General features: G+C 46.9%; 1 protein-coding gene and 1 long non-coding RNA gene across 2 annotated transcripts; both read left to right on the plus strand.

Moving 5' to 3' along the window:
* Positions 1 to 22,443: 22,443 nt before the first annotated feature.
* On the plus strand, positions 22,444 to 50,808 carry LOC147971106 (tryptophan decarboxylase 2). Its single transcript, XM_087525909.1, has 13 exons — positions 22,444 to 22,605; positions 22,698 to 22,851; positions 23,810 to 23,882; positions 23,998 to 24,228; positions 28,347 to 28,510; positions 28,707 to 28,847; positions 34,742 to 34,801; positions 35,363 to 35,527; positions 35,656 to 35,712; positions 37,583 to 37,647; positions 50,010 to 50,133; positions 50,279 to 50,416; positions 50,504 to 50,808. Coding segments are annotated over exons 1-13 (1,497 nt in total). The 5' UTR covers positions 22,444 to 22,603; the 3' UTR covers positions 50,627 to 50,808.
* A 6,941-nt stretch (positions 50,809 to 57,749) lies between these two features.
* On the plus strand, positions 57,750 to 58,916 carry LOC147971107 (uncharacterized). The gene is made up of 3 exons (XR_015604534.1): positions 57,750 to 58,237; positions 58,387 to 58,524; positions 58,612 to 58,916. It is a non-coding gene; the product is annotated as an uncharacterized LOC147971107 (long non-coding RNA).
* Positions 58,917 to 63,426: the final 4,510 nt, after the last annotated feature.

Here is a 63,426-nt window from a genome sequence, read left to right on the forward strand (position 1 = left end):
GGCGTGGATCACTGGACAGCGGTCAAGAACATCCTGAAATACCTGAAAATGACAAAGAATATGTTTCTCATTTATGGAGGTGACAAAGAGCTCATCGTAAATGGTTACATTGATGCAAGCTTTGACACTGATCCAGACAATTCTAAATCACAAACCGGATACGTGTTTATATTAAACGGTGGAGCTGTCAGTTGGAGCAGTTCTAAACAAAGCGTTGTGGCGGGATCTACATGTGAAGCGGAGTACATAGCTGCTTTGGAAGCAGCAAATGAAGGAGTTCATATCCGATCTAGGTGTCATACCTAGTGCATCGGGTCCAATGAAAATCTTTTGTGACAATACTGGTGCAATTGCCTTGGCAAAGGAATCCAGATTTCACAAGAGAACCAAGCACATCAAGAGACGCTTCAACTCCACCCGGGATCAAGTCTAGGTGGGAGACATAGAGATTTGCAAGATACATACGGATCTGAATGTTGCAGACCCGTTAACTAAGCCTCTTCCACGAGCAAAACATGATCAGCACCAAGGCTCCATGGGTGTGAGAATCATTACTGTGTAATCTAGATTATTGACTCTAGTGCAAGTGGGAGACTGAAGGAAATATGCCCTAGAGGCAATAATAAAGTTATTATTTATTTCCTCATATCATGATAAATGTTTTTTATTCATGCTAGAGTTGTATTAACCGGAAACATAATACTTGTGTGAATACATAGATAAACAGAGTGTCACTAGTATGCCTCTACTTAACTAGCTCGTTGATCAAAGATGGTTATGTTTCCTAGCCATAGACATGAGTTGTCATTTGATTAAACGGGATCACATCATTAGGAGAATGATGTGATTGACTTGACCCATTCCGTTAGCTTAGCACTTGATCATTTAGTATTATGCTATTGCTTTCTTCATGACTTATACATGTTCCTATGACTATGAGATTATGCAACTCCCGTTTATTGGAGGAACACTTTGTGTGCTACCAAACGTCACAATGTAACTGGGTGATTATAAAGGTGCTCTACAGGTGTCTCCAAAGGTACTTGTTGGGTTGGCGTATTTCGAGATTAGGATTTGTCACTCCGATTGTCGGAGAGGTATCTCTGGGCCCACTCAGCAATGAACATCATTATAAGCCTTGCAAGCATTGTAACTAATGGGTTAGTTGCAGGATGATGTATTACGGAATGAGTAAAGAGACTTGTCGGCAACGAGATTGAACTAGGTATTAAGATACCGACGATCGAATCTCGGGCAAGTAACATACCGATGACAAAGGGAACAACGTATGTTGTTATGCGGTTTGACCGATAAAGATCTTCGTAGAATATGTAGGAGCCAATATGAGCCTCTAGGTTCCGCTATCGGTTATTGACCGGAGACATGTCTCGGTCATGTCTACATAGTTCTTGAACCCGTAGGGTCCGCACACTTAAAGTTAGATGACGATCGGTATTATGAGTTTTGTGTTTTGATGTACCGAAGGTACTTCGGAGTCCCGGATATGATCGCAGACATGATGAGGAGTCTCGAAATGGTCGAGACATAAAAATTGATATATTGGAAGCCTATATTTGGATATCAGAAGTGTTCCGGGTGAAATCGGGATTTTACCGGAGTACCGGGGGTTACCGGAACCCCCCCCCCCAGGGAAGTAATGGGCCTATTGGGCCTTAGGGGAGAAGAGAGAGGGCAGCCAAGAGGTGGCGCGTGTCCCCCCCTTGCCCCAGTCCGAATTGGACAAGGGAAGGGGGCGGTGGCCTGGCCCCCCTCTCCTTCCTTCTCTCCACCTCCTCCTTCCCCCTTCTCCTATTCCTACTAGGAAAGGAGGAGTCCTACTCCCGATGGGAGTAGGACTCCCCCCTTGGCGCGCCCTCCCTGGCCAGCCGTCTCTCCCCCCTTGCTCCTTTATATACGGGGGCAGGGGGCACCTCTAGACACACAAGTTGATCTATTGATCTATTCCAGCCGTGTGCGGTGCCCCCCTCCACCATATTCCACCTCGGTCATATCGTAGTGGTGCTTAGGCGAAGCCCTGCGTCGGTAGCAACATCATCACTGTCACCACGCCGTTGTGCTGATGGAACTCTCCCGTGAAGCTCTGCTGGATCGGAGTTCACGGGACGTCATCGAGCTGAACATGTGTTGAACTCGGAGGTGTCGTACGTTCGGTACTTGGATCGGTCGGATCGTGAAGACGTATGACTACATCAACCGCGTTGTGCTAACGCTTCCACTTTCGGTCTATGAGGGTACGTGGACGATACTCTCCCCTCTCGTTGCTATGCATCACCATGATCCTATGTGTGCGTAGGATTTTTTTTGAAATTACTACGTTCCCCAACATTCACAACTCACGCCACCTAGAACACCACAGCGTAATTGTGTGTCCGAATATTGTAACCGTACATTATTAGATACGATGCGATCTATGATGTCTCTTACCGATTTACCACTATCGTTTTGGGGTTATGCATTAGAGACAACTGCATTCACGTTAAATAGGGCACCATCTAAATCCATTGAGACGACACCGTATGAACTGTGGTTTGGCAAGAAACCTAATCTGTCGTTTCTTAAAGTTTGGGGTTGCGATGCCTATGTGAATAAGCTTCAGCCTGATAAGCTCGAACCCAAATCGGAAAAGTGTGTCTTCATAGGATACCCAAAAGAAATTGTTGGGTACACCTTCTATCACAGATCCGAAGGCAAGATATTTGTTGCTAAGAATGGATCCTTTCTAGAGAAGGATTTCTCTCGGAAGAAGTGAGTGGGAGGAAAGTAGAACTTGATGAGGTAATTGTATCTCCTCTCGAATTGGAAAGTAGCTCATCATAGAAAACCGTTGCCGTGATGCCTACACCAACTAGTGAGGAAGTTAATGATGATGATCATGAAACTTCAGATCAAGTTACTACCGAACCTCGTAGGTCAACCAGAGTGCGTTCTGCACCAGAGTGGTACGGTAATCCTGTTCTGGAAGTCATGTTACTAGACCATGATGAACCTAGAACTATGAGGAAACGATGATGATCCCAGATTCCATGAAATGGCTTGAGGCCATGAAATCTGAGATGGGATCCATGTATGAGAACAAAGTATGGACTTTGGTTGACTTGCCCGATGATTGGCAAGCCATAGAGAATAAATGGATCTTCAAGAAAAAGACTGACGCTGATGATAATGTTACTGTCTACAAAGCTTGACTTGTTGCAAAAGGTTTTCGACAAGTTCAAGGAGTTGAGTATGATGAGACCTTCTCACCCGTAGCGATGCTTAAGTCTGTCCAAATCATGTCAGCAATTGCCGCATTTTATGATTATGAAATCTGGCAAATGGACGTCAAAACGGCATTCCTTAATATGATTTCTCAAAGAAGAGTTGTATATGATGCAACCAGGAGGTTTTGTTGATCCTAAAGGTGCTAGCAAAGTGTGCAAGCTCCAGCGATCCATTTATGAACTGGTTCAAGCATCTCAGAGTTCGAATATACGCTTTGATAGTGTGATCAAAGCATATGGTTTTATACAGACTTTTGGAGAAGCATGTATTTACAAGAAAGTGAGTGGGAGCTCTGTAGCATTTCTAATATTATATGTGGATGACATATTATTGATTGGAAATGATATATAATTTCTGGATAGCATAAAAGGATGCTTGAATAAGAATTTTTCAATGAAAGACCTCGGTGAAGTTGCTTATATATTGGGCATCAAGATCTATAGAGATAGATCAAGACGCTTAATTGGACTTTCACAAAGCACATACCTTGATAAAGTTTTGAAGAAGTTAAAAATGGATCAGTCAAAGAAAGGGTTCTTACCTGTGTTACAAGGTGTGAAGTTGAGTTAGACTCAATGCCCGACCACTGCAGAAGATAGAGAGAAAATGAAAGTCATTCCCTATGCCTCAGCCATAGGTTCTACCATGTATGCAATGCTGTGTACCAGACCTGATGTGTGCCTTGCTATACGTTTAGCAGGGAGGTACCAAAGTAATCCAGGAGTGGATCACTGGACAGTGGTCAAGAACATCCTGAAATACCTGAAAAGGCCTAAGGATATGTTTCTCGTTTATGAGGTGACAAAGAGCTCGTTGTAAATGGTTACATCGATGCTAGCTTTGAAACTGATCTGGATGACTCTAAGTCGCAAACCAGATATGTATTTATATTGAATGGTGGAGCTGTCAGTTGGTGCAGTTCCAAGCAAAGCGTCGTGGCGGGATCTACGTGTGAAGCGGAGTACATAGCAGCTTCGGAAGCAGCAAATGAAGGAGTCTGGATGAAGGAGTTCATATGCGATCTAGGTGTAATACCTAGTGCATCGAGTCCAATGAAAATCTTCTGTGACAATACTAGAGCAATTGCCTTAGCGAAGGAATCCAGAGTTCACAAAAGAACCAAACACAACAAGATACACTTCAACTCCATCAATGATCAAGTCAAGGAGGAAGACATGGAGATTTGCAAATATGTACTGATCTGAATGTGGTAGACCTATTGACCAAGCCTCTTCCATGAGCAAAACATGATCAACACCATGACTACATGGGTGTTAGAATCATTACAATGTAATCTAGATTATTGACTCTAGTGCAAGTGGCAGACTGAAGGAAATATGCCCTAGAGGCAATAATAAAGTTGTTATTTATATTTCCTTATATAATGATAATTTTTTATTATTCATGCTAGAATTGTATTAACCGGAAACTTGATACATGTGTGAATACATAGACAAAACAAAGTGTCCCTAGTATGCCTCTACCGGACTAGCTCGTTAATCAAAGATGGTTAAGTTTCCTAACCATAGACATGTGTTGTCATTTGATGAACATGATCACATCATTAGGAGAATGATGTGATGAATAAGACCCATCCGTTAGCTTAGCATACTGATCGTTAAGTTTTATTGCTATTGCTTTCTTCATGACTTATACATATTCCTTTGACTATGATATTATGCAACTCCCGAATGCCGGAGGAATACCTTGTGTGCTATCAAACGTCACAATGTAACTGGGTGATTATAAAGATGCTCTACAGGTATCTCCGAAGGTGTTTGTTGGGTTGGCATAGATCGAGATTAGGATTTGTCACTCCAAGTATCGGAGAGGTATCTTTGGGCCCTCTCGGTAATGCACATCATGATAAGCCTTGCAAGAAATGTGACTAATGAGTTAGTTATGGGATGATGCATTACGGAACGAGTAAAGAGACTTGCCGGTAACGAGATTGAACTAGGTATGAAGATACCAACGATCAAATCTCGGGCAAGTAACATACCGATGACAAAGGGAATAACGTATGTTGTCATTACGGTTTGACCGATAAAGATCTTCGTAGAATATGTAGGAACCAATATGAGCATCCAGGTTCCACTATTGGTTATTGACCGGAGAGGTGTCTCGGTCATGTCTACATAGTTCTCAAACCCATAGGGTCCGCACGCTTAACGTTCGATGACGATTTGTATTATGAGTTATGTGTTTTGGTGACCGAAGATTGTTTGGAGTCCCGGATGAGATCACGGACATGACGAGGAGTCTCGAAATGGTCGGAAGGTAAAGATTGATATATTGGACGATAGTATTCGGACACCGAAAGTGTTTCGGAACGTACCGGGTACGTATCGGAGTACCGGGGGGGTTACCGGAACCCCCTGGGGGAAGATATGGGCCATAGGAGGGAGGCAAGGCAGCCCACAAGGGGTGCCCCCCCTAGGGAAGGAGTCCGAATTGGACTAGGGGAGGGGGGGCGCCCCCTTTCCTTCTCCTCCTCCCTCTCCTCCCCCCTTCCCCTTCCGGTAAAAGGAAAGGGGGGGCGAATTGGACTAGGAGTCCAAGTGGGACTCCCCCCACTTGGCGCGCCCGTAGGTCGGCCTCCTCCCCTCTCCCTCCTTTATATACGGGGGCGGGGGGCACCTCTAAGACACATCAATTGTTCTTAGCCGTGTGTGGTTCCCCCCTCCACCGTTTACTCCTCCGGTCATATTTTCGTAGTGCTTAGGCAAAGCCATGTGCGGATCACTTCACCATCATCGTCACTACGCCACCGTGCTGACGAAACTCTCTCTCGACACTTTGCTGGATCAAGAGTTCGAGGGACGTCATCGAGTTGAACGTGTGCAAAACTCGAAGGTGTCGTACATTCGGTACTTGATCGGTTGAATCGAGAAGACGTTCGACTACATCAACCGCGTTAAACTAACGCTTCCACTTTCGGTCTACGAGGGTACGTGGACACACTCTCCCCCTCTCGTTGTTGTGCATCTCCTAGATAGATCTTGCATGATCGTAGGATTTTTTTTGAAATTGCATGCTACGTTCCCCAACAATCCCAAAGTGGCCAATTTGAAAGGGGACAAGTAGTACATCTTATCCTTACGAAAGGTGGTCTTCGCGTGCAAAGCTTCTGGCCGAGACGCAACGGTGGGCTCGGTGATGACACCCATCCTGCCGAACCTGTGATCTTGGTCTCGTTGCACCGGAATGAAAACCTTTGGGACTCCCTCGGAACCCGCGTCTGTCCTTGCTTCCTTAGCACCAAAGAGGCAACTGCCTCCTCTGCGCCTGCTGGCGCCCGCCTGGCCCTGGTCGTCACGGCTTACGTCATCATAGCCTCGCGAGGTTGGGTACCTGCATAGAAAACTCCGCTCCTCGGGAGGCAACCTGGGGAGGCCGGTCCCTCTAGAGGTCTTGGTGTTGTCGAGGCCAGAGCCCTCACGATGGTCTTGTCTTGATAGTCTCGCGGATGGGGCGTACTGGGCCTTCGAGCGAGCCACGCTATGGGCCGCAGGCTGGCAGGCTTGGGTACCCTGGTTCCCAGAACGCCGACAAGATTAGGGGCTACTGGCAGTGTCCCGACTAAGGGGGCTCTCATGGCGTTGGTTCCCCACCTGGTAGGCCAGGCTAAGGATTTTTGTCGGTTTCGTCCTGGGCCACTTTGGGCGGCCCATGGCAATGTACACAACAATTCCGCAAGGCTTGGCGTACAAGACAAGAAGACAGGGTCTTGGAGAGTTCTACCTCCTAGATGTAGCCGACCTAGTTGTGTAAACCCTAGGTCTCTCTGTATGCTATATAAGGCGACGGTAGGGATCGTCGTAGAACACATCTTACACATTAGAATCTCTTGGTACTTTGTAAGCAAAGAGCAAGACGTAGGGTATTATCTCCACCGTGAGAGCGTGAACCTAGGTAAAACCATTTTCTTTATTACCGTCTCACCAACTAGTCTAGTCAGGATACCGTATCAAGAGATCTGCATAATTTAGCCCCACATTTGTACTTTCACTGAACTTTGATAATAGGCCAGGGTTGCTCAACTAGAGAAATTATGCAAATTTTCGGATTTTTTTGAACTTCAAAAATACTGTTTTGGCACTATTGAAAAATTATAGCAGAAGTGCATTTGAGAACCTTATAATAGTTTAAAAACCACATTTAATGTTTTAGAAAATTTCGAAAAGAGTCCTACATGATCATATGAATGTATATTACACATGCTTAAAGTTTGATGATCAAATAAGTAAACATGTGAGCTATACAAAAATAACAATAGCGATTTCTAAATAGTGAACAATACATGCACTATTTATCTTTCCAAAATAACGATCTTATCGCTTTTATCATCACATGGTATACACCCATATGAGCATGTTGAATTTTAAAGATTTTTTACAACTTTAAAAATACAATTTTGGCACTATTGAAAATATAGTGCTCTCTGGAGCTCAAGTACCGAAGTGACTTTCTGATCATGCAAACCTTAGTTTGGGAAGAATTAGGGTTATTTTTTGCGATTACCAATAAGAGGCACCATACATGAGGGAGATTATTTGTGGCACGCAGGTGTGGGGGCACCGAGCCCCACGCGCGTGCCTTTTCTTTTGGTTTTTGATTTTTAATCTTTCATTTTCAACGAATAGTTCAAATTATTTTCATATTTGTGTTTTCGATGACAAAGGCTTTCAATGAGATCCATTTTAAATACGTTTTGATGAGTTTTTAAAGTTTGCTAAGTTTTAGCTTTTGAAACTTAGTACGAGTGACCAACAAAATTTCAAGTTTCACTACCTGGGACCGACAAAAAAAATTTAAACTTTAAGTTTCATCTCTAAAACTATATACGAGCTACCGACAAAAAACGTAAGTTTTAGAAGTTACGATGGGCAAAATCGTAAGTATCAAATATTAAAACTTAAAAACTTACTGCATCCTCATCCGAAATAGAACGATTTTGCGGACCGCAAAGCAATCAGGTGGATACACAGAGCTGTGCAGGTGCATGCTCTTGCACGTGAGTGTCCGTGTGAATTTCCACGAGAAATGAAATCTGCTGAAGTACTCGATATAACCCCAACTACTCCAATATGGATATTTTTCTGAAAAGAAATGTGCCGTGCTTGGTCTAAATAGGCGTCTGCGTATGCATCCAAATTCCAAAACATAATTTGTTTGATCCAGTGACTGCCTGCGTGTGTCGTTTCGATCCTCACAAAGCATATACGCAACAAGACCACATCCAAATGACCGATCCTCACCAAGCATATACTACCTTCATTCTAGTTTATTGATTCTCGAAGGGCCAGCGGCCGAATTATATTGGAAAGAAAGAGAGTACAACAGCGATCGACGGTCTAGGCGATCTAGAGCTGTTAATCGGCAGAGCCGAAGCTTCGAACAGAGAAGAAACAAACTAAAAAAAGAAACCCAGCAAGGGCCCAACATCAGTACACATCGCCTACACAACCAGCCGATCTCCAGATAGCAATATCTTCTCTTATCAGGTCCAACACCCTGTCCACATTCACCCAGACAGCAATATCTTCTCTTATCAGGTCCAACACCCTGGTTTATTGATTCTCTTTGTATTTGTGTTAAACTTTCATCATAAGTTTAACAAAATAGTAATGCATGTCACTAAAAGATATATCATTGAATTTGTATTTGAATATAGTTTTCAACAATATTTTTTCGGTGATATGCCTTACCATTTTATTAGTTAAATCTGAGGTTAAAATTTGACAGAAAATGCAAAAAGGACCAATAAATCAGGACAGAAATAGTACGCAACATAACCACATCCAAATGGACAGCTGCTACTAGGCTCTTTTCCAAATTGTTCGACCCTCTCGTATCTAGCTTGGGATGGATATAAGGCGGTCCGAACATGCCCATACCGTGTTCATCACATTGGAGCAGTCCAGTCCAATGGAACATTTACCCACTCCGGACCAAACTCATCACTCTCGACCGCTCTGGTTCCTCTTTAGCCCATCCTCTCTTCGAGCTCTGAGTTGCCGCTGGCGGTCGCGGGTCGAGGCGCTCTGTGCAGTCGTCAGTGGACTCCCGTGGTTCCGCCCCCTCCCCGATGTCACCGCCATCGCGCACTCTCGAGCGTTGTTAGCTACTCGTGCCATGTCCTATGAGCCTGCGACGACTTTCAGAATTTGAGGCGCATCACGCAGAGTGCCCGGGATAGGAGCAAATCTAGCTGGTGCGGGCCGATCACCCGCCTACCCAACTCCAACAACGACCAGCTCCCTCGACGAGGTCCTGTGCCGGCCATTGCCAAGAGGACATCTGTCACCGCGCACAAAAACGTGAAGCCATCGCTGAAGGGAATCGAAGCCTCCTAGTGTGGTCGTGGCTGAGAAAGCGGCAATCACCGTCAAAGCTCACCGCCTCCGCCTCATTGAGAAGCAGGCCAGCACTGCCAGACGTCTCGTCGAGTCCCTTGCTCCTCGCCCTCCTCCCACAACAGCTCCTCTGACTCCGACGACATTCGAGACCATGGCCCATACACGGACTTCGCCATGTACTACTGCCGCTTTGGAGATGACAATGGGAAGGACAAGGCAAAAGCGGTTAATCTTGTCATCTTTCATAGTTAAATCCACGGTATATGTAGTAGTAGAATCCGTTTCTCATAGTTTGGCACTTTACTTTTTGTTGAGTAATCCAATGGGACACATGACATCTTTTGGTCCTATTGCCTTACTTACACTAGTCACACTGGGGAATAACTTAGAGTAGTAACATGCACATGTTACTAGTCTATGTTACTACCTTTGTACTGGAGAGTAACATATGTGTGGTGTCATGCATCACATCATTTATTAGGTTATAGACTCAGTTTGTCTTGATATGTGTGATGTTACAGTAACTAGCTATGTTATCACACACCTCTTTTTCTTCATTAATTACTTGTCACATCATCTATTTGCCTAAATATGTGTGATGTTACCACTTATGTTACTCCCATTGTGGATAGTCTTAGACTAGTCACAGTGGGTAGTAACTTAGAGTAGTAACATGCGTATGTTACTACTTTATATTAGTACCTCCACAATGGGTAGTAACATATATGTTGTGTCATGCATCACTTCATTTATTAGGTTATATACTCATCTTTCTTTGATATGTGTGATGTTACAGTAACTAACTATGTTATTTCTCTCTTTCTTCATTAATTACAAGCCACATCATCTATTTTACCTAGATAAGTGTGATGTTACCATCTATGTTACTCCCATTGTGGGTAGTCTTAATGACTAGTTCAAGTGCAGTTGATAGCAAAAAGACTAGCATTGGCTCCAGGTCAAATCTACAGGGGGAATGCAAATCAAATGCTAAAGAAAGGAAAACATTTCTGTTTCTTCTGCTTCAATGTCGTGATACAATCATGATGTTTACGATACCTACCCATTAATTGCTCTAACTTGTGATAAGTTGACATCTTTTTATTGTTCGATGCAATGTCTGCCGAGCTGTATGTACTTTGTATGGATTTGGTTCTACGTGATTGATGTTGCATAAATTTGTATGAATTTGGGTTGGAAAACGAAAGGGACGGTTGCAAACAAGAACATGTAAGGAGCGAGCCGGTTAAGAGATGACGGTACAAACGGCTTCAATGGCGAGTTTATGCACTCTGGTGAAAACACAAGATCTTTGATCAAGCTATATCGGCACATGCATGCGTCGTGTCCTTGCTGAAGGCGGTGGATTGAAGATTGGCTTTGGGGATGAGAATTCGAAGTTCAACCTTGGGTTGGACTCGTCATCAGACGTGCGGCGGTTTCTTCTTGAAGGCATGGACTAGGAGTTGCGTATTTTTCGTTTTGATTTTGTCTTGTATCATAGAGTTAGTGGCTATCTGGTGGGTTTATTGTCACTAGGCATGCGACCTCGGGTTTTATTTGCTTTGTTTACAGATCAATATTGTTCGGCTTCTTAATTTTACATTTTTAATAATATATGACTCCCCAAGAAAAGCTTAGGTTTCTTTGCCTCTCGTCGGCGCCGCCGCCGATCCGCCTTGTCTCCAGTGGCCTTAAAGCCATGGCGGCGATGTGGATCCCAACCCTTGCCGGTGGGAGGGCTTCATTTTTAGATGTTTCTTTAAAGTTTGTAGGGTTTATGTCCTGTTCAGGAAGACGAGACGACGGCGGCTTCCTGAAGATGGAATAAAGTCTTCCCCGCCTAGCCCCCGTTCCGGTGGTGTGTCTAGCATCGTCAGTTGGCGTGCGGAGGTGTGTCTCTGGCGGATCTATCTTCGATGGATTTGCTCGGATTTGGTCGTAGTTCGTCTATGTTTGTGTTTCTTCAGGTTAGATCCTTTCGATCTACGCTACTCTTCATCGGCGGCGGTTGCTGTTCTGCTGCGCTGGTCCAATGCGGCCTTAATACGACGACCTCCCGACTGTCTACTACAACAAGTTTTGTCCGACTCCGGCGAGGGAGGTGCGATGACGGCGACGCACCTTCGGCTCGCTTCAGTGCTTGTAGTCGTCGCTAGGTGGTCTACGGACCTGAATATAATTTTTATTATTTTTTATGTCCATTATATTGCCATGATTTAAGATGAATAGATTGAATATAATTTTTATTAGATGGTACTATTCTAATTCCGGGATTAGAATAAGGATCACAACTCGGGCCGAAGAGGCGTTCCCGAACTCCCCACCCGCGCCGTGCCACCCACTGAACGCGCCGCCGCCGCCGGCGGCAACCTCGCGAGCCTGCAACCCCGGTCGTCGCCGCCCCCTGCAACCACGAGCGCCGCTGCCCCCTGCAACCCCGGGCGCCGCCGCCCCCTGCAACCCCGAGCCCCGTCGTCCCCGGCAACCTTGCGAGCCGACGCCGCCTACAAGCCCGGGCGTCGACGCGCCCCCGGCAACCTCGCGAGCCGCCGCCACCTGCAACCCCAGGCACCGCCGCCCCCGTCCCGGTACCTTCTCTCCGACACACCTCCCGCCGCCACCCCCAGCCCCGGCACCTCCTCTCCGGCATGCCTCTAGCCGCCTCCTCTTCTTCTTCTCGGATGCGCCAACATCCCTGCGAACACACACCGCTTCCCAATTCCTCCTGACGACCGAGGCTCAGCCAACTACCCTCCAGGGACCGCCTGTGCTGGCGCCGCCAGATCCCCACTGCAGCATCGCCCCACCACGGAGCAAATCCCATCCAGGTCTCCCCATGCTCCTGCAGGTCGACTGCCACGCTACACGAAGTTCACCAGCTAGAGCTGCGGCCGAATCCGTCGCTGGTGTGTCGCCTTCGGTGTTGCCCCTTCCCTCCCACCGCTCTACCGATGCCGCTCCTATCTAGCACAGCCATGGCCCTCCACTCAAGCATAAGCACGAGCAACTGAAAGCAGCAGGTGCATATCTGATTTCCACAAGGAGAGGTCGCCACACCCTTTGCTGAATTTCCCACTCTCTCTCGTCGCTACAGGTAGCAGCAGGTGCATCTCAAGATAAACTCTCTGTTTCCTTTGTATGATTCAGTTTGCAATATGAATAAAAGGATGATCTTTTTGTCAGGAACCTTAGTAACTAATGGACAAATTCACACATATTTCAAATCAGTGGTATGTTGGAAGATAATATGGGCCATTTTCAGTTCAAGGATATGTTCAACAGTCATAGCATTCTCTGAATCACAGTATGTAGTATAAAAAATGCTCATGTACTTCTCAGCGTGTCAATCACCATTAATTACCATATGCCTTCGATCCTTGGATTAATGACAAGCCTCCATGCCGATTCAAAATAGACTGATGGTATACTTCCAATGTACTAGCAGCAACAATTTCAATTTTATTAGGAGTACAAGATAAAGAGAGCCGCCATATGTGTGTGTATGTTCGGCAAATGATTGACAACAACACATTGTTGAGGAGCCCTGATGACCGAAAATGTTGGGCAGCTGCTTCAGTTAGATGTTTTTCTCTGTTTTTAGAACAACTTCTGTTTGATATGTGTGCGCTCATCTGTTTCATTTGTAATGCTTCGGTCCAAAAAAATTGAGAACCATGTGAGCAGTTTGAGAAAGTTTGTGATTGATAATGTGTGTCTTTGTGCAATTTGAGAATAGCTTTAGTCCAAAAAAGTTTAATTAAAAAAATTGGTGCTTATATAAAAACCATATTATTTTGGAATAAAACTAAGAAGTTCAAATTAAATTAACATAGAAGTTTGAAGTTTATTAAAATAAAAAGCAACTCTTTATTCAAAATAAAAAAAAGGTGATTTTGAAAGTTTAGGTGTAACGAACAGTATTGTACAGGAGAAGTTCAGATGTAACGACCAAGAAGTTCAATTTTTAAAAAAATTAATAGTTCAATGTACATGAAAAACTCAGATTTTCCTCGATACTAAATAATAAACCAAGAAGTTCAGTTCAAAATAACCAAGAAGTTCGACATTTACTAAAAATACTCGAATTTTTTCCATTTCTAAAAATACACAAAGTGGTTCAAAAAATTAAGCAAGTGCTTTTAAAAAAAAATTATTGTGAGAGAAGTTTGTACAAAAGGAATATCATTTGTGTAACACTAATGAATGGATGAGAAAATTACAAATGAAAAAACATCACAGAAGTTCAACATGAAAACAGCATGAAAATCAACTACTGCACTGAATGAATTTCAGATGAAAAACTTTTACGAAATTTACCTCATTATTGTTTAACCATAGGGAATTAGAGAAAACTTTCAACATATGGAGGGAGCTGTTTTGCAGCAGCTTTCCAACGCCATATTATTTGCCTCATTCTAATAAACGGTTTATAAATGCGATTGAAAATATGATTCATGTTTTTTGTATGAAGAAAAAACGGTTTTCAAAACTGCTATTAAACCGCTCATATTTTGCCAAAAATTTAACCTGGGTCATGATACTGGTGTCCATAGCTTTCCAACGGTATATAGCAAGCCCCATTTGGGCAATGTTGGTGGAAGTTCAACCTAGCACTGAAGAAAGTTCAGGTCAAAAAAATCAGGCAGTAAAATTGCAAAAATGCAAGTTCATCACGACCCAAGAGCAAAAACTACCAACGAGCGAGTGACAGAAGTGGGGAGTTCAACTACTACGCGGAATGCGTTTCAGGTGAGGATAAAAGAATGTAAAACTAAAAGCCTAAAACGTTTGTTGCAAGAAGTTCGCGTGCTTCTCCGAGTGAAGTTCGAGAACTCTAATGCTAGACGTCCGACCTTCAATTACATGTAAAAAAACAGAGTGACATTCAAATAAGCATGCCCCAGAAGTTCAACTACTTCACGCAGTGCATATCCATTCGCGATGAACGCAAAAATCATGATCTCGCCATTGAGGTTTGTTAAAAAAATTATTGTGAGAGAGGTTTGTACAAAAGGATACTGATGTCCATAGCTATCCAACGGTATATCGCAAGCCCCATTTGGACACCTTTTAGTTGAAATTCAACCTAGTACTCGGGGAAGGTTAGGCGCGTTACTCAGGAAGTTCATGTTGTGATCAGAATATTATTCTGATCCCGTGATCAGAATAGTGTTCATATATATGACTCTCGATAGAGGTCGGGTTACCTCTTTTTTTTAAAAAGGAGTGAGCCTATTATGCGGATGCAAGGACACATCCATCCATCCGCCGACAAAAAAAGAGAGCCAAATTAAGCGCGTGTGGTTGTCGTTCGAAATTGCATAGGAGCACACGGTGACGACGCTAACTGAAATCTCGCACATCCAATCGCATCGGGATCCTCACCCACTATAATAGATGCATTGTATTCACTGCTTTATCACACTGTATTCTTTTTTCATTGTGCAGTAAATTAGAGCTAAAGTCCACAAGGTTCTGCCCTTGTCGCACAAAGTTCCTGTGGTGGAGCCGTCCTCACCTAACAACTCCCAAACCACCTGGTTGAATTTAATGCACAGGCTCTCTCTCTTCCTCAATGTTGTCACAGCAACAGTCATCTTCCTCCTTCCTCATGCACATAAAAACGGCCATCTTCTTCAACACACCATATCTCCCCACGGTTGTTTCATTCTCAGCTTCAATCTTCTTCCTCTATGCTCGATCCCATTGTTAGATGGTTCTAATTGCCACTGTCACTATGCTGCTCGTATGCTGGTTGCCTGAATCCGTTGTCTTCTCATAATCTTACCCTATGTGATGCTGGTCTATAATGTGCACATGTTATAAGAACTAGTCCTGGAAACTAGGAATGAGGATTTGGAGCTATCGGGTGCTCCGCACCCCATACGAACATTTCAATAAAAAAATACCAAGAAATTTTAATTTTTTTGGAATTTTGGAATATCAAATCTGAGTTCTCGATCTACCCTCATGTGAAATTTCATGAAAAATACCAAAAAACGTATCCGTGACGAACGAAATAATGTCCGAACAAAAATCCATCCAAACAATATTTTTCTATACATAGGATTTTTTTTGTCTTTTTTGCCACGGATACGTTTTCTTGTATTTTTTTCATGAAATTTCACACGGAGTAGATCGGGGACCCAGGTTTGGTATCCCCGAAATTCAGATTTTTTTTGAATTTTGGTATTTTTTTTATTACTTTCCATATAGGGGTGTGGAGCACCCAAGAGCTTTTTTTTTTGCGAAGAGAAGCACCTAAAATTTAACTTGGGTCATGATACTGATGTCCATAGCTATCCAACGGTATATCGCAAGCCCCATTTGGACACCTTTTAGTTGAAATTCAACCTAGTACTCGGGGAAGGTTAGGCGCGTTACTCAGGAAGTTCATGTTGTGATCAGAATATTATTCTGATCCCGTGATCAGAATAGTGTTTATATATATGACTCTCGATAGAGGTCGGGTTACCTCTTTTTTTTTAAAAGGAGTGAGCCTATTATGCGGATGCAAGGACACATCCATCCATCCGCCGACAAAAAAAGAGAGCCAAATTAAGCGCGTGTGGTTGTCGTTCGAAATTGCATAGGAGCACACGGTGACGACGCTAACTGAAATCTCGCACATCCAATCGCATCGGGATCCTCACCCACTATAATAGATGCATTGTATTCACTGCTTTATCACACTGTATTCTTTTTTCATTGTGCAGTAAATTAGAGCTAAAGTCCACAAGGTTCTGCCCTTGTCGCACAAAGTTCCTGTGGTGGAGCCGTCCTCACCTAACAACTCCCAAACCACCTGGTTGAATTTAATGCACAGGCTCTCTCTCTTCCTCAATGTTGTCACAGCAACAGTCATCTTCCTCCTTCCTCATGCACATAAAAACGGCCATCTTCTTCAACACACCATATCTCCCCACGGTTGTTTCATTCTCAGCTTCAATCTTCTTCCTCTATGCTCGATCCCATTGTTAGATGGTTCTAATTGCCACTGTCACTATGCTGCTCGTATGCTGGTTGCCTGAATCCGTTGTCTTCTCATAATCTTACCCTATGTGATGCTGGTCTATAATGTGCACATGTTATAAGAACTAGTCCTGGAAACTAGGAATGAGGATTTGGAGCTATCGGGTGCTCCGCACCCCATACGAACATTTCACTAAAAAAAATACCAAGAAATTTTAATTTTTTTGGAATTTTGGAATATCAAATCTGAGTTCCCGATCTACCCTCATGTGAAATTTCATGAAAAATACCAAAAAACGTATCCGTGACGAACGAAATAATGTCCGAACAAAAATCCATCCAAACAATATTTTTCTATACATAGGATTTTTTTTTGTCTTTTTTGCCACGGATACGTTTTCTTGTATTTTTTTCATGAAATTTCACACGGAGTAGATCGGGGACCCAAGTTTGGTATCCCCGAAATTCAGATTTTTTTTGAATTTTGGTATTTTTTTTATTACTTTCCATATAGGGGTGTGGAGCACCCAAGAGCTTTTTTTTTGCGAAGAGAAGCACCTAAAATTTAACTTGGGTCATGATACTGATGTCCATAGCTATCCAACGGTATATCGCAAGCCCCATTTGGACACCTTTTAGTTGAAATTCAACCTAGTACTCGGGGAAGGTTAGGCGCGTTACTCAGGAAGTTCATGTTGTGATCAGAATATTATTCTGATCCCGTGATCAGAATAGTGTTTATATATATGACTCTCGATAGAGGTCGGGTTACCTCTTTTTTTTAAAAGGAGTGAGCCTATTATGCGGATGCAAGGACACATCCATCCATCCGCCGACAAAAAAAGAGAGCCAAATTAAGCGAGTGTGGTTGTCGTTCGAAATTGCATAGGAGCACACGGTGACGACGCTAACTGAAATCTCGCACATCCAATCGCACCGGGATCCTCACCCACTATAATAGATGCATTGTATTCACTGCTTTATCACATTGTATTCTTTTTTCATTGTGCAGTAAATTAGAGCTAAAGTCCACAAGGTCCTGCCCTTGTCGCACAAAGTTCCTGTGGTGGAGCCGTCCTCACCTAACAACTCCCAAACCACCTGGTTGAATTTAATGCACAGGCTCTCTCTCTTCCTCAATGTTGTCACAGCAACAGTCATCTTCCTCCTTCCTCATGCACATAAAAACGGCCATCTTCTTCAACACACCATATCTCCCCACGGTTGTTTCATTCTCAGCTTCAATCTTCTTCCTCTATGCTCGATCCCATTGTTAGATGGTTCTAATTGCCACTGTCACTATGCTGCTCGTATGCTGGTTGCCTGAATCCGTTGTCTTCTCATAATCTTACCCTATGTGATGCTGGTCTATAATGTGCACATGTTATAAGAACTAGTCCTGAAAACTAGGAATGAGGATTTGGAGCTATCGGGTGCTCCGCACCCCATACGAACATTTCATTAAAAAAATACCAAGAAATTTTAATTTTTTTGGAATTTTGGAATATCAAATCTGAGTTCCCGATCTACCCTCATGTGAAATTTCATGAAAAATACCAAAAAACGTATCCGTGACGAACGAAATAATGTCCGAACAAAAATCCATCCAAACAATATTTTTCTATACATAGGATTTTTTTTGTATTTTTTGCCACGGATACGTTTTCTTGTATTTTTTTCATGAAATTTCACACGGAGTAGATCGGGGACCCAGGTTTGGTATCCCCGAAATTCAGATTTATTTTTTTTGAATTTTGGTATTTTTTTGATTACTTTCCATATAGGGGTGTGGAGCACCCAAGAGCTTTTTTTTTTGCGAAGAGAAGCACCTAAAAACTCCTGTGTATTTTTTTGGAAACTAGATGTTTCTATATGTAATTGATATGTCTGTATGATGAAATAAATGAACTGGGGCTCATCCTGTGGGGGCGTGCGCCGGACTAGTTTTTCTTATAAGCATCGGATGTGGTTGCTACGTGCTTCTTAACTTGTATCGTCTACCATTAGTGTTAATCCCAATCGTGTTCAAAAGAATCTTTTGTGGACTCGAATTCTTTTTTACGTACATCCATTTTTATCACAATATGTAGACTCGACAGTGTACCTCGGATCTCCATGTTTTTCTTTACTCCCGACAGTGAACTTTCACATCTTTTTCACTCCTGACACAACTAGACGGTAACAAACATTCTCTCATGAACATCTTTTCCCTACATACACTGTTTTACAACCTAGGTGACGTGCACAAGTCTTCCATCCAGTTAATGTAGATCAATGTTTGCGGACTTCAGCTGCCGAATTTACTATGTTGTCCCATCTACTCTCTCCGTTCCCAAATTTTTGTCTTTCTAGCGATTTCAACAAATGCTACATATAGAGCAAAATGAGTGAATCTATACTCTAAAATATGTCTACATACATCAGTATATGGTAGTCATTTGAAATGTATAGAAAGACAAATATTTGAGAACGGAGGAAGTACATTATTATGTACTGTTTGGTTCTACGCGTTGGTCGAGTGAACAAATCATCTACTACCCTTATAAAAGCACGAAAGGACGGAGAACCAAATCATCTTAACCATCAAACCATGTTAATCTGATGGTCCAAATCGTCTCATAGCATTAAACGTGTTTGACACTCTAATTACCCACCACTACCATTGGTTATAATCACGTTAAAAAAAGCCTCGTCTAGGGAGAACAACCGATCCCCTCCCCACCATCATGCCTGCCCACGATCTCCCGTTCCTCTCCTCAAACACAACGAGGTAGTTTCGTCCCCCACCCCCACCAGCCCCTTCCCACACCGCCACCCCTCTCTTCCGCTTGCGCGCTCTTTCCCCGCCCGCACCTCCGACATGGTTTCATGGCCGCCGCCTGGCCCGCCTATGGAAACCGGCACCATCACACGGCCAAATCTTTGACGCCACCATGCACGGTCAAGGGGCAGGAAGCAGATTAACACGACTAAATTCATTGCCGGGGGAGCTGCCAAGGGCGACGGATCATCGTCTTCGGCGCCAGGGGCCAGCGACGGTCACGCACGACGACGTGTCTGCGATGGCGGATGGCGGTCAAGCCAGCGGGATGGGAGACGACGAGCAGCAGAAACAGTCTTGCTCCGGTAAGATCAACAATCCATGCTTCCAGTTCTTGGTTACGTTTCTTAATTCATCTGATTTGTCAGCGCCATGTTGTTGATCGCTAACGGCGCTTGCCTCGGAGCCCGACTGCTATCGCCGCTTCCCGTCGCGACGCAGGTATTAATATCCCGAAGCGCATATTCACCGCGTGTGCATCAATTTCAGTCGGGCATCGGCGCGCACCGGCCATAGGCGACCAACACCTGCTCGAGGGAGGACGCAGCCCCGCCCCCAAGCACTTCATTCAGAAGAAACGGCAACCATGGCCGACGCCAAAGCTCGCCAGAGCAACATCGTCCTCCAGAGGTTCCTCTCGTTCGTCTATGGCCCATGGCTCCTCGGCTTCGGATTGGGTAAGGGATGTCAGGGCGGAGGACGCTTGTCAACCCAAGCGCATGCACGGTGTCGAGATCTTCAGGACCAGGGACGCGAGCCACGCCCGCGCTCAGCCGCCTTGGAGCCTCGTGCGGTGCATCATCGTTATCAGCTGAGGCGCCTGGACATCCCGCGGGAGGATCTACGACCTCCTTGTCGTTCTTGGCGCTTCTCTGGTGCTCAACGTATTGTCATGCATGATGTTTTACATCATCGGCAGAAAAGCGAGTCTGGTCCGTCCGGAGAGAAGCAGGACAGGGTGAGCATTTTTCAGGTCTGTAGGTTTACATGGGTTCTGATCTGATGGTTCCATTTTTTTCATGCTATTTATTTTCTTCACTAACAGTTAGTGATCTGAATGTTTCGGGATTCAGCAAAAGGCCTTGGAATTCCTTATCTGTATACTACTTCGTTTTCGTTCGACCTAGCCCTGCTACAACATATCATTGTTATGTTCTGTTGTGCCACGGTGATTTGTGTGTAACTGAAATTCAGAATGAACTCAAGTTGGCATGTGCCAGTGCCTGCGATATTCTCAGGTTGCACGTTCTCGAATGCTGAATGTTTAGTCTTTTCAGACTCCAGATTGCCTCCAGTTGAACGAAGTCGAGCTGTCGCCCGTCACCTTGCTGCCGTTCTTCTCCCCTTCCGACCGGCGGTAATTTACCGATGCTTCCTGGCTTCAGTTATCAGTTTAAATATGCAAATATTCACCTCCTTTCGCAATTCTGGTCAGTTTAAATATGACTGTTGAGGATCCATTTATACTTCTACATGGTTTTAGAATATGGATAAAATCACTATCACAGTAATGTGATTTGTTCTGTAGCTTGTGTTTGGCACTTGGAAACAACATAATAGAAATTTGGTTGCTCAGGTAAGGTAAGGGAAAAAATTATTGCCCCATTGTTTTTCTGTTTGTCTGCTTGTGATCATAATCTTTTTTAAGCCCGTATAATTTTATGTTGTTGTGAAAGTGCTATACTTTCAAATGATCCTTCGTTATTGGATTATCCATTTGTATTTAACCCTTGCAAGTTTTCATTCTTTCATTGCTTCTGATGTAATACTATTTGTGCTATACTTTCAATTAACTGTTTTGAAATTCTGAGCTTTGTAACATTTGTTCGGAGTTATCATGTTGTACCCATGGCAAGTCGAACATACATGGCATGTTGTGTGTGAGAGAGGAAATTAGTGTCTTATATTTAGAAGATCATGGTCCTAATGTCTGATCGGTGTTGAGGCTCCTTTGCCATTATTATTTTTCTTATCCATTATACGTTGTTTAACATTTATGCTTTTAAAATGCTGATGGACAAGAATAATCCAGTTGCACATCCATTTACGTCAGGGGATTGTTCCCCATTTAAGGACGTACCAAACTCATTTGTAAATGGAAATGCAGAAAGTAATCATACTCGAAAACCTAAAAAGAAATGTAGTCAATCATGGTATGCCAGAATATTTGATGAGAGGAAAGCGGAATTCCTCAAGAAGAGTCGTGTCGCCCGGCAACAAAGAAGGTTGCAGCCCTGGGTAGTGTTAACCATGCACAGAAATCATGTGCACATGCTTCTTCAATAGGTCAGAACCCATCGATCTCGAGGTTGACCGCGTGGTCGCGCCAGAATACGAAACTGCTGCCACCGAGATAATTTGGCACAGTTGTGTCTGTCTAGAGGACAAAATTGGCGTGGTGATCGAGGAGGTCCTTCTTTGACGGGCAAGGCGCTCATGAACAATCCACCACTCATGCCATTGCGCTTTGCTTCCACTTCCATTGGTATTTCTTAGGCGAAAGAATTGTCTTCCCTATCTTAATTTTATTTCCTTGCTTGTTTTTTGAATGGTGCATCAGCTCAGATAGTTTTTGCACTCATGTTATCTGTGATGATATTAAGGTTATGATAATTTACATTTTACCCCCAGTATATATATGCTTCTAGCTGCATTGACTTAATGATCGAAAGGAATGATGTGTATGATGTTACATTTTTCCATCAATGGCATTTAGGGCATTTACAATGTCAGCCGCTTATACACACGCTTACGAGCCAACACCAGCTCAAGAACAACGTGAGTGATGTCGTGAAGTTAAATTCCTTGACTCCGTACATAAATACTTAGGTACATTAAAGAGTTTTTTTCTTCTTAGTTATAGCTCTTCCAAAACTTCAAGTACAAATTCCTTTGTAATTGGATTATTTTCTTTGATATACGTGAATTTTTACGTGCACGCTTACTAGTTTCATCAAAAGTGACACGCATCCCTTCCCGAGCGGGTAGAGGATCGGCCGTGATTCCGGACGGCTGCGTCGCGAGTGCTCCTAGTCCACCTCCAGTTGTCGCTGACTGAAAAAATCCACCCCCTTTTCTCTTCCTCCCACGTCTGGCGCCTCTCTCTCCACCACCGTATCCTCTTCTCCCCCCTCCTGCCATCGCGTTGCAAACCCTCGCAATCATGTGAACATCTCGCGATCCTCATGTACGCAGTTCCATGTGGGGCAATGCCCCTGCGCTAAACTTTCATGTTGTTTTTGTTGTTGTCAATTAAGGGACGGGAGCGGTACCAGCGATGGCGGGGACGGCGGCGGGTCGCTCCGGCCGATGGACGCGGAGCAGCTGCGGGAGTGCGGGCACCGGATGGTGGATTTCATCGCCGATTACTACAAATCCATGGAGACATTTCCCGTCCTCAGCCAAGTCCAGGCACGACCACTCTTTACTCTCGGCTAATCCTGCAGTACAACTTGTTCACGTGCTGCTTCCGCACCTTTATCGCCTATATTATGACTTGGCCTATTGATTGATCCATCTACTAGCTTTAATCCATGTGTTCTGTAAATAACTCTCCGGTATGGAGTATATAACTCCGCTACTAATAATGATATAAGATGCAATACCGAACAATCAGAGCCTTCAGTGTCGGCATACTTAGCTGCCACTCAGGAATACTGTTACCATCTGTTGCCGGATTTGCAGCGGGAAAACCATACAGACCAGAGCTTGAATAGAGAGGTAGAACTATGAAGACTATATCTCAGATGTGTATGGAGGCTATGAATCACCGTAACAAATATTAGAAGTGATGGCTGCCGGGAATATGAGGAAGTAGGAGTGGAGCTGACTACCGAGGATCACAAAGACAGTAAATAATGTGGACCGAGGTTCAGAAGGTACCGTGGGTTGGCGAATATAGTGAATGGAAGTTCAGAACTGTCAAAGTTTACATACAATAGATGGTGTGGCTAACAGAGGAGAAAGTGCAGATTGTGAGGGATAATATGGTACTACTGATTGTGCCACTGAGGGAATGCAGTCGCGGGTATGGCTAAGTTTTAATGGCACACACGTACAGGTAGCAATATAACAAATATAAGTCCCATGGGCCATGGCTATAGCACATTAGGTGATTCTCGGATAATTGATACTGAAGACTCTGACATATTTTTTACTCACCCAGAATCGGATTTCATGCCTTTTCTAGTTCAATTAATGACATTTTAACGGTTTGAAAACTCTGGATCCTTCATGTTGTGAAGTGGTGATGTTGCGATTAAAAATTTAAGAAAACAGTCAAATTTACTACTCTTTTTCTAGAGAAGATGGATTGTGTGAAGGAGTATCGTTGGCACTGACTAAGATCTGTGCATCCATTTCATTGCAGCCAGGATATCTAAAGGAACTTCTTCCAGATTCAGCTCCTAACCAACCTGATACTTTGGATGCCCTTTTTGATGGTGATCTTCCCTCCAGTCTACTTTGAAGTGATATCGGAATTTAAGTTATCAATTGCATTCCATGTCTTTGCCAAAAGAAACCTTCATTCATTCAGCAAATTGTTCTGATGCCCAGATATTCGTGAGAAGATGATACCTGGAGTAACTCATTGGCAAAGTCCAAGTTATTTTGCATACTATCCCTCAAATAGCAGCACTGCTGGATTCCTGGGGGAGATGCTTAGTGCTGCCTTTAACATCGTTGGCTTCAGTTGGATAACCTCTCCTGCTGCAACTGAGCTAGAGGTTATAGTCTTAGATTGGTTTGCAAAAATGCTTAAGCTTCCAAGCCAATTTCTGTCAGATGGTAAAAATGCAACCATATATTGTGGTTTGATACATAAATTATTTGTGAAAAAAGTCCATTTTACTACCCTGAATAAAGTGGGTGGTTCACTTTACCCCCTGATCTATTTTCTGCTTCTTTTGCCCCCCAAACAAACCCAAACCAGACAAAACACCCCCTGGCTAGTTTTCCTCCACCCGCTGCTGATGTGGCACTAGTCAACGGCGTTTTTGATCTGGGTGGGCCCCCCTTGTCAGGTTTCTCTCTCTCTCTCTCTCTCTCTCTCTCTAGGTCAGATCCGCCGCCGGCCGAAGGAGCTCGCCCCGGGCCGATCCGTGCCCGAGCCACCCGCGCCCCACCTCCCTCACCCTGTGTCGCCCAGGAGCCGCCGCCCTCTCCCTGCCATCGCGCCGGCGTCCTACCAGAGGAGCCCCGTCCCGTGCCGCCGGGGATTGCCCCGCCCCCGCGCCGCCGCCGCCTCGCTGACCCCGCCGGCCACGCCATCACGCCGCCGCGCGAGCCCGCCCCGACTACCCACCACCGGTGTTGCCTCCTGCCGACCCTGCCTGGCCCTGCTCTGCTCGCCGGTGCGCCACCGCCTCTTGCCGACCACGCTGGCCACACCATCCCGCCGCCGCGCGAGCCCGCCCCGAGTACCCACCGCCGGTGGTTGCCACCAGCGCCTCGACCCCCCGCGCCACGGCCTCCTGCCGACCCCGCCTGACCCTGCTCTGCCCGCCAGCGGGTGCAGCGGCAGCTCTATCCCAGCACCACCTGACAAGGGGGCCCCACCTAGGTCAAAACCGCCGTTAACTAGTGCCACATCAGCAGCGGGTGGAGAAAAACCAGCCAGGGGGGTGTTTTGTCCGGTTTGGGTTTGTTTGGGGGGTAAAAGAAGCCGAAAAATAGATCAGGGGGTAAAGTGAACCACCCACTTTATTCAGTGTAGTAAATTGGACTTTTTTCATTATTTGTTGATCTCAACATTATTTTTTGCAATTTAGTTCTTCTATAATATGTATCACCTCATAATTAACTGGCATGTCTAGGTAAAAAATGAATGAGAATGTTTGATTGACAAATACTGCGTGAAAACTTTGCATACTTGGTTATTCGGTATTTATTTATTGTGCGTTGCCATTCTGTATTTGTTCAACTATTTATTGTTTCCTTCTTCCTTGACATATTGAGTGTTTGTCCCTAAAAAAAACATATTGAGTGCCTGGTCTCCTTTTATGGGTTTGAGTCCTAGAAACAGCCTCTTGCAGAAATGTAGGGAAAAGCTGCGTACTATAGACCCAAAGTGGTCGGACCCTTCCCCGGACCCTGCGCAAGCGGGAGCTACGTGCACCGGGCTGCCCTTTTTTTTTGTCTGGTCTAGTTTTACATAGAATCCTTAAGTACTTGTTCAAGCTACTCCATTAAAACATGCGGTCGTTTCTTTCTTTTCCGCGAGCGCCATAGCATGACATTGACTACAATTTCCAAATCATATAGTAAAATAATCGGGTAACTCAATATGAACAATCTGGCAACCACACACTATAAATCTGATAAATGGTACAACAACAACAACAACAACAACAAGAAAAACAAAATCTTTAGTCCCAAACAAGTTGGGGTAGGCTAGAGTTGAAACCCATAAGATCTCGTAGCTAACTCATGGTTTTGGCACATGGATAGCTAACTCATGGTTGTTGTACTCCAGTCCTTCAGATCTCTCTTTACGGACTCCTCCCATGTCAAGTTCGGTCTACCCCGACCTCTCTTGACATTATCATCACGCTTTAGCCGTCCACTATGCACTGGAGCTTCTGAAGGCCTACGTTGAATATGCCCAAACCATCTCAGACGATGTTTTTTTTAAAGGAGGAAGACCCCCGGCCTCTGCATCTAGGCGATGCATGCAGCGACTTTATTAATTATTCACAAAAGACCTTACAAAGTAATACATCAGTAAGACTGAAGCCACCGTCTAGGCAACATTTGTCGCTACTCCTATCCAATTGATGAAGAGATGCTGATAGTCTGGGCCTAATACCAAATAGACCTCGCAGCCAAACCTAACATCTAAGACCTGAGGCCCCAACCAAGCCACCTGCCGGGTATGGGGCAGCCACTGGTCCGGCGCACACTCAGAGGCCGCCGCCGCCACCTGCCACCAATCCATCTTCAGAGCTGTACTGATGCATCTACCTTGCCCGGTCTAGCTGCTGTCGACGCCACCACGATGCCAGATAGTGTCACCCTCCTGCGCGAGTCCATCATCGCACATCAGACACCTAATCTCCAGGACGCCATGCCATCGAGATCCGTCGCCATCAATGTGTATGATGAAGCACCACTCCACCGAGTCCATTGGTCCCTCGAGCCGGTGTACACCTCCAAGAATGATGCCCCCAAGGGGGAAATGAGAAGCTTTTCTTCAATCGGTGATACCCCAACTCTATCCCATATATCATCATTCCGGACCCTGTCCTTCCTTGATGTAGGGTAGGAACCCTAGGGGCCGATCTTTCACGAAAGGAGCGGATCCCGCGAAGAACACGAAGAACACAAGGGGGAAAACGAGGGAAACACGAGGGAAAAATGAGAGGAACACTCAAACTAACAAGAACAAGTCACACATGTGCTAGATCCTCGGATACATAAGAGTTCACACGGTACACGATCAACTAGGAACGATACAAGGGTAACGGTCTTCTCCGTGAGGAGGTCTTGAATCCAAAGGGATCTTCTCCGAAGAGGCCGCGGTCTCTCACGAGGAGTAGATCCGATGTGGATGAGCGAAGCTCTATCTCTCAAAATGAGCTAAACCAATGCTAACCCTAACTAGGAGGAGGTGGAAGAGTATATATAGTCTAGGGACACGAAGGGGTAAGTGGGGGATACATGGGCCTCGGGCCCGATCTCTGTGCACAGACAGGCGCCGGTCGTCCGACGGGTACCGAACGTCCGGTGGCTCACGAGGGTCCGGTCGTCCGGTACTTGTCGGACGTTCGGCGTTTCGGCTCGGTTGAGGTGGCGCCGGATTTCCGGGGGCGGTCGGACGTCCGGACGCTGGAGTGTGTCGGGCGTCCGGGACTTGTCGGACATCCGCTCATTTGGCTCGGGTGCAGGATCGCCGGTCGTCCGGTTGGTCTTCAGGCGTCGGATGTCCGGTCCCGGCCGGTCGTCCGGTGGCTGGAGCTTCTTCCGTAGCCCTTCTTCTTGTTCCTCGCGCTTGGTGTCCTCGCCTTCTGGTCCATGGGCTTCCTCTTGGTTCCTGGACATGCATAGCACACAAGTTTGAGGTAGTAGCCATGTCTCACATGTGGAAAGTGAAAGTTCGGAGAGGAGCGAGTTCACCTTGTGTCCAATGGTGTATAGTCGAGGTCTCATCTTATGTATCCTTGGGGCTTGGAGAGTAGTCGGAGTGTACATGGGGATGAACGTGGGATGCTCCGCATCATTCCTTGTGTGGCCACACATCCATCTCAACACGTGCATCTCCGCTACACCTAACTGTTGAACATGTCGCCTTTTAGTCGGCCAACAATCAGCGCCATACAACATTGCGGGTCAAATCGCCGTCCTATTGAACCTGCCTTTTAGCTTTTGTGGCACTCTCTTGTCAGAGAGAACGCCAGAAGCTTGGCGCCACTTCATCCGTCCGGTTTTGATTCGATGGTTCATATCTTCATCGATGTCCCCATCCTTCTGCAGCATTGACCCCAAATATTTGCATAGATTTCTTGGTAGACATCGGCAACTCTGTAAGACTAAGTGGGGGATGTGCTCCGGTTAGAGTTACACGATGCCACTTGATTATCCTCCTACGTGCATCGGAATCGAAATAGTTTGATGCAATCCTAGAATCATGTGATTCAGACCGTGATTTGGACTATCCTTGATCTGAGATATCTACTTTATAGATGCCGCTTTAGCACAATGTAATTCCCTCCATAAAGAAATATAAGAGTGTTTAGATCACTAAGGTAGCAATCTAAACGCTTTTATATTTCTTTACAGAGGGAGTACTTCGCTGCTATCTTTTGATATAGTACATGTATATGTTTTTCCTTAGTGTAAAAATTGCGGACTTGTGTTCCTAGCTAAAGTCATGCTTCCGAGTTTCTCTATTGCATCTCTCTTTGCAGTGCCTGGTGGAGGAGTAATCCAGGGTACTGCCAGTGAAGCAGTTCTTGTTGTACTATTGGCTGCACGAGATAGAACTTTAAAGAAGCATGGGAAAAAATCCCTTGAAAAGTTAGTAGTTTATGCATCTGATCAGACACATTCTGCTCTGCAAAAGGCATGCCAGGTATCCAGATATCTCCAACCAAAGTCCCACTAGAATGTTTTCCAGTTATTTGTTATGAAGAAATTACCTGTCTTTTGTGTTCTTCAGGTTTGAAGTTATTTCAAAGAATTACAATTAGGTAGTTAGATAAATATGCATTATGTTCATGTACTTTTTATTTTATTTTCTGTTGACCTGAAGTAACATTCTGTTGAAGATTGCAGGAATTTTCCCAGAGAACTTCAGAGTTGTCAAAGCTGACTGTAGTAAGAACTATGCTGTTGCACCTGAAGCGGTGACAGAGGCCATTTCCATTGACTTATCATCTGGCTTGATACCATTCTTCATCTGTGCAACAGTAAGCAATAAGCCATGCTTTCTTCGCGTGCAAACTTCTTTGAATTAGATAATGGAAAACTTGTATGTGAATTTCAACATTATATTGCTAGAGATATATGCATTGTTGTTTCCCATTTATATTAGGATTCCTACTTATCTCCTCTCTAGTACATGTATATATACTGGCCTTGAGCGCATGGAACAGATCAAGTTGCTTACATCTCAACATGATTTACTATACTATTTTAATGAACTACTTGAGTTAATATATACTCATATACTCCCTCCGTTCACAAATATAAGATGTTTTCTATATTTTCAATATGGACTATATACAAACTGAAATGAGTGAATAAACACACTAAAACGTGTTTATATACATCTGATTCAGAATAAAGTTAGAACATCTTATATTTATGAACGGAGGGAGTAGTTACTAAAAATTTGAGATCCTGATATTAGACCAGCGTCTGTTTATCCTATTGGTCATGTAAGTTTTTTGGAAAAGGAGGCTCACCCCCGGCCTCTGCATCTGAAAGATGTATGCGGCCATATTATTAATAAAAGGTTCGAAAAATAACAAGATCTTAGCTCCATTACAGCTCGCAAGAGGAGCGAAAACAAAAACAAAGAGAACTCAATGCCACAACCGGCAGGATAATAGGACTAGAACACTAGACGCCTATCCTATTATGAGACCGCCATCCAAACCGGTTGAATATAGCCCGTGCTACCATCTCCCACTGGGTGCACCCAGTAACCAAAGGCTCCCTGGAGTCCATAGGAGTGAGTAAGGACCACGTACGGATCCATGTTGTAGCTCTGAAGATGACCTGCAAGAATGTTAAAAAATGTTGTCTGTTCAAGATCATATCATTTCTGCAGTTCCATATAGCCCAAAGAAGCGCACATATTCCAATCCGAATACGAGACGCAGTAAGTAAATCAACTCCAGCTAGCCAGGTCCCAAATAACGCTTCAATACTAGTTGGAGGATTAATGTTAAAGGTTATATGAATCGTTCGCCAAAGTAATTTCGCGAGAGGGCATTCTATGAATAGGTGTTGTGTTGTTTCATCATGATCACAAAAACAACATCGTGCACTACCTACCCACCGTCGCTTTAGTAAATTATCTTTGGTGAGGATCACTTGCTTGTGGGCAAACCACATGAAAATTTTGATACGCAAGGGAACCTTAACTTTTCAAATATGTAGTGATCTTGGGATTGGGCCAGAATTAATTAGATCCACGTACATAGATTTTACCGTAAACACACCGTTTCTGGTTAGTGTCCAGTGAAAGGAATCAGGTTGGTCGGTTAGTTGAACTTCCATCAACCGCCTCACCAAATGTAGCCAGGAGTTCCAACGCTCCCCAACTAAAGATCTCATAAAGTGTATATTTAAGGGCACCTCCTGTAGAATATTAGCCACGTAATCCTCCTTACGTTGAACAATATTGTATAAGGTGGGGTACTGTAGCGCTAGAGGCGTCTCCCCTAACCACGTATCCTCCCAAAATCTTGTTGTCATGTCAGTAATGTTGAATAATATTGTTCACGATGTAAGTTTCTGACGATGGGAAAATATTACATGGAAAGGTTCCTCAAGTTGTAAATTACATGATAATAAGCAGAGTACAGGTTTCAATGCAACCTCAAATAACTTGTAGTTCTACGAGAGTGATTTAATCTCATCTACGAGATAAAAATGACAAAATGCACTACTGGTATCCATTGCATGGTCACTAAGCAGTTGTCTTTTTTGTGTCTCATAAATGAGATTGAATTTGATCCTTACATTTTGCACTGGATATAGGACATCCATTTTCTATACCTACTGATTATTTATGAAGTTTTTGGAACTTCTATACCATATTGTCCCAGGATTGCAACCAGGACATCCTGATCATATAAGCCATTCTAATAGATATGAACATTATAGTGTTTGCAATACACGAACTGCTCCCGCACAGAATCAGGTTTGCAGTTATTTCCACCTGAAAGATATTGCCTTAGAGGCTTAAAACCATACAATCCCCGTACCCCCCGGTTGTGTCTTGAGAACACTCCCCGTACCCCCCGCGCCCCCCCCCCCCCCCGAGCGGGGCGACCGGGGCGGCCCTCCCTCCCCTCGCCGCCTAGCCCCCACCTCCCACCCCTCCTCCCGCCGCTGCCGCCGGCTGGCGTGGCCGGGCGTTGCCCGCGCGGCGCCATGGCGAAGCCGGCGGCGGCGGCCCTCTTCCTCTCCTCGCGGTTCCCCGGCTCGGGCGGCGGTTTCCGGCGACGGTGCACCTCGGCGGGCGGCGCTCCGGTGTTGATCGGGCGCAGATTCGGCGGTGGCGCGGCCCTTTGGCAGCGGTGGCGGCTGGCGGCGGGGACTGGCCGGCGGAGCCCTGCAGGCTCAGATCTGGGCCCTTTTGGGCCCGATCTGGGTCAGGGCAGGTTGGTCTGGCCTCCGGCGGGTCTCCTCCGGCTGGGCTGGCGGGATGCGGTCGTTGGGATCGGCGGCTCTGCGCTACGTCGGCTGTAGCGCGGCAGCAGGAGCTTAACATGCCCGATCTGGGCCCGGCTGGGCAGGGGGTCCGGCGTGCTCCCGCGCCTGCGTCCGGTCTGCTACGGCTTGTGCTAGTGGAGGTTGTCCCCTCCCACGTGGCTGTGGTGCTCCCAGTCCCTATCGGCGGTGGTCTCGTTTGGTTTGGCCGGCCTCGCAGCGTCTGCGGTGGAGAGACGACGGTGGTGTCCTCGTGACTGTGGTGGCGCAGGTTGGTGGGCGGTTGGCGTGGTGGAGCCGCCGGTTGGTCCTGGGTTGTGGGTATGAGGGGTAGGGCGAAATCCCTCTCGGGTCCGCCCGGCACCGACGCGGTGACGCCTGCGGGCGCCATCAACCTTCTTGAAGGGCGTCGGGAGTACCTCTCGCCTGCTTCCCTCCGTGTACCGGGAGAAATCCTAGGATTCGTCCGGGCAGCAGCGTTGTCGTCGTCGCAGTCCTTCTTGAAGGTGTTGCTTGGTTCACGGCGACTCGATGGCATTGGAGCATGGTGGATGTTTCCGGTGGGCGCAGCGGTTGCGGGATGCTTCAGCTTTCGTTCTTCCGGCGCTGCCTGCATTTCTTTCTCTTGCTTTTCACTTGTTTTCCTTTTGGGCATGATTGTGCTGTTTGCCCCAGCGTCGAACTTCTGGCTGTATCGGGTGGTTGCTATATTAATATAGCGGGGCGCAAGCCTATTTCGGTAAACCATACAATGGCAAATCTAAGCTGACAATAAAATAAAATCTGAACTCTTTATTCCCAGTCGGATACTCTTAAGGCCTTGTTCGGTTGACAGGGAATTGGAGGGTGTTGGTAGGGATTGAGGGGGATTAAATCCTGTACAAGTCAAAATCCCCTTAAATCCCCTCCAATCCCTTTGAGAAGGGGTGTAACTGAACAAAGGCCTAAAGGCAGTGGTGCGAGTTTGTTTACATTACATAATTCCAACACCACTTACTGGTGTGGTATGTGTCCAGTGTATTTGTTAGCTGTGTAGTTTCCCCTTTACATAGGCTTCTATTTGCATATGTACTGGTTACTTTAACGATGACCTATGATCAAGAAAACGGGATTATCATGCAACACATGATCTAGTCTTAGAGGCGAGACTAGGAACCTATTTTGTGTTTATGTTTCCACACATGCTTATGAGTTTTCCTCTAAATCTCACATTCAAGAACCATGGCAATTATAGCACAGAAATAAATATTAATTACAAATGTGGAAATAAATAATAACATTTATTATTGCCTATAGGGCATATTCCCAACACACGCGGGAGGCAAATCTCCGACCATGCGCTTTACCGAACAAGACTTTCGCCCCGCTTTATATATAAAGCACTGAGCATCAGACAAACCGATAAAAACGCACACCACCACCACACACGACACACGCACCCAAGGCAAGATACACAGGTGCCGAGCACCGCCACATCACCCCAACGCCACCAAGCCCAGATGGCCACCGAGGAGGGGTGAGACAGACCACGACGGAGCATGGACTCCAAGACGGTGCCTCCAAGAAGGGAAACGACTACAGAGCGACGCCACTGTCCGATCCCGAAGATCAAGTTTTCACTCGGAGCAACGCGATGGGGAGGGAACAACCACGACGGGGCCTTCAGGAAGGGAACGAAGTCCGCGGACGCCGCCGCCGTCGACCAGTGCAAACTGGGCAAGTAATACACCCCGGCTCACCCCCCGCCATTGCACCGAAGCTTCGCCGACCACCAGCACCCATGCCACCCGCATGGTCATGGCTGCCCGCCCGCACCTGAGACGCTCGCTCCGCCCACAAACGCCGCGTCTCCCGCCGCCAGGGCCGCCACCCTGCATCCAAACACCCCCGGGACCAACCAAAGGCCTTGGCTTTGGTCCAATTGGCAGCCCCAAACCAATTGAACAACAGTAGACGCCCCGCCTCGGGGGAGCGGACGCGTCCGGACCGGCACACCCCTGTGCGAGCGACGGATGCCCCGACTTCATCGGCGCCTCCCATCCCTCCAGCCAACCTTCCCACCAGACACCCCCTGTGTCGCCCCACCACGGCGCCGGTGCAGATCCGCGCGAGGCCACCGACGACCACCTGTTCACCAGCAAGGGACACCACATCCACCACCGCCAAGCGCCAAGGATGCTCACCGGGGAGTCAACCCGCGCCGCTCGCCGCCGTCCAACTGCCGGAACCAGTCGGATTCCGGCCAGCCCGCCTCTGCTGCGCCTCCACCACCACCAGCCGGAGCCATGGCAGGGCGGACGCCCGCAGCCCGCGCTGCCTGCGCCGGCGCAGCAGCCACCTCTGAGCCCCAGGCGCGCTCGACCGCCAAGCTGCCCGTTGCGCAGCAGCGGAGTCGCAGGGACGCCGCGTCCGCCCGCTGCTCCGCCGTGACGCCCAGCACCGCGACACGCTCCGGCCCACGCCGGCCCAACGCGAGCGGGAAGACCAAGAGGCCCTGCCGCCGCCGGCAACGGCTGGGCTTCGTCCGGCCGCGCCCTCAGGCGGCGGCGAGGGAGGAGGACGAAGGGGGGGAGGGGAGGGCCGGCGACGATCTAGGGTTTCCCCCCGATCGCCTCGCGGGGGGCGACGCGGGAGGGAGGGAGGGAGGGGCGATTAATGCTATTCTATTTCTGAATACAATCGACCATGCGCTTTTGCATTGGGTGCCGGTGACCACGTCGGTGTTGGCCCAGAAGAACTACTGATAGCGCAGCAGGCATCCCTTCCGGAAGTTGCAGCCTTGCAGGGCAGCCATGGCGTAGGACGGGAGGGCAGAGAGCACCGTGTTTGGAAGGCCCCCCCTTGCCCCCGAAGGTGAAGCCCTCGTTTTGATGTGGAGGTTCTCAACGAATCCTTCCAGGATCATGCTCGCTGGCGAAGATCACCAGGCTCCGATACTAAACTAGTATGAGCCTTAAATGTGATTGAGAATTGCCGGATTGCTTGACGGGGGCTATCACTCTAGCCATGGCGCTCCAGAGCAGAGGTTATAGAATAGGTAACTGCATAACACTGTAACAGAATAATAGGAAGATATATATTTGGGGTTCTTGCTGACATTTGTTAGATAGACAGCCAAAGCATTATATAGCTGGCTTTACCACAAAATTAAGGAACTACCAACTTGTGTACCAGGAAACTAATTATATGCAAGTGATTAGTAAAATCCCTACTTGCTAAAGGTAACTAAGATACTTATCCCCTGGGTAACTGGGATCCTTATCTTTAACCCCTCTTTGTAACATGATTACATGATGAATGTTACAAAAAAAAAACTGGAATGGTGTTCTCCGATGTGTAATAAGCTTATCTTTTTATCTGGTAACACATATTTTTTGCTCCTTATTTACTTTCTAAGGAAAGCTCTTATTTGTTTCAGGTAGGCACAACATCTTCATCGGCCGTGGACCCCTTGCCTGAACTAGGAAACATAGCACAGGTGTTTAGGCCCATTGGTTGTGATAATTGGGAAATTATATTTGTATAATGAAGTAATATAATCAGTCTTTATTTGATACTTTCTCTTGCTATATTTTCTATAAGTATTTTCCAAAAAATTGACGATCTTCTGCCAGGCAGGAATAGAACACGGTTGTGTTGGTGCTAGTTCGAAACCTTGTTATGTCCACTTTTGAGGAACAAGTCTGCGCATTGATGGGTAGTAACTGGTAGCTGGTAGGTTAACAGTGTTTCCCAAAAAAACTATATGGGACCAGAACTTGAAAAATAGTCCTTGTAAATTGATTTTTTATTTTTTTGTCCATATGTTAATCCCAATCAATCTAAATTTGCGGTACAGCTAAAACTAGGTATTTATCAGCTCTCTAGTGGGAACCAATACTGTCCTATGTCTGGGATTTTTCTGGAGCATGTTTTTGGGATGTTGGTTGCACCCCCACTGTTATTAGCAACCTTGTTTTTGTATGACTTGTGCAAATTGTACATATTGTTATTCATGAATGTACTTTCACTAATTATTTCTGTTTATAATTTTTGTTAGGGCCATGACATGTGGTTCCACATTGATGCTGCATATGCTGGAAGTGCTTGTATATGCCCAGAGTATCGACATCATCTTGATGGAGTGGAAAAAGCTGATTCATTCAATATGAATGCACACAAATGGTTCCTCACAAACTTCGACTGTTCTTTGCTATGGGTTAAGGTAAGCCATGTGATACTGTTCCAATTGGGATAACATGATTTGCGCTTCTAAATAATCTCGCTTTTCTTGTTTTTTCTAAGTATATCAATATTGATATTGCACAAACTGACATCACACATAACGAACAGGACAGGAGTTATCTTGTGGAAGCATTGTCTACAAATCCAGAGTTTCTTAAGAATAAGGTTAAAATCTCCTTTCCATTTTTTTTCTCTTGGAGATTTTCATCATTTCATGGAAGTGGACTTTAATCTACTTTCGGAACTGAATTCTGGATGCTTGTTCGTTTATCTTTTTTTCTCGTACATGCATCAAAGTGCATGTCTTTTTGTATTAGGAGAAAGTGTCGAAACGATGTGCATCTTATACAACTCAAAGGAACAAAAAAGTAAACTAAATTTAACAAAGAACGAAACCTAGGCAAAGAAACGGAGAAACCGAATGAAACAAGCCAAGAAACAAAAAACTGTACAACTGCCCTACTGCTGCTGTTACAGTGGCCACGGCCTCGAGCGTCTTGAGACAATCTCCTTAGGCTTAGGGACTTTGCACCAGTGTTGATCCCCAGTTTCCAAATCCCAGTGGTAACCCGCTGGTTATCACTGGACCTGTTTGCTACCGGGAGCTATTTTTACTAGTGGAGTAAAATGCACCGGAGGTTCTATAAGTATGAAAAAGCACATGTAAGTCCTAAAAGTGGATAAGTGGTATGCACATGTAAGTCCTAAAAGTGGATAAGTGGTAGTGACCACCTGTCCAATGGAATATCTCACCCAAGCAGCAGCAGCGCGCGCTCGCCATTGCTGTCACGGCCGCGAGCTACCCCTAAGTGCTGGTCACCCTGACCAGTGTGTCCCTGTCCACCGGCCAATGTGCGTAACAGTCTACTCCTTGATCAATTCCCACTTCTGCACATTCCTATGCATATCAATTCTCTCATGCTTGGGCATTGGCGTGCTCTTGCACCATCGTGAAGCTCTCATGAAGGTGCTAGGGTGGTACGGCAAGCTGCTGGATGATGGCACCTGCAAGACCGCTGAAACCACCAGCAACATCTGGAACCACTGGAAGTATTACACACACCTGAGATGGATTGTCCAGGTGGATTCTGCTCGGAGGAATAGAACCAAGCCTGAGAGTCAGGCTACATAGTCTCAGAGGTTCCAAATGTTGCTCACTGGGAGGTTCCAAACAAGAGCTATCAACCTCTGTGGCATCCTGTCTAGTTCGAACACCTCGCTTAGAGTATCACCGGTGCAACTCTCTGAACTCACTTGGAGGGACAAACAACTAACACTTGGTGGCTCCAATCAGGAAAATCACAGAGAAGATTATGAATGGAACTTTTGAGATTTGATTGAGTTTTTTAAGGTTTGAGTTTGAGCACTTAGCAAGAATTTCTTCTCCTCACTAGGGTCAAGATTTCCCTTTTGATAGTACTGGCATATTTATGACTCAAAGTGATCCTGTATCACAAAAGTCTAAAAAGTCCTTAATCATGCTGATTTCTTTGCAAAGATTTTGAGGGGTCGAAAACCATTTTCCAACTAGCATCTTTTAGGACTTTAGCTTATCATCACTAGAGTAAATTATTTGTTGTCCTGAAATATCAAAAGCCACTATGGTGGCCTAGATGCACTTTCAGATGGGAATGGCCCAGGGTAGGGCCAAAGTGTTGGGTGATACTATTCCTGGAGAGTAAATCCCATCCTCGTGTACGAGTGTGCGGTTGGCCACTTTTTCCCAAACCACAATGTAACAAAGTGTTTCTTTTCAAACAATGGTATGCAGAGCATTTGAGTATTCAGTCCACGAAGAAAAATTATCCCCTGCAGTTTTAATTGATTGACTTGACAAACTGAAAAATATATTTTCAAAAGAACAAAAAGAGTGTGTTGAAAGAACAATGGCATGTCTGTATTCCTGTAATGTGATCAAAAGAATTACGTGTAAAAGCTCATTACTGAGTTTCTACATTTGGAAATAAGCCAGCTTTGATGAGTTTACGTAAAATTATGTTTCGATTGTGACATAACAACTGTTTTACATTTTCAGGCTTCCCAAGCAAATTCTGTTGTTGATTTCAAGGATTGGCAAATTCCACTTGGTCGTCGTTTTAGGTGAAATCTTTTTGGCGACTTTGATAACCACCATTTGTCGAATGTACTGTTTTTCTTTTACAAATTTAATAGTTTGGTGCTTCCAATTTTGATAAGGAATTAATTTTCCCATACTTATATGTATTTGTTATTTGCTCTATAATTCTTTTTCCATAGAGAAATATATAGAGAACCCAGCATTCAAGGTGTGTCAGCTAGGTTCTATAAGCATGAAAATCTGGTCACACGTACACTCGGTTTTCCAAAAAGAATAGACCCTAAAAATATATTCTAATTTTAGAGGCCCAACCGCTCACAGCTTTCCACAATGTCGGCATTGTATGTGTCTACCGGTTGCTGCTCAGCTACGTCTATTGCCCACTTTGGATGAGGTTGCCAGTCTCCCCCCCCCCACCCCCCCCACACACACACCTAGATACTTACGAGCCCCCAGGCTTCTTCGAATTCGAAGATATAATTTTGAGGGTATTTTTGTTGAAAAATAGCGCCTGTTTGGTTTTGTGTCGAATATTTTGTCCAAGGTAGGTTACAGTTGGACTCTGAGTTGTACGGTGTGTAGAGTGTAGACAGGGTACGGAGTTATGTCCTTGTAGGACACTTGTATCCTAGGCCTCCTATATCATGTGGGGGTAGACACCTATATCATGTGGGGTGAACCTATGCCAACATAATAGCACAGACACACAGGGAGAGCCAGTGGCGTGTGCCAGCGCCAGGGCGGACAGGGTGCAGTATTGCGTCAGTATCATGGGGATGTAGCCGAGTTCGGTGAACCTTGTTAAAATCTCGATGTCATGCCTCATGTGATTGCTTGTCCTCGGTAAGATCAACTGCATACCTCAGTTTTTAATTTTAACAAGTGGTATCAGAGCGAGGTTGCACAAAAATCTGCCGGAAGCGGTCTTAATACCGGACAAAGTCGTCGGCGAGTTGTGATCCAGAAGCAGACATTGGTCGTATCGTAATCTTTACTGAAGCAATCAAGAGGAGCAGGTCGATTGCTCGATCATGGTGGTGGTGGAATCATGTAGCAACAGGTGTTCTCAATGTCTGAAAGCCGATGAGATCGATCAAAGTGGCTGCCGCATAACGCGCACACTCCAGCGCGTGGTGTGGCAGCGTGGAAGGGCCAGGCCTAGAGGCCCTGTCGGTGTACAAAGTAGGGGCTCTCCTTTTAACCCCTTCACTTGTGCACGGGCAGTCAGAGCCGCGCCCGCGGCCACACTTAACAAGGCAGAGGAGGGAAGCCAGAGGGAAACCAAAGCATAAGACGACCAAAGCAACGCCAAGGCCCAAGGCGCAAAGAGAGCAAGAGGGCGAGGTGGACTCCCCTGGCAAGACCCTTGTCGGGGTGGCTTCCGCAGCCTCGGCAAGATCCTTGCCGGGGCAACTTGCCTGACGCCAGCAGAGTGCGCCACCCTTGAGCCCAAGGGATTCCAACACCATGTTGGAACCAAGGCTCGGGAGGCACCTCCGTGGCGGCATGCAGATCTTTGTAGAGATCTTAGATACGCAAGATCAGATGAGGACCAGAAGACGACGACCCCCGGCGAGATCCTTGCCGGGGACGACCACGACGCCATGGCAAGACCCTTGCCGGGGGCCCGGCAAGACCCTTGCCGAGGACACCAGCAGGGCCGTAGCCAGGCCCACGTCTGCCAAAGCTACACCGCCGTCCCCAAGCAGCTGCTAGCTCAACCAGCTGGGCGGGCACCTGCGTGGCGACGAGAGGCCTCTACACCGACTCAGCAAGCACCTGCGTGGTGACATGCAGATCTTTGTGAAGGCTCCACCACCGCGCCAGCCCAATAGCTAGCCAACGTGGTGCCACGACACCTCGTCAGCTCAGACGCCTGTCGGAGCCAGGCGTGGCGGCGACAGCTGGGACGTGCTTCCTTGCCGTCCCCGATAAAGTGAGATGGGCACGTCGGTAGCGCATTAAATGCGTTTGTCCGACGGGGCCAGAGGATAGACCCACCTACTGTAGACCTTTCCACCTCCTGTGTGCCACTGTGACAACCCCTTTTCGCCTATAAAAGGAGGTCTGAGGCGTCCAGGAGGGGGATTCAGATCTTTTGGGCAAAGTTGCACCCCGTAGCTAGCTCAAGAACACTCTCAATACACCCACCAAAGCAGGACCAGGGTTTTACGCATCTTTGCGGCCCGAACCTGGGTAAACGATTTGTGTGCTTCCTGTCAGACCCGCTCTTTTCACAACCCCGCGCCCGCCAACCGTAGAAGGGATCCCAGTGACCCCATAGGTGTTGATTTCCCCCGACATCTTTGGCGCGCCAGGTAAGGAGGCGCAGTTGTGGGAATCCGGCCTGGACGAAGCAACGGTTTCGTCGTGGTCGTCACTTCAAGCAAGGAGACGACCGAACAAATGACGTCGTCGGTGGACGTGGCAAACGCTCACGCAGCGACAGAAAAGCTAAGTCATACAAAACCTTGAGTAATTCTTTTTTACATATATGGTTATCGTCCTCGACGATCTTACCCTGTGTATGGCAAACCTGCACACAATAGGGCCCTACCACTATTGGCAATGCCCTCGTTCTGTTTCGAGTCCGCTCAACAGTCTGAGCGGCTGCGTCAAGAACGGCAGGGCGACCTTCTGCAATTGGCAACGCTCTTGTTCTGTCTCGAGTCCGCTCGACAGCTCGAGCTGCCGCTTCAAGAGCAGCGAGGTGGTTCACCCGGCAGCAAGCATGCCCGGCAGGCCATTGAGGATCCATCCTCAAGATGCCGCCTAGGCTTCCGCGCCGGCAAACCTACCCGAATAACGTAGGGCAGACATACAAAGGGAAATCGAACAGGAAAATAACATGCATCATTTCAAAAGTACTGCAGAGTTATATTACATCATTTGTCGCTGCGGTTCTAAATAAAGATAAAAATTGTCTTGGTCTTGAACCTGCAGCGGCGATAAGAAATGGGGTGCCTAGTCCCGACGCTGGCCTTGTACCCTCCGAACTCCGCCGATGCGGCCGATGACGGGCTTGGTGCGCTCCTCGAGCGGCGCGGGGTCCACGTCGTCTGGCAAGCTATCCAGCGAAGCTTCGAAGTCGAGGTCAGGGTTCCAGTATGCTATCTTGGTGAGGACCTTGGTCATGGCGCCCCGGCAAAGCCTCCGGGCCTCTTCGGCCAGAGAGGCCGCCCTGTTGGAGTGGAACCGCTCCAGGGCCCCGAGAACACCCTCGAAGAACAGATTTTGCCTGGCGTTAGGGCTCACGTTTGGCTCTGGGATGTACCTCACGTTTGGCATCCCCATGGAAGCCAGTTGCGTGGTGATCCTGTCGGCGACATCGACGAGGCGGCTGATCCAGAGCTTCTCGCCCGCCACGAACTATGCGTGGCTGGCGGCGTCGTTCTTCCGCAGATGTTTCTCCTCCAGAGTCTTGGTCAGGGCCCCCTCCCGGGCCCTGACCTCCGAGAGCGTCCCTTCGAGGCCCTCCAGCTTCAGCTTCAGGTCCTTGATGGACTCGTTGGCCGTGGAGAGCAGCTCGGCCTTCTCGAGGACTGCGGCCTGCGCGTCAGCCAAAGCGCCCTTGGCCGCGTCCCTCTCCCCCGTCAGCTCCTGGGCCTGCCGCTTCAGCCCGTCACGCTCCGCCTCCAGCTCGTTCACCTTGTCGGCGTGAACCTGGGCCTGAGCATTGAGGGCCTCCTTGTGCCTCTGCTCCAGTTCCCGGGTCCGCTGCATGACGAGCTCTTGGACCTCCTCGTCCTTGTCGCGGAGTGTCACGGCGAGCTTCTCGGCAAGGTCCTCCTCCTGGGAGTTCAGCTCGGCCTGGTGCTGGAGCCGAGCGGCCTCCTCCTTGGCGGCCTGTCGACTCGCCGTCTCCTGGGCCTTCTCGATGTCGGCCTGCTTCATGATGAGCTCCAGCTTGCGCTCGGCCAGCTGGTCCTGGACGGCCTTGAACTCCTCACGAGCCTGGTGGAACCAAGCCTGCGCCTCGGCGACGCGCTTTTCGAGGCCCGCCTTCGCCTTGTCCACCGCTGTCATCCTGGACTTGGCCTTGTCCAGGCGGGCACGGTGAAGTGCCTGGAGCTTGTGGAAGCTGGCGCTCATGCTCTGGAGGAGCCGCTCTTCCTGAGAACCGCCGCCGCCGACACTCGGTCCGTCGACGACCTCAAGCCCGGCGGCGCCAAGCACCTCATCGTCGAATACCTCCCCCTCGGCAGGCGCCCTGGCGCTCGCCGTCCATGGGAGGTGGACAAACAAGTCGCCCACCTTCAGATACTTGCCCGAGCCTGGGGGGCGGAGGAGGGAGGCTGGTCGTCGACCACCACCTCCTCGGCAGCGGCCTTGCTGGCCTTCCCGGCAGGCCCCTTGCCGGGCTCCCCGGCGGCATCCTCAGCAGTGTCCTTGGCGGCCTCCTCGGCGGCGATCCTCTCGGCCTCCGCCGTGGCGTCCTTGGCGACATCCTCGATGATGGTGTCTGCGTCCTCCCGATCCGCCGAGGGAGGATCTGGATATCAAGAAGGGGATGAGGCGAAGCCAAGGCCAAGATCTAGAAAGAAGAGAAAAAGAAAAAGGACGGAAGGCAAGTGGCTTACCCGTGCCGGGCTGGGAAGAAGAGGCCCCCTCCCCGCCAACATCTGGCGCCGAGGTGTGGCCACCAGCGCCCAAGCTTGCCTCCTCCTCCTCAGTGTGCATGGGCTCGGTGCTTGGCGCCCTTGCCGGGGACGCCCCTCGGGGCGGCGTGGTCGACGGAGGCGGCGTGTTGGGGGTAGCCCTCAGTGGCTCCTCCTGCTGCTGTCCTCCTCCTGCGATCACGGCAAAGTCAGCGCCAAGGATCGTACCCCCGACACACGTTGACGAGTGGCGGGTGATGAGCTTACGCTGGGGGCTGTGCCGGGGGCTGCTGTCCGGACTGCTCAACACCACCAGCGGTGTACCGGAAGTGCCTGCCGGGGGCTGGCCGCCCGCCGAAGACCTGGCCCTCTTCACCCTCTAGGCCAGTGTCTCCGCATCCCTGCCAAGATGAAAACAAATCAAGATAAGTGGCACGGTCCGAAGGGACGGAGTTGACAAAAGTCGAGGCACTTACTCATCCTCCGCTTCTTCCGCTGCCTTCCTCTTCCTCCTCGGGCTAAGGGACCCGAGGTCGAAGAAGACCTCCGTGTCGTCACCTGTGGGAGGAGGGGAAGCAGGTGGAGTTGGGGGACGCTTGGACGGAGAAGGGGCAGCTGCTTTCTTCTTCGCCACCGCGACCTTCACCGCCTTCCCCGCCGCCGCGGCCCTCGTCTGGCGCATGGACACCTCGGGAGTTTCTTGTGGTTGTGCGGCCCTGCCGGGCCGGACCGGCTCACCAGAGACGGCCCGCCGCAGGACACGCCCTCTCCTCGTGACCGGGGGCTTGACAGCCTCGGCCTCCTCCTCAGACGACTCGTCGGCGTCATCTTCGATGAGAGGGGCCCCGGTGCCGGCGCCGCTGGTCTTCCCAGCGGATTCCACCCATTGGGCGAGCTCCTTCTCCTCCGCGGCCGTCGCGGCCTCGTCCTCCACGCCGCTAGCGCTGCCGGCCTCCCTGGCGAGCTCCGCTTCCGTCGCCCTGGCGGCAATGTAGTCCAACTCCGCCTGGGTGGTGTCCTGGACGAGCAGCGGCTTGGCGCGGACATACCCCTCCACCAAGGTGTCGAAGAACTCCTGCACCTTTTCCTCCTCCGGCTCGGCCCAATTCGGGTTGAGGCCGTGTGCGTTGAAGTCCGGCATCATGGCAATGATGTTGGACTGGCGAGAATTGTTGCTCAGCGGGACTACCCTCGCTGGCAACCCAAACAAGGGCCCCTTGGCGACCTTGCCGGCCTTCGCGGCCTTGCCGGACCTCTCGGCTCTGCCGTTGCGGCTCATGTCGAGCTGAAAGAGCCGCTGGCAGAAGTGAGCATGCGCCAACACCGTGAAGTTGTGGTTCAGGCCAGGGCGGAGCCGCATGATGTCGGCCGTGTTGCTGAAAAGCCAAGCCGGCCTCCCCTTGTTGTGCAGAGGAGCGATGCGGCGGCAGATGAAATCCGCCTCGATCATCTCCAGGGTGAGCCCGGCAGCGGCAAGGCGGTGGATCCTGGTGGTGGCGACCATGAGCTTATCCTGGGCATCGACGTCGCTCGAGTCATCTCTGCGAGCCGGCGGCGCCTGGCGAACCTGGCAGAACTCCTGTGGGTCCTCCTCAATCCAGCACCATCGGCTCCGCCACTCCTCCCACCTCCCCATCTGGGCGCCCTCTGGATACGTCCCCCTCTCCAGGGCCCTTGGGATCCAAGTGACACAGCCAGAGATGGCGCCCCTCCTCTGGATCCGAGGGTAAAAGTAGTGGCGGAAGAGCGCCGTGCTGGGGAACACTCCGGCAAAGCCCTCACAGAGGTGGGCGAAAAGAGCCATGCACGCTACGGCATTCGGAGTAAAATCTAGAAGGTGAAAGCCGTATGTGTGCATGATGTCATTGAAGAAATCGGAGAAACGGGGGCAGAGGCCGCAAGAAAAGTAGTCGACGAAGAATGGGTACCAATTCGGGGCGGCCTTGGCGCAATCCGCAGGGATGACACGCTTGGCCGGGTGCCCCGTCTTGACCCCCCACAGCGGCCTGAAGTTGTCCCGGAGGTGGACCACGTCGACCGTCGAGGGAAAGTAGGCGAGCTGCGTCCGCCGCGCCGCCGACTCATTCTCTGACGGCTCTGTCCCTCCGGCGTCCTTGGCCGCTCCTTTGCCCTTGCCGGTCTTGGGTGCCATGGCGGCTGCGAAAGGAGGAGGGGGAAGGGCGGTGAAAACGCAGTGGCGGCGGGCGAGAGCAGAGGCGTGAGGAGGAAGGAGGGGACGGCGGTTCCGAGATTGGAGAAGACGCAGGGGGTAAATGAGCAGCGCGCCCGTGGTCGTTCCTTTTTACGAGGAAGGCGCGGGCCGCCTCTTTACCACGATGTGACGCATGCGTGCGGGAACCGCCCCACGCATGACCCCCACGTCACGCACGACCCTCCACGTCGCGCGTTCGACGCCGGTCGTGGGGAAGCGCAGCGGACGGGAAGTTACTGCGGTAAAATCCGCCCCACCTGCCCGCGTACCGTTCTAGGCCTAGCCCAACAACGCGGCGCGCTTATGTGTGGCCCAGGCCCGGGGGCTCCTGTCGGTGTACAAAAGTAGGGGCTCTCCTTTTGACCCCTTTACTTGTGCACGGGCAGTCAGAGCCGCGCCCGCGGCCACACTTAACAAGGCAGGGGAGGGAAGCCGGAGGGAAACCAAAGCATAAGACGACCAAAGCAACGCCAAGGTGCAAAGAGAGCAAGAGGGCGAGGTGGACTCCCCCGGCAAGACCCTTGCCGGGGTGGCTTCCGCAGCCTCGGCAAGATCCTTGCCGGGGCAACTTGCCTGACGCCAGCAGAGCGCGCCACCCTTGAGCCCAAGGGATTCCAACACCATGTTGGAACCAAGGCTCAGGAGGCACCTCCGTGGCGGCATGCAGATCTTTGTAGAGATCTTAGATACGCAAGATCAGATGAGGACCAGAAGACGACAACCCCCGGCGAGATCCTTGCCGGGGACGACCACGACGCCACGGCAAGACCATTGCCGGGGGCCGGCAAGACCCTTGCCGAGGACACCAGCAGGGCCGTAGCCAGGTCCACGTCTGCCAAAGCTACACCGCCGTCCCTAAGTAGCTGCTAGCTCAACCAGCTGGGCGGGCACCTGCGTGGCGACGAGCGGCCTCTACTCCGACTCAGCAAGCACCTGCGTGGTGACATGCAGATCTTCGTGAAGGCTCCACCACCGCGCCAGCCCAACAGCCAGCCAACGTGGCGCCACGATACCTCGTCAGCTCAGACGCGTGTCGAAGCCAGGCGTGGCGGCGACAGCTGGGACGTGCTTCCTTGCCGTCCCCGATAAAGTGAGATGGGCACGTCGGCAGCGCATTAAATGCGTTTGTCCGACGGGGCCAAAGGATAGACTCACCTACTGTAGACCTTTCCACCTCCTGTGTGCCACTCTGGCAACCCCTTTTCGCCTATAAAAGGAGGCCTGAGGCGTTCAGGAGGGGGATTCGGATCTTTTAGGCAAAGTTGCACCCCGTAGCTAGCTCAAGAACACAAGAGCACTCTCAATACACCCACCAAAGTAGAACTAGGGTTTTACGCATCTTTGCGGCCCGAACCTGGGTAAACGATCCATGTGCTTCCTGTCAGACCCGCTCTTTTCACAACCCCGCGCCCGCCAACCGTAGAAGGGATTCCAGTGATCCCATAGGTGTCGATTTCCCCCGACAGGCCCGAGCTGCGCGCGAGGCCTAGGCAACATCGAGAGCGCGCGTGGCCCAAGCATGGGAGCAAGAGAACACAACCCATGCGAGCTGAGGCAGCAGGCTGATTGGCTTCAAGACAAGACAAGCACGTGAGAGGCTGCTTAGGCACGAGATTTGTTGGAAAAAAGACTGCCAAGGCTAAGCCCAGGTGTTCGGTCTTTTCGGTTTGCTCTGTCCGGTCTTTTCAGTCTTTCATAATTGACGACCGAAATTATTTCGGTCTTCTCAGTTCTCCACTATTCAGTCTTCGGTTTTTATAGGATGGTGTTCGGTCCCGACCAAACAGACCAAATTTTATGCTACAACTCAGACCATGTACATTATAGTACTAGTACAAGTGTATGCAAGCAGAACTCAGACAAGCTATGTGTAACAGGTGTATGCAACCAGAATTCAGAGTTCAGATAACATGTGTATATAGTAGATGTATGTAACCAGAATTGTGCCATAAACATCCAGATCAGGCAAAGGATTGTGCTAATTGTTCCATAAATATCCAAAGAGTTGTGCTAATTTGGTCTACCTGGTTTATTCGGTCATCCAAAGATGAAGACCGGTCCGACCGGTCTTTATGGGTTTGGTCTCGGTCTTTACGGGTCCAGTCTTTGGTTTTTATGCCCGGACTTAGCTAGGGCCAGTGTGTGTACAGGAGCAGTTTGGCTGGATCAACTTTGGTCTTTTTCTGCTACAAGGTGCATGGAGAAGCTACAACAACAAATAGAAACAATAAAATAATATTGTGCAAAAGCTTGAAACACGTGGACAGGCTACGGAGGCGCGCGGACAGCCGTGTCAATGGTTGCAGTCGCACAAGTTCTGTAGGGGCATTGAGTAATGCATGAATATGTTGGGCTGACACGATGTGGGATGAAGCATGATTGCAGTGGCACAAGTTCGGCTCAAGTTCGGCTGAGGTCAGACACATAAGGCGGGTGGGCTGAATAGTCCGGCGGATTGACAGGATATCGGTTGGAATAGAAGACGGTGGTGATATCCGCGACAATGACATGATGTTGATTGTGGCCGACTTCTAGGCGTGGAAACAAGAGCGCCGCCCCGAGGGCTTGTGTGCTTCGACATGGTGAGTATGCGGGGTTGATTCAAACATCAAAGCATGGAAATGACGGTGACCCAAGGGTGGACTCGTCATTCACCATGGCGTCATGTTGAAGGTGGAGCTGGAGTCTGAGGAAAGACTTCACTCGACACTGAGGAGGGGATACGACATAAATCGATGGAGAGTCGAAGCCTATTTCGGCGAGAAGCGAGTAACATATTGTTCGGGCTGGAGCACAGTGGTCTAAAGGATGCGTGAACTTCGCAATCGGTCGGTGATGATCGGTGGTTCTCTGCAGTGGGGGTTGGTGGTGTGGGCTAGCTACCCAGGAGACTTGACCGAGACAGCAAAGGCTCCAAGCGGTGATAGTGGCGAGGCGTGCGGCAAGCACGGGACATGACGACATGCCAAGGCATTGGTGGTCAGACAAAGTGTGCAGAGGGTGCTGAAGCAGCGTTGGCCGTACCAAATTCAAGTTGGTGACTGAGTCTATCGATACCGGGAGATGGATGCGAGTTGACCATGGAGAATCCGAGAAAGTGGTGGAAATTATGAAATGTCAAAAACTTGAAGAACATATGGCCGTATACTTTGTGGTGTTCAGTGCACATGACAAAGTGCGGATGACAAGTACAGAAGGAGGCGGATTGCTATAGTTGTGGGCATGTAAAAGACTATCCGAAAAAGAGGGTGAGACAACTGCGAGGATGTTGAGTTTGAGTAACTCTTATATGTGGTCCAGTAGTTTATTTGTTCACTTCCATGCAGATCTGCAATTAGTGTGTGATGGCGTTGAGAGGATACTCTAAGTTGGGAGCGAAAACAAGAGTAAAGAGGAACTTTATTTCTCTCGAGTGTTGACTGTGGTCAAGAAAAGAAGAGACTCTAGTTGCAGGTGGAGTCGTGTGGAGTCTGGGAGTAGCAGTGGTGCTCATGGAATAAGCTCTAGTCCAATGTGCATTGAAGTTTGACACATACACGAACTCAAGGTGGCGAGAATATTCGCCAAGGTAGAGTTTGTTGGAGTATCGAATATTTTTTACAATGGTTGGACTCGAGTCGTACGGTGTGTAGACAGAGTATGGAGTCATGTCCTTGTAGGACACTTGTATCATAGGGCTACTATAATGTGTAGGGGTAGACACACAATGTAATCAACCTATACCTAGTAATAAAGAGGGGACTGTTTCTGCCTGTCCGTAGCGCATTTTGCAGAAAATCCCCTGAATTTTTAGGGAATCAACCCGCAGTCCACCCTTAAGTGGCAGCAAACAATTTTTTTCACAAGTGATAAGTGCCACACGTCAAGTACGTGGCACTCCGGCTCTGACATTTTTTGATGACAATTCCAGTCATGGCAAGGATGGAAAATTCCATTGACAGGACAAGTTTCTGTCAAAAATAAATTGAAGCACGAAAGTTGCCATGCTTGGCAACTAAAGTTGCCATCCTCACGTCATTAAATTTGCCATAAAAAATGTTTAGAGTTGACATGTGCTCGTACCTGATGTGTTGCACTTATCAGGCCCCCCTGCCTTCGCTAGCAATTAACCAACAGTCCACCTTTAGGTGACAAGAATTAAAGTGAAAATCCCTTGATATTTGGGTTCATCAACCCGCGGTCCTTCTACAATAAATGCTTTTCAAAAATATTCATATCTTTTAAACCCTAACTCCAATTTTTAACATGTTATATATGAACTTTGATTAGAAAAATATGTAGAATCTAAATATGATGTTACCTGTTAACCATTTTTAAAATGCTTTTTAGGGTGCAATCTTAATTAATAGCGCATGATCTGTCTTTTCTCATACCGGCGCCAATCCGGATTGCAAATGAACACCTCAACAAAACCAGATTGGAGACGAAAGAAACCATCAATAATCACGCATGCATGCCTTAAAACCTCATAGGGGAAATAAGAAAACAGATTGCTCATCTTATGCCGAGAGAGAGAGAGACGTCTTAGGATTGACCACATTCAAACGTGTTGTGGTTGTGTGAGCACTGAGGACACTGTCGGTGAGGGTGGGAAGGACACCGTCGGTGAGGGCGGGAAGGAGGATAAATGGCAACACATATGGGATACCATGGTCAAATAAAGGACCTGGACCTATTGGGGTCTTGAGTCATGGTTATTGGGTTAGGGGCATGTGGTATTTTTTTTCTCCGGTTGCAATGCACGGGTTCTTTTGCTAGTGCTAATATCATAGCACATGGACGCAGGGAGGGCCGGCGACATGTGCCGGTGCCCGGGTGGCTGGGGCGCGGCGTTGGTATTATCATGGGGAGGAGCGCACATAGTCAGCCCCAGCGGTGTAGCTAAGTTCGGTGAACCTTGTTAACAAATCCCGGTGTCAACAAATCTCTGTGTCGTGCCTCGTGTGATTACTCAGTAGATCGACTATGTACGTCGGATTAATTCTAACACCACGTAGGCAAGCCATAGCTGGGTAGGGCCTGCGATGAACCACTTATCCACATTTAGGACCTAGATATGCATTCTCATACTTATGGGACCGAACTGACACAACTCAAATACTTTCAGGACCTCCGATGCCTCTTACTCTAATATATGCAAATGGAATTGAAATAATTAGACAGCTTACCCAATTACTTTCTCATTGGTACCCATGGTGTTGACGTCATTGGATTGAGTTGCCATACATGATCTTTTCCCTGACCAAGCCATTTATTTTGGTGTCCAAAATAATTCAAGAAATGCATAACTAGCGTGACATGGATGCATTGAAATGATTAAGAACCCAACTTGTTCACCAAGCAGTCAAATATGGCTATATTATCAAAAGAACATGAACCAGTATGGCTATTATAGAAAGAAGAATCTTACAATTAATGTTGTTCAGCACCATATATCCATATAGTTGACCTCTGACTTTCTAAATGCAGTCACTATGACAGTATGAGTCATCGCACTGTTGTTGACATTATATGTGGTAGTTCCTTGCATGACAATTAAATTGATTTCTCTTACCAAGTGGAACCTTTCTTTTAGATCACTCAAGCTATGGATGGTCTTGAGGCTTTATGGCGTGGAAAATCTGCAGAGTTATATCAGAAAGCACATACAGTTGGCTGAACAGTTTGAACAACTTGTACTATCTGACTCAAGATTTGAGGTAAAAGAATATATATATATATATATATATATATATATAATGATATTATTAAACTCTCTCTGCTGTAGTTTAAAGGCACATCATAGTTTATTCTTCAGTTGGAAATCTTTATTTTACAAATTTCTTATTTACTTCATTAATTCAGGTTGTGACTCCGAGACTTTTTTCCCTTGTTTGTTTCCGCCTTCTGCCCCCAACTTCTGAGGATGAGGGTGGTCGTCAACTTAACTATGACCTAATGGATGCTGCTAACTCAAGTGGGAAGATCTTCATCTCACATACGGTTGGTTATTAGCAATCTGTCGATGATCTGGATATCTGTTCATGAAGCATAATCCACTGATTTCCTTTATGGTTCCTATTTCAACAGGTTCTTGCTGGTAAGTTTGTCTTGAGATTTGCGGTTGGAGCACCGCTGACAGAGGAGCAACATGTGGATGCCGCTTGGAAGCTCTTGCAAGATGAGGCCACCAAGCTCTCAGGAAGTGCGTAGGTTACTATAATGGCAATTGTTCATTGATTAAGCTGCACTGTTCAGGCCTATTATCATGATAAGCTTTTACAGCTGCTCATACAAACAGTTTCTGAAAGAAACTTGGACAGTTGAAATACGAAACTACTATACGCATACGATCTTTCCTTGTCATGTTAAATCCAATGCTTACTGAACTTTCATTCCATGCGCCAACGGCTTGATTTGTCGTATTGGATAGGAATCAATCAGGAAAAATCCTTGAAATAATATTAACCCCCATATTAGTCCGAAAATGAGCACATTAATTTGACCTGGGAGCAGTTATTGCGATAGTCCAGCTACCTAACCACCCAAAAATCAGCCAAATTCAAAATTTGGTTTATAATTTATTGTTGGAACTAAATGGTAGAGGAGGATCATTACGTTGTGTGTTAATGGCATGTAGAAGATAGCATGATATACATTCGACTCTGACGCAAAATAGAGTTCTATGTTTCTTGACGCATCTGCGGAGCAGAACATGTCACATATATTTGGCATGCATCGTCCATGGAATATTTGATTTGATGTGCACCTGTGTTTCTTTACGTTCATGTGCTGGTTTAAACAATGTTGGCTATATGCATATTCCAGAAAAGGGTGCGGGTTTAGAGAATGTTGGCTCAGACTGTAGAATGTAAAATCTTGTATTCCCCCCGTTCCTAAATACACAAGTCTTTTTAGACATTTTAAATGAACTATAACACATGAATGTATGTAGACATATTTTAGAGTGTAGATTTATTTATTTTGCTCTATATGTAGTCACTTATTGGAATCCAATATGAATTACATACGGAGCAAAATGAGTGAATCTACACTCTAAACTACGTCTATATACATCCATACGATAGTCCATCTTGAAATCTCTAGAAAAACTTATATTTAGGAACGGAGGGAATATTTAGAAACGGAGAGAGTAGATCGCTAAACATATTTTGTTTGGAGGGATACTCATCCCGAAACATCATTATACAGTGTTTCCTCATACACTCCGGTGCAAAATGGAGAAAAAGGGAAAGAGTTAATGGGATCAAGCAAACGGTGTGTGCTGGACTAACAATCTAACATGATGTGGGCTAGGTCACGAATCGGGCTCCATTCATGACGAATTCAAATCACAGGGACCCGCAAAAAAAAGAATTCAAATCACAGGGAGGATTTGGAAAGAGGAGTTCCTCTTTTACAAGCCACACGCACGCACATTTTTTTTTGAGGCAACCACACGCACGCACATGAAACTAGTCGCTTGCCAGCTGCCACTGATTTCCTATCGCTCTGCGGTCTAAGTACACAAGGCCAGTTTAGGCCCATTCCGGCCAGCGAGCCGAGCTGGCAAGTGAGGCTGCCACTTGGCCTGTTCTTCTGTTTGAACTACGACTTGGCGCTCCCCTTGATCGCTGACAATCCATCCTCCCTGGAAATGGCTTGCCTCCATGCCGACGCTCTCGGAAACTTCTGCTTTAGCGTGACCTAGTCTTCCCAAGTAACCATGTCCACAGGTGTAGCGTTCCACTCGACTAGAACTTGGACGATGGAGTCGGAGCCATGCCTGGTCACCCGTTGTTGCATAATTTGTTCTGGGAAGTGAAACTGATCATTAGGCGAAGGAAGTTGAGAGAGTACCTGACAGTCTGGGGCAAGAACTTTCCAGAGTAAGGAAACGTGGAACACCGGGTGTACTTTGCTCGTTGGAGGCAAGTCCAATTTATGTGCTACTACGCCGACGCGCTCAAGGATTTCAAACGGGCCATAGAACTTAAATGCCAGTTTGTGGTTGGCCCGCGGCGCCACCGGTGACTGCGGATAGGGTTGAAGCTTGAGGAAAACCCTATCTCCCATTGCAAAGACACGATCAGTATGATGCATGTCTACTTGATTTTTCATACGTTGTTGGGCGCAGAGCAAGTGTTGCGCTAGAGACTCCAGCACAACGCTCCGATCTTCAAGCCACTACTGCAGATCAGGGGACTGTATCTTATCATCAGCAGACAGACCAAAGTGGCGCGGGCTATGCCCATAGATGATCTCGAATGGTGTGTTGCCCGTAGCAGAATGCCAATTTGTGTTGTACCAGAGTTCACAAAGGGAGATCCACTTTGCCCAATGCGGCGGATGCCCACTAACAAAACAACGCAAGAAACATTCTACCTACTGATTGACGCGTTCAATTTGGCCGTAAGACTGTGGATGGCAGGCAGAGCTCATGCGGAGAAGAATACTATATTTCTGAAAGAGTTGACTCCAAAATTTATTGGTAAAAATCCTGTCGTGGTCAGACACAATCGGCTAGGGCATACCGTGCAGCTTGTAGACGGAGTTTAGGAAAGCCTCAACAACAGTTTCAGCAGTAAAAGAGTGGTGCATGGGGGGTAAAATGCCTGTACATGGAGAGCTTGTCAATGACCACAAGCAAGCAATTGTAACGACCCGAAGGAGGAAGCCCTTCAACAAAGTCCATGGTGACCATCTCCCAAGGTAGACTGGGCACTGGAAGGGGGGGGTGAAGCAAACTTGGGTAGGGGATGCGTTCAGGTTTTGCCGGCTGACAGATCAAACATTGTTGTACATAGGTTTTATAAATCCTCGCATGCCCTTCCACCTGAACAGTTTCCTGGCACATTTAAATGTCATGGGGAAACTCAAATGACCACCCAAGGGGCTATCATGGAAAGCAGCAACAACTTTGTCGTATAGAGCTAGGTCACATCCAATCCAAACACATTTCCCTTGCCGCATTACACCAGCTTTGAGAGAAAACTTATCATCAGAAACAGGGGACACTAATAGACGTTGCGGCAATTCCGAAGCAAGGGGTCATTGGTGTAACTCTGAATTATATCATCAAGCCAAGCATGCTGAGCAGAGGAGTGGCCTTCTGGACAGTGAGTCAACTGCACTATTTTCAACACCCTTCTTATATACAATGGTGTATTGCAACCCTAACAGCTTAGTCAGTGCTTTCTGCTGCAATCTAGTGTGTAGTCTTTGTTCAGATAAACAAGCTAGACTATGTTGATCAATTTTAATGATAAATTCAGAAAGTTGCAAGTCCTAGCGCCAATGCTCAAATGCAAGAGGATGCCAAGTACTCCTTTTCATAGACTGATAAAGTTTGGCTTCTGGGCCCAAGGGATTTACTAACATAAGCAAGGGGTGCCTATCTTGCATGAGTACTGCTCCTACACCCACATCACATGCATCAATTTCTACTACAAATGTCTTTGAAAAATCTGGAAGAGCAAGAATAGGAGCCGAAACTAATGCCTATTCAAGGAGCACAAATGCCTATTGCTCATTATTTGTTCGGTGAAAAGGAACTCCCTTCTTTAGAAGGTTCGTTAAGGGCTTGCTCAACATGCCATAGTGGGAAATGAATTTCCTGTAATACTCAGCAAGACCAAAAAATCCTCTAACTTCCTTAGCAGAGACAAACATTGGCCACTCCTTTATAGAAGAATTCTTAGAGGGATCAGTAGCAACTCCTTGACCACTGATTATATGCCCCAGGTAACCAATTTGAGTCTGGGCAAATGCACATTTGGACAGCTTGATCTGCCACTAATGTTTGAGTAACAGTTGTAGCACTTCTGCCAGATGTTGTAAGTGTTGTGCATAGGAAGCACTGAAAACCAGGATATCATCAAAGAAGACCATTGCATATTTTTCGAGCCAAGGAGACAAGGTGTCATTCATAGCAAACAGAAAAGTGTTACGTCCTCCAGTTAAACCAAATGACAAAACCAGGAACTCAAAATGGCCAATGTGAGTTTGAAAAGCAGTTCAATGCTCTTCTCTAGGAGCCAGCCTGATTTGGTGATAACCAACTCTAAGATCTAACTTGGGAAACCAACTGGAGCCTGCCTATTCATCCAACAATTCATCAATAACTTGTATTGGATACTTGCTTTTAACAGTGATAGTATTTGACTGCCCATAGTCAAACACAGGTCTCCAGGTCTTGTCCTTCTTCTATACTAAGATCACGGGGGAGGAGAAAAACATTGTTGCTATGTCTAATCATCCCAACTCCAAGCATTTCTTGAACTTGTTTTTCCATCTCATCCTTTAGGGCAGGAGTAATCCTGTAGGGTCTGATGGAAATAGGTTGAGCTCCAGGGATCAAGGGAATGGTGTGATCATACTCTCTTCTGGGAGGAAGGCCAGTATGAGATGCAAAAACAAGAGCAAACTCATCAAATAATTGTTGGGGAACGTAGCATGCAATTTCAAAAAATTCCTACGATCACGCAAGATCTATCTAGGAGATGCATATCAACGAGAGGGGGAGAGTGTGTCCACGTACCCTCGTAGACCGAAAGCGGAAGTGTTTGACAACGCAGTTGATGTAGTCGAACGTCTTCACGATCCAACCGATCCAAGTACCGAACGTACGGCACCTCCGTGTTCAGCACACGTTCAGCACGATGACGTCCCTCGAGCTCTTGATCCAGTTGAGGACGAGGGAGAGTTCCGTGCGCACGATGGCGTGGCGACGGTGATGATGAAGTTACTGACGCAGGGCTTCACCTAAGCACTACGGTGATATGACCGAGGTGTTAAACTATGGAGGAGGGCACCACACACGGCTAAGAGATTGTCTGTTGTCTATTGGGGTGCCCCCTGGCCACGTATATAAAGCAGGAAGGGAGAGAGGCCGGCGGCTAGGAGGGGCGTGCTAAGGGGGAGTCCTACTTGCACTCCTAGTCCAAGTAGGATTCGCCCCCTTCCTTTCTTCCACCGGAGGGAAAGGAAAGAGGGGAGAACGAGAAGGAAGGAGGGGGGCGCGCCCCCACCCCTTGTCCAATTCGGTTTGGGCAGGGGGAAGGTGCGCGCCACCTTGTGGCCCTTCTTCCCTCTCTCCACTAAAGCCCACTAAGGCCCATTAACTTCCCCGGGGGTTCTGGTAACCCCTCGGTACTCCGAAAAAAATACCCGGATCACTCGGAACCATTCTGATGTCTGAATATAACCTTCCAATATATGAATCTTTACCTCTAGACCATTTCAAGACTCCTCGTCATGTCCGTGATATCATCCGAGACTCCGAACAATCTTCGATCATCAAATCACATAACTCATAATACAAATCATCATCGAATGTTAAGCGTGCGGACCCTACGGGTTTGAGAACTATGTAGACATGACTGAGACACGTTTCTGGTCAATAACCATAGCGGAACCTGGATGCTCATATTGGCTCCTACATATTCTACGAAGATCTTTGTCGGTTAAACCGCATAACAACATACGTCATTCCCTTTGTCATCGGTATGTTACTTGCCCGAGATTCCATCGTCGGTATCATCATACCTAGTTCAATCTTGTTACCGACAAGTCTCTTTACTCATTCCGTAATGCATCATCCCGTAACTAACTCATTAGTCACATTGCTTACAAGGCTCATAGTGATGTGCATTACCAGAGGGCCCAGAGATACCTTTCCGATACACGGAGTGATAAATCCTAATCTCGATCTATGCCAACTCAACGAACACCATCGTAGACACCTGTAGAGCATCTTTATAATCACCCAGTTACGTTGTGATGTTTGATAGCACACTAAGTGTTCCTTTGGTATTCCGGAGTTGCATAATCTCATAGTTAGAGGAATATGTATAAGTCATGAAGAAAGCAGTAGCAATAAAACTAAACGATTATTATGCTAAGCTAACGGATGGGTCTTGTCCATCACATCATTCTCCTAATGATGTGATCCCGTTCATCAAATGACAACACATGTCTATGGTTAGGAAACTTAATCATCTTTGATTAACGAGCTAGTCAAGTAGAGGCATAATAGGGACACTTTATTTTGTCTATGTATTCACACATGTACTAAGTTTCTGGTTAATACAATTCTAGCATGAATAATAAACATTTACCATGATATAAGGAAATATAAATAATAACTTTATTGTTGCCTCTAGGGCATATTTCCTTTAGTCTCCCACTTGCACTAGAGTCAATAATCTAGTTCACATCGTCAAGTGATTTAACACCAATAGTTCACACCTTTATGTGATTAGTTCACATGTCCATGTGACTAACACCCAAAGGGTTTACTAGAGTCAATAATCTAGTTCACATTGCTATGTGATTAACACCCAAAGAGTACCAAGGTGTGATCATGTTTTGCTTGTGAGAGAAGTTTAGTCAACGGGTCTGCCACATTCAGAGCCGTATGTATTTTGCCAGTTTTCTATGTCTACAATGCTTTGCACGGAGCTACTCTAGCTAATTGCTCCCACTTTCAATATGTATCCAGATTGAGATTTAAAGTCATCCGGATCAGTGTCAAAGCTTGCATCAATGTAACCCTTTACGACGAACTTTTTGTCACCTCCATAATCGAGAAACATGTCCTTATTCCACTAAGGACAATTTTGACCGCTGTCTAGTGATCCACTGCTGGATCACTATTGTACCCTCTTACCAAACTCATGGTGAGGTACACAATAGGTCTGGTACACAACATAGCATACTTTATAGAACCTATGACTGAGGCATAGGGAATGATTTTTCATTCTCTTTCTATTTTCCGCCGTGGTCGGGTTTTGAGTCTTTACTCAACTTCACACCTTGCAACACATGCAAGAACTCCTTCTTTGATTGTTCCATTTTGAACTACTTCAAAAACTTGTCAAGGTATGTACTCATTGAAAAAACTTATCAAACATCTTGATCTTTATCTATAGATCTTGATGCTCAATATGTAAGCAGCTTCACCAAGGTCTTTCTTTGAAAAATTCCTTTCAAACACTCATTTATGCTTTCCAGAAAATTCTACATCATTTCTGATCAACAATATGTCATTTACATATACTTATAAGAAAGGTTGTAGTGCTCCCACTCACTTTCTTGTAAATACAGGCTTCACCAAAAGTCTATATAAAACCATATGCTTTGATCACCTTATCAAAGCGTATATTCCAACTCCGAGATGCTTGCACCAGTCCATAGATGTATCGCTGGAGCTTGCACACTTTGTTAGCACCTTTAGGATTGACAAAACCTTCTTGTTGCATCATATACAATTGAAATAATTAGACAGCTTACCCAATTACTTTCTCATTGGTACCCATGGTGTTGACGTCATTGGATTGAGTTGCCATACATGATCTTTTCCCTGACCAAGCCATTTATTTTGGTGTCCAAAATAATTCAAGAAATGCATAACTAGCGTGACATGGATGCATTGAAATGATTAAGAACCCAACTTGTTCACCAAGCAGTCAAATATGGCTATATTATCAAAAGAACATGAACCAGTATGGCTATTATAGAAAGAAGAATCTTACAATTAATGTTGTTCAGCACCATATATCCATATAGTTGACCTCTGACTTTCTAAATGCAGTCACTATGACAGTATGAGTCATCGCACTGTTGTTGACATTATATGTGGTAGTTCCTTGCATGACAATTAAATTGATTTCTCTTACCAAGTGGAACCTTTCTTTTAGATCACTCAAGCTATGGATGGTCTTGAGGCTTTATGGCGTGGAAAATCTGCAGAGTTATATCAGAAAGCACATACAGTTGGCTGAACAGTTTGAACAACTTGTACTATCTGACTCAAGATTTGAGGTAAAAGAATATATATATATATATATATATATATATATATATAATGATATTATTAAACTCTCTCTGCTGTAGTTTAAAGGCACATCATAGTTTATTCTTCAGTTGGAAATCTTTATTTTACAAATTTCTTATTTACTTCATTAATTCAGGTTGTGACTCCGAGACTTTTTTCCCTTGTTTGTTTCCGCCTTCTGCCCCCAACTTCTGAGGATGAGGGTGGTCGTCAACTTAACTATGACCTAATGGATGCTGCTAACTCAAGTGGGAAGATCTTCATCTCACATACGGTTGGTTATTAGCAATCTGTCGATGATCTGGATATCTGTTCATGAAGCATAATCCACTGATTTCCTTTATGGTTCCTATTTCAACAGGTTCTTGCTGGTAAGTTTGTCTTGAGATTTGCGGTTGGAGCACCGCTGACAGAGGAGCAACATGTGGATGCCGCTTGGAAGCTCTTGCAAGATGAGGCCACCAAGCTCTCAGGAAGTGCGTAGGTTACTATAATGGCAATTGTTCATTGATTAAGCTGCACTGTTCAGGCCTATTATCATGATAAGCTTTTACAGCTGCTCATACAAACAGTTTCTGAAAGAAACTTGGACAGTTGAAATACGAAACTACTATACGCATACGATCTTTCCTTGTCATGTTAAATCCAATGCTTACTGAACTTTCATTCCATGCGCCAACGGCTTGATTTGTCGTATTGGATAGGAATCAATCAGGAAAAATCCTTGAAATAATATTAACCCCCATATTAGTCCGAAAATGAGCACATTAATTTGACCTGGGAGCAGTTATTGCGATAGTCCAGCTACCTAACCACCCAAAAATCAGCCAAATTCAAAATTTGGTTTATAATTTATTGTTGGAACTAAATGGTAGAGGAGGATCATTACGTTGTGTGTTAATGGCATGTAGAAGATAGCATGATATACATTCGACTCTGACGCAAAATAGAGTTCTATGTTTCTTGACGCATCTGCGGAGCAGAACATGTCACATATATTTGGCATGCATCGTCCATGGAATATTTGATTTGATGTGCACCTGTGTTTCTTTACGTTCATGTGCTGGTTTAAACAATGTTGGCTATATGCATATTCCAGAAAAGGGTGCGGGTTTAGAGAATGTTGGCTCAGACTGTAGAATGTAAAATCTTGTATTCCCCCCGTTCCTAAATACACAAGTCTTTTTAGACATTTTAAATGAACTATAACACATGAATGTATGTAGACATATTTTAGAGTGTAGATTTATTTATTTTGCTCTATATGTAGTCACTTATTGGAATCCAATATGAATTACATACGGAGCAAAATGAGTGAATCTACACTCTAAACTACGTCTATATACATCCATACGATAGTCCATCTTGAAATCTCTAGAAAAACTTATATTTAGGAACGGAGGGAATATTTAGAAACGGAGAGAGTAGATCGCTAAACATATTTTGTTTGGAGGGATACTCATCCCGAAACATCATTATACAGTGTTTCCTCATACACTCCGGTGCAAAATGGAGAAAAAGGGAAAGAGTTAATGGGATCAAGCAAACGGTGTGTGCTGGACTAACAATCTAACATGATGTGGGCTAGGTCACGAATCGGGCTCCATTCATGACGAATTCAAATCACAGGGACCCGCAAAAAAAAGAATTCAAATCACAGGGAGGATTTGGAAAGAGGAGTTCCTCTTTTACAAGCCACACGCACGCACATTTTTTTTTTGAGGCAACCACACGCACGCACATGAAACTAGTCGCTTGCCAGCTGCCACTGATTTCCTATCGCTCTGCGGTCTAAGTACACAAGGCCAGTTTAGGCCCATTCCGGCCAGCGAGCCGAGCTGGCAAGTGAGGCTGCCACTTGGCCTGTTCTTCTGTTTGAACTACGACTTGGCGCTCCCCTTGATCGCTGACAATCCATCCTCCCTGGAAATGGCTTGCCTCCATGCCGACGCTCTCGGAAACTTCTGCTTTAGCCATATATGCCTCCATGCAGTAACATACCTTGATAAAGTTTTGAAGAAGTTAAAAATGGATCAGTCAAAGAAAGGGTTCTTACCTGTGTTACAAGGTGTGAAGTTGAGTCAGACTCAATGCCCGACCACTGCAGAAGATAGAGAGAAAATGAAAGTCATTCCCTATGCCTCAGCCATAGGTTCTACCATGTATGCAATGCTGTGTACCAGACCTGATGTGTGCCTTGCTATACGTTTAGCAGGGAGGTACCAAAGTAATCCAGGAGTGGATCACTGGACAGTGGTCAAGAACATCTTGAAATACCTGAAAAGGCCTAAGGATATGTTTCTCGTTTATGAGGTGACAAAGAGCTCGTTGTAAATGGTTACATCGATGCTAGCTTTGAAACTGATCTGGATGACTCTAAGTCGCAAACCAGATATGTATTTATATTGAATGGTGGAGCTGTCAGTTGGTGCAGTTCCAAGCAAAGCGTCGTGGCGGGATCTACGTGTGAAGCGGAGTACATAGCAGCTTCGGAAGCAGCAAATGAAGGAGTCTGGATGAAGGAGTTCATATCCGATCTAGGTGTAATACCTAGTGCATCGAGTCCAATGAAAATCTTCTGTGACAATACTAGAGCAATTGCCTTAGCGAAGGAATCCAGAGTTCACAAAAGAACCAAACACAACAAGATACACTTCAACTCCATCAATGATCAAGTCAAGGAGGAAGACATGGAGATTTGCAAATATGTACTGATCTGAATGTGGTAGACCTATTGACCAAGCCTCTTCCACGAGCAAAACATGATCAACACCATGACTACATGGGTGTTAGAATCATTACAATGTAATCTAGATTATTGACTCTAGTGCAAGTGGCAGACTGAAGGAAATATGCCCTAGAGGCAATAATAAAGTTGTTATTTATATTTCCTTATATAATGATAATTTTTTATTATTCATGCTAGAATTGTATTAACCGGAAACTTGATACATGTGTGAATACATAGACAAAACAAAGTGTCCCTAGTATGCCTCTACCGGACTAGCTCGTTAATCAAAGATGGTTAAGTTTCCTAACCATAGACATGTGTTGTCATTTGATGAACATGATCACATCATTAGGAGAATGATGTGATGAATAAGACCCATCCGTTAGCTTAGCATACTGATCGTTAAGTTTTATTGCTATTGCTTTCTTCATGACTTATACATATTCCTTTGACTATGATATTATGCAACTCCCGAATGCCGGAGGAATACCTTGTGTGCTATCAAACGTCACAATGTAACTGGGTGATTATAAAGATGCTCTACAGGTATCTCCGAAGGTGTTTGTTGGGTTGGCATAGATCGAGATTAGGATTTGTCACTCCAAGTATCGGAGAGGTATCTTTGGGCCCTCTCGGTAATGCACATCATGATAAGCCTTGCAAGAAATGTGACTAATGAGTTAGTTATGGGATGATGCATTACGGAACGAGTAAAGAGACTTGCCGGTAACGAGATTGAACTAGGTATGAAGATACCAACGATCAAATCTCGGGCAAGTAACATACCGATGACAAAGGGAATAACGTATGTTGTCATTACGGTTTGACCGATAAAGATCTTCGTAGAATATGTAGGAACCAATATGAGCATCCAGGTTCCACTATTGGTTATTGACCGGAGAGGTGTCTCGGTCATGTCTACATAGTTCTCAAACCCATAGGGTCCGCACGCTTAACGTTCGATGACGATTTGTATTATGAGTTATGTGTTTTGGTGACCGAAGATTGTTTGGAGTCCCGGATGAGATCACGGACATGACGAGGAGTCTCGAAATGGTCGGAAGGTAAAGATTGATATATTGGACGATAGTATTCGGACACCGAAAGTGTTTCGGAACGTACCGGGTACGTATCGGAGTACCGGGGGGGTTACCGGAACCCCCTGGGGGAAGATATGGGCCATAGGAGGGAGGCAAGGCAGCCCACAAGGGGTGCCCCCCCTAGGGAAGGAGTCCGAATTGGACTAGGGGAGGGGGGGCGCCCCCTTTCCTTCTCCTCCTCCCTCTCCTCCCCCCTTCCCCTTCCGGTAAAAGGAAAGGGGGGCCGAACTGGACTAGGAGTCCAAGTGGGACTCCCCCCACTTGGCGCGCCCGTAGGTCGGCCTCCTCCCCTCTCCCTCCTTTATATACGGGGGCGGGGGGCACCTCTAAGACACATCAATTGTTCTTAGCCGTGTGTGGTTCCCCCCTCCACCGTTTACTCCTCCGGTCATATTTTCGTAGTGCTTAGGCAAAGCCATGTGCGGATCACTTCACCATCATCGTCACTACGCCACCGTGCTGACGAAACTCTCTCTCGACACTTTGCTGGATCAAGAGTTCGAGGGACGTCATCGAGTTGAACGTGTGCAAAACTCGAAGGTGTCGTACATTCGGTACTTGATCGGTTGAATCGAGAAGACGTTCGACTACATCAACCGCGTTAAACTAACGCTTCCACTTTCGGTCTACGAGGGTACGTGGACACACTCTCCCCCTCTCGTTGTTGTGCATCTCCTAGATAGATCTTGCATGATCGTAGGATTTTTTTTGAAATTGCATGCTACGTTCCCCAACAATCCCAAAGTGGCCAATTTGAAAGGGGACAAGTAGTACATCTTATCCTTACGAAAGGTGGTCTTCGCGTGCAAAGCTTCTGGCCGAGACGCAACGGTGGGCTCGGTGATGACACCCATCCTGCCGAACCTGTGATCTTGGTCTCGTTGCACCGGAATGAAAACCTTTGGGACTCCCTCGGAACCCGCGTCTGTCCTTGCTTCCTTAGCACCAAAGAGGCAACTGCCTCCTCTGCGCCTGCTGGCGCCCGCCTGGCCCTGGTCGTCACGGCTTACGTCATCATAGCCTCGTGAGGCTGGGTACCTGCATAGAAAACTCCGCTCCTCGGGAGGCAACTTGGGGAGGCCGGTCCCTCTAGAGGTCTTGGTGTTGTCGAGGCCAGAGCCCTCACGATGGTCTTGTCTTGATAGTCTCGCGGATGGGGCGTACTGGGCCTTCGAGCGAGCCACGCTATGGGCCGCAGGCTGGCAGGCTTGGGTACCCTGGTTCCCAGAACGCCGACAAGATTAGGGGCTACTGGCAGTGTCCCGACTAAGGGGGCTCTCATGGCGTTGGTTCCCCACCTGGTAGGCCAGGCTAAGGATTTTTGTCGGTTTCGTCCTGGGCCACT

This window comes from Triticum urartu, chromosome 5A (assembly GCF_056163025.1).
Source record: "Triticum urartu cultivar PI428250 chromosome 5A, HENAU_Tu73, whole genome shotgun sequence".
Taxonomy (NCBI): Eukaryota; Viridiplantae; Streptophyta; class Magnoliopsida; order Poales; family Poaceae; genus Triticum; species Triticum urartu.

Bases quoted from the DNA above. Each gene is read 5' to 3' on its own strand.
- LOC147971106 (XM_087525909.1), top strand. The intron at 23,883-23,997 runs GTGATCTTCCCT...TCTGATGCCCAG, and splicing joins TTTGGATGCCCTTTTTGATG to ATATTCGTGAGAAGATGATA. The intron at 28,511-28,706 runs GTATCCAGATAT...ATTCTGTTGAAG, and splicing joins CTCTGCAAAAGGCATGCCAG to ATTGCAGGAATTTTCCCAGA.